At 42.3% G+C, this 72089-nt stretch overlaps 1 long non-coding RNA gene and 1 pseudogene across 3 annotated transcripts; one reads left to right on the forward strand and one right to left on the reverse strand.

Moving 5' to 3' along the window:
* Positions 1–2326: 2326 nt before the first annotated feature.
* On the reverse strand, positions 2327–26300 carry LOC101031192 (uncharacterized). 3 transcript variants are annotated; one of them, XR_746051.3, is made up of 8 exons: positions 26095–26300; positions 14827–14856; positions 11389–11451; positions 7284–7419; positions 5429–5639; positions 4988–5153; positions 3749–3916; positions 2327–2760 (listed from the first exon to the last, which is right to left on the reverse strand). It is a non-coding gene; the product is annotated as an uncharacterized LOC101031192 (long non-coding RNA). The 3 variants fall into 3 exon arrangements; XR_746050.3 differs by lacking the exon at positions 14827–14856 and having other exon boundaries at positions 14917–26300; XR_012515632.1 differs by having other exon boundaries at positions 14827–26300.
* A 16276-nt stretch (positions 26301–42576) lies between these two features.
* Positions 42577–46368, forward strand: LOC120366613 (large ribosomal subunit protein eL36-like; annotated as a pseudogene).
* The last annotated feature ends 25721 nt before the right edge of the window (positions 46369–72089 follow it).

Consider the following 72089-nt stretch of genomic DNA (forward strand, 5'->3'; position numbering starts at 1 on the left):
AGATCCTTTTGAAAGAGCACTTTTTCTTGCTTGCTCCTTTCTTTGTATCCACAATGATTATCACAATAGAATACAAGTGCTTTATAGTTTACAAAGCACATTCACTATTTTTCTTCAGGTCACCTGGATGTGATCACAAATAATCATTGCATTTTTAGTGCCTAGCACAGGGCAGACACAGAAAAGGAAATCAGTAGTATTCAGACATTTTCTCTGAATAACAAATAATACATCAAGGGGTGGTAAGCTATGAACAGCAGGCCAAATCCAACTGGCTCAAAAGCTAAGAATTATTTTGACCTTATAAAAAGGTTATTTAAAAAAAGAATATGTAACAGAAACCATATGGCCCACAGTCTAAAGTATTTATGATTTGACTACTTACAGAAAAATTGTGGACCCCTGATTTACATAATGCTTCACAACTTACATTGCACTTTCAAATGTTAACTGTGCATGATTCCCAATACACTATTAAGGAGCACGCCTTGGTTTTTCTCGGTTTTACAGTGCTTTCATATACATTATCAGTCATTTAAATCAACTTCCCACGTAAATGGAAAGAAAAAAATCAAGGAAAGTATTAAATGTGCTAAATAGTCTGAGGTTTTCTCATCTTTAAGCCTAGAGATGGGTATTAAACCCAGGAGTAGGGTTGGCACAGTCCACCAAATTATTTGGCCACTACTATGAGCAGGGAGTTCAGGCTGTCTCTTTGGGACCTCACTTTATCCCAGGCCATCACTAGAAACCCCAAACCCCAGGAATCCTGCTCACCTAAGCTCAAAGAAGGAAGCTGTTGCTGGCAGGTGCTTCTCAGAAGTCTGGCACATCTGTGTATTTCTTGTCTAATTCTTCTCATTGACCTGGAGCATCTCTTCACATTTTTCTCTAGAGAACCTGCCACATTTTTTCCCCAACAACCTGACCATTTTACCTTCTCATCAGTCTAGGGCTTCTGAGGTTAAAAGGGAAGACTGAAATATAATATCACCTATATGAATGCTTGCTCCTGAGGGGATTAACAAAAGCCAGATTAGATACTGGCTGGATTTTGTTGTCTCTCTCAAGTGGAGTAGATGTGAATAGAAACAGAAGTTTACAAAACACTAAAGCCTAACAAAGAGGTAAAAACTGTGATTTAAAACTGGCTCAAGACTGGCCCAGGCATAATACTGTCAACCTAAAGATATGTTCCTTTAAGGTAACTGGCAATATCAAAAAGTACATCTCAAAAGAATCAAACTTCAAGAGAAACAGGAGAACTGGAAATATCTAAGAGTAAGAAGTATAACAATAGAAAAGAGGTAGTGTTTAGGGTTCTCATCTTGGGATTTCCCCGGGTCTTCAAGCTTCTATTCTTCCTGGATTCTGGGTCATGGGCCTCCACATTCTGGCCTTTAGTCTTGAGATCATCTGTTTCACTTGGGTCCTCTATCCATCTAGGTAGGCTTTTTATCAGGAGCCTTCCATCCTTGGGTTGTAGGTCTTCCACCTACAACCTGGGGCTAATCGTAGGTCTTTGGCTTTGTGTCACAAGTCTCAGTCTCAGGCCTTCCACGTACGTGTCCTATCCCAGGTCTTAAGCCTTCTAACTCAAGACTTGAACATTACATCCAACTCAGGCCTTCTGTCCAATTCAGGCCACCCTCTGTTTCCTTGGCTCTTGAGGCTTTTGTTAGTTTCAGGACAGAGGCTTCTATCTATCTTGGAACATGGGTTTTCCATCTTAGTCCTCAAGTCTCAAGTTTCAAACCATCTGTCTTCTACTTTGGGCCTTCTATCCATATAAGCCTTCCACCTTCTTTCCTACTTGAGTATTGGGTTTTACTGCAGTCTAGATCCTATGGCCTTGTTTTGGTTTTGGATCATCTCACACGGCAGCCTGGCATATGGAACCACTCCATAATGCTTACTTCTGATAGCCAATGTTCTGCACCTATCAGGCAGGGGTTAGGAAGCCCCTCTGCCACACATGACACACACACACGTACACATGCCCACATATGCAAAGAAATATTTAAGGAGAGAAGAATACATGAAATCAAAGAGAGGGAGACAGACTCATGATGAGGCTGAAATACTCAAAGGTGAGTAGAAAGGGAAGAAGCAGAGAAGAAACACAAGCAAACAGAGATTAATAGTGAAATAGAAAATCACAAACAGCAAGAGACACTGAGGAACACAGGGGAGGAAAGAGAGAGAAAATGGCCCAAGAGAGGCAGAAAGGAAATGTAGAAATGAGAAATGTGAGATTAAAAAGTAGAAACAGCAGAAAGGAGGCCAGACTCAGAAAAAGGTGAAATTTACAACAAATAAGGGGAAGGGATAACAAATAGTCACAGTTCATGAAGAGAAAAAAGAGGTAGGCAGAGAAAGGAGAGGTAGGCAGAACAAGAAATGGACAAAAAGCACAAAGCATGTGACCCAAAAGGAGACATGAAATAAAGAGTGAAATAACAGCCACATCTAGGAAAACAAAGAGAAACAGCAATAAAATGAAAAATGAGACTTATGTCTAAGACAAGGCACAGACCACTCTTTGTGAACAAGAGAAAATGAGGCAAAGGCACACATGAAAGAAATTAGCAAGAGAAAACACGGAAATGGATAAGACACACTTTAGATAGATAACAAAGACAAGGAAGAAGTATAGAGAAACAAAGAGAAGAAAGAACAAAGACAAAGAAATACACACGAGTGCAAGAGACAAGCAAATGCAGACATTCAGAGGTACTAAGTAGCAGAAGAGACAAGATACTGTGAGGGGCACAAAAGGTATGAAAAGCATCACAAAATGTTAAAAAAAAAAAAAACAAAAAATGTCATTAGTAAATTATAAGCTATTATTACTACCAACACTACTTATACTACTACAATAATATTAATTGCAACAACTACCAACACCAATACAGATGTTCTATTTACAAACTTTTACCTTAGGGATTTCTTACACAGAACCAGAGCATGCCAACTCTGTCTGGAACCTGATAGTGCTAGTGGTCACTTATATTGCGTGAAGTGAACTTATGAGTCTTCTTGGGTTACCTTTTACTTGCCATGTGCCAGGTACTGCACTAGGTGAACATTATACATACATGATTTCATTTAACCCTCACAAGCAGGTAAGTCTATCAGAGACTTTAAAACACACAATGTGTGCCTCTTAACATTCTGTTACAACTATTTACTAGGATTTCTGGAAGAGCCAAACGGGATGTCACAGATGACTAAATATTTTCATAAAGGGCTCTTTGATAGGACTTGGTCAATCCCCTCCTTTAGCATCACCTTTCCCCAACTCTTTAAAAAACTGACTTCATTCTCACACTTTTATAATGGTTACTTCAGAGTTTAGTTTTCTTTTTATACTAATCTTAACTGACGATAGAGTCTCTCACAAATGGAAATGAGAAAGGGTTACCTTTTCCGCAGAAAGCAGAAATTGTGTTTTAAGCTTTTCAATGTTTAAAGCTCTAAGAATGACAGACTGCCTATACAGTGAAGACATAGAACACACAAGCAAAGGCTGAATTCTTCTGTGATACAACTGGTAAGAAGATCGTAATCTCTTTGAGTTGCTTCAGTGAACCCAGTCGGTAACATGGAAGACTGGTCATCTTCCTGTCTCACATTTAGCCCCACTTAACATTAGACCAACACACCCTATCCAACACTGGCTCCCAAAAAACAGCTGTTATAACAGTTCTGAAGTGATCCTCACAGGACTGCAACACCAAAAACTTACTTCATTCCAATATCCTTAAGTGCTAGAGTGCCAGGCATGTATGTTGATCTTCAGGTAGGAAGGCTGACTTCTTTCAGTATGTTCAAATTTCTTGGACCTGTTGAAGACCCAGCTCTCTGCACTGCTTGTAGGCAGGATAATGATTTGGCAGATAGGAACAATGAAGAGCTATAAAAAAACATGAGATAAACCATGTAAATGCCATAAGTATTGAATACTGTGTTAGAGTTACCTAAGATTCAAATTAATAAGCAACAGAAAATGTTTCCACAGAACTTTAAAACCTATGAAGTCAAAACTTTCAGGTCTTTAGAGAGAAAATTTCCTCATTTAAAGAACTGGAAACTAGCATAAATGGGAAAATGTCTTGCCAAGTATCACTTGATGAGTCACTAGAGACACCACCACTAGTCATAGCCTTATACCTTTAGTTAAAGGCTAGAATCCTGTTTTAAGTGCCAATCGGCTAGAAAAGAGTCCCTTTAAATGATTAATAACTGAGATCACAAAAATAAACAATAGATATAAGAGGAAAAATGATAAGGTATTTTCAATGTTTAAGGCTCACTTCAGTGTTTTAGGACCACCTCAAGTTTACTTTATTTAAGTCTCCTGGCTCGGGACTAACAAAACACAGCCACAGAGCAGCATTTCCGAAACTCATAATATTTCTCTTTGAGATAAAGGTGAGTCACTCCGGGAGGCAAATATTCTCACAATAAGGAAATTCACATAGCTTGTTTAACATTTCAGCTAAAATCCAAAAATGAAAAAGAAAATTCACATAGGGTACTGACCCTAGGAGAATTTTCCTAAAGATTCTGAGTACAATAGATCTTCCTAGATAGCTCTCAACTTAGCTTTCTAGTTCGTAGGCTTTCTAACAATTTCTGTTAGTAACTTTCTCTATTTCTAAATCTACAGGTCTTTCTAGTCCATTATAATATTTCATGAGTTCTTACCCATGAAAATATTTCATGAAATTTATACGTACCCACTCTTTATGAAGAATGCTGGGCAAAGCCTGTATGATCAGGATTTACTACACTGAATGAGTCACCTTTATTTACCAATCCTCACCAATAATCAGCTTCTCCCATCACTGATCTAGAGAATATAGGTTCCTGGTTCTTTAAGCTCCTGCCTGATGACAGATAACTTTGTGCCATTTTTAGTCAGGTGCCCTTTTGTATTTATGCGGCTTCTATCAATCAGCAACCACAGCATAAAAAGACATACCTCTCACTTGTTGTGTTGTAACCCGTGGCATCCCAAGCCATCTTGAAGTACGTAAATGATCGGCAAAGTTTTTCTGTAAGGCTTTAAGAGAGACATTGGGGACCAGATGGAACAGAATGATTTGCCCATGTGACCAGTCACTGATGTGACAGTTGTCCATGTTCTCCTAAAAGAAACAACAATTTAGCTGTAAGCCTCTGCCACATGCTATAGACCCACTCCATACATCCGAACACATAAAATCTGCTACCCTCTTTACATCATCACTTTATCCAATCTCACACCCAGTTGCTTCCCAGGTTAGTTACGGAGCTGTCTTTACCAAATCATATGCAGGATAATGATGAATACAACCTCAAAGAAAAGCTAAGTAAAATGTATACTGGAAAACAAAATCAAAATTAAGACTACTGATTATGCTTTTAGGGACAGCTTACGCACCTTGACATGTGGTGGTTGTCTTTGAGACTTTGTCTTCCTATCTGGGACCAGGAAAGTATCTTGACAGAACCTCATGACCTAGGGTTGTTGCCCAGTGGTAGTGAGCTTTTCCCCTGGAGGATCCTCATGCCCCATCTCCACCTAGGGATCGTCAAAGGGAATGGATCACTAACACTGTATAAAGCAACAAGCCTATTCTTCTGAGGAAGATCTGAAAAAGAGACAAAAGAAGAAGTATTGAAATGTAGTACACTGGGAAAGTCTGTCCGAATGGGCAACTAGTGGTTGAGTTCAGCCATGTTTACCCTTTTCTTCATGTGGATTGAGGAGTGGACATTTACAGCTGTGCCGAACTGTTGTATTCTGGCTACCAGCCTAGCAAAAGAATCCTCCTATTCGTCACAGCTGTATTCTGTATGCTTTCTCTCATTTCCAAGAGCAATTTAGAACTGAATAATTACCAATATTTCCATGCTGCATTTTATTCTCCAGTCTTTATTAATCAGAGATCCTCTAGAATGTGGATTATTAATGCCCTTGTGTTCTAAGCACAAAATATAATGGGGGTAGGGGGGTCAAGAAACCAAGAGGTTGAAACTAATGGAAAGAGAACCTAATGGTTTCTCAACCAAGAGAGTCATGAAGCCACATAGAAAAGGTACAGTGTGGTCTAACCCTATGAATTCTTAAGAATTCTCTTCCATATTGTCTCTGGCTTCTTTTATAAAGCACTATTTTAAGAACTGAGCAATCCACCTCAATCAAAGTGCCTGTCAGCTAGTTTTACAGCATTCCTCTCTTTTAATTTGTACTTTAAATACTGCCATGCCATAATATTGCCAAGATAAAGAGAATTGTTTTCTACACAATCCACATGGTAACATTTCTTCAACAACCTGTATAACAGGGCACCATGAAAGTTCTAGGATATTCGGAGAAACCAAGAATGGTCAAAAGCATATAGAACTCCAGTTATAACAGCTAAGCAAATCTACACAGAAGAAAAAACAAGGTACAGAAGACTAGAGATTCAGTAAATTCCTTATACAGCTCCTCCGGGGCTCTCCTATTCCACTTTAACAATTTCAATTGTTTTTCAAGTTAAAATTTCAACTTCTTAAAACAAGGAAATGGCAGTAATAATGGAATTAGGCCTACCAAAACAGAGCTAACACAAATGAAGTTGGTCTTATTTGTAAACAAATCCTGAGAACATAATACCCTCCCGCCAAAGGAAGGTGGGGATAATTTAAAAGTCCACTAATCAAAAGGTGTTAAGTTCCTTATCTTTCTTGCTGACTAGCTATGTGGTGAGAAAGGAAATAATTTATTGCTTTCCATCTCTCATTCTTTATTTATGAAATGGGGATCAAGTATGCTTGCCTTTACAGACCTCAATGGAGCCCAGCTCTGAGGGGTAAATGAAAGAGGCTAAACTAATAATGAAAAGTTAAAATGTATGTGTATATGCAAAAGAAAAAGTATAGGAATTGATGAAAGCTGGCTCATGTTCTTTTCTTTCAAGAGACTAGGTCCCACTCTGCCACCTAGGCTGGAGTGCAGCGGCTAATCATGGCTCATTCCAGCCTTGAACTCCTGGGCTCAAGCAATCCTGCTGTCTCAGCCTCCAAGGTAGGTAGGACTACAGGCACACGTCACCATGCCTGGCTAATTTTATTTTTTGTAGAGACAGGGGGTCTTGAACTCCTAGCCTCAAGCGATCCGCCCACCTCAGCCTCCCCCCTGGTATTACAAGCAGGAGCCACCGTGACCAGATGTGTCTGCTTTAAAAGGAGAGTAGTAGGAAGTTAAGGCCAAAGACAGAAGCCCTACAACCATAAATTCCCCAAAGTACCTTTTTCTCCAGGTGGCCAGCAACCCATTCAGGTAGATTAGCTGGAGCTTCCCAGATTCTCAAAGGGAAAGATCTGCTGAATTTGGAGCCTCTTAAAGATGTTTGCAGTCTTCAGGTCTCACATACTCAGAATGTCCTTGAGAAGAAAGACAGGGCTCAGTAGGCTACCAAAAGCACCAGTAGAATACCAAAAGTGTTACAAAAACCCCAACAAAAAAACCTAGGAAGTATAACCTGAAGCATTAGACATAGGTATACCTTGTCTCTACTTTCTGGACTGCTTGATTTCCCTAAGGTCCTGTAATAACAAACCCTGGTGGTATCACGTGATGATTAGACAAGTTAAGAAAAAGAATTACATGAAAATATGGGTCAAACCAATATCCACCTTAAGGGCTGGCACTAAATTTGTGGCTAATGGTCATCCTGTTGCTGAAAATACTTCAAGATTCAAGACAATGTGGCAATTGCTACTACTACCTAGAGGTGCAATTGTCTTCATCGTTTTTAATAATCGGCCATCTACCGTTACTAAAGCATAGGAGCTCACTAAAGCAGATCTAAGCCCAATTTGTAGCCTTGAAAGCACTTTGCATGGTGTAGTGTGGTGTTGAAAAACACCCAGTATGTTAAACCTGAGGACCTTAAATGAATACAGGCTTCTAGATCCCTGATCAAGGATTACTGTACCATGAGGAAACTTTTATGGCAATACCAACAGGAATATATGGAAGATCACTTATTCAACTCTATTCTCTAGCTAAGATGTCTAGTAAGGCTAAACTGTTCTATGATGTTCTCAACATGACCAGAACAAGCTTCAAAATATCTTGCCAGCATCCTTCCCTATCCTAATTTAACCTAAGATTAGATACTTCACTTCCAAATGCAGGCTTCCAGTTAAACATGGCTGTTCATACATGTTTATGCGTTTGTTCTACTGCTTCCTGAAACTCCATAAATGAGTCAATGTGTACTCCATGTGCAAGCAAATTTACCTAAAGAAATTTTAAATCAATGGATCCTAGCTCAAACTCATTTATATACTGGAATCTAAAGGAAACAACTATTCCAGTCTCCCCAGATCTTCTTAACCATATTTATGGAGTATCCTGCTTCAGCATCAAAGCCCTCTAGCTTTGCCTGTTACTATGGTAATGACATAATCAAGGAGCATTCCCTTTCCCTTAATGGGAATTTAAGGCTAGAGAAAGTGGTTACATTTCGGAACTGATACAGAACCATACATTTCACTAGGATTCAATATTCACTGACAAGAATTTTGAGAATCTGTCACTTTGCAGTCCAACAAAACATCAGAGTATTATGGAGATAATAATCAAGTGGTATCGCCAGCCATCTGGTTCAAATACTCCAGCACCAGACAGAATCATCACAGCTAGAAGTGATAATTAACAATCACATGGGTTGGGTGCAGTGGCCCATGTGATCCTAGTGGATCACCTGAGGTCAGGAGTTTGAGACCAGCCCGGCCAACATGGTGAAACCCCGTCTCTACTAAAAATACAAAAATTAGCCAGGCGTGGTGGCAGGAACCTGTAATCTCAGCTACTCAGGAGGCTGAGGCAGGAGAACTGCTTTGACCTGGAGGGCAGAGGTTGCAGTGAGCCAAGATCATGCCACTTCACTCCAGCCTGGGGGAAAAAGCAAAACTCCATCTCAAAATAATAATAACATAATTCAACATTTTCATTCTCTAAGGAAGCTGGCAATCCACAAGATGAAACTACATCAATGTTATACAAATAGTATACAACTATTATACAACTGTTATACAACTGATACTTCAAGCCATGTCTTCCCTCAATTCAGATGTCTTTTAAAGCTCTGGGGTTTGTGCATGGATTCTCAGGGGGGTATGAGAGCTTGCTATAAAACTTTTACAATACTCTCATTTCGCTGTAAGGATAGTCTAGATCAGCTATATGACTACCTGATAATATAGGAACACATTGCCAGATTAGTGGCAAATGATCTAGTTTTGTTGCCTGGGGATTATAGAAAAGAACAGAAGCAAACAATATATAAATACATAAATATAAATGTGTTTTGTGCCAAATGAAAGTCAAATAGCATTGCTATGTGTTATAATAGCAGGATTTCAAGCAGTTTGAAAACCGCAGTTTGGTGAAGTACATGAATACAGCATGTGATAGTACAGACATGCCACTCAAAAGAAGCTATAATAGTAGTACCATATTTGCATTATAGTATCTGTTAACTACTAATTTGTACATCTGCTAAGTTTTACAGTTGCATTATAAATCTATATATTTCTTTCCAGGTTTGCTCATACACTTTAACAATTATTCCCACAAACCTAAAGGGTACATAATAATATTTTTCTTTTACAGAAAACATTTAATCAAATATAGCAAAATATTAATTGTAGAATCTAAGTGGTGGTTATATAGGCGCACACTGAATAATTCTTTTCTTGAAAGAAAACCTCCCTACTATCAAATTTATACAGACTTGAGAAACACTGTCTCTAATATCTAATATAAAATATTAAAATTATGCTGGACACAATTTCATATTGTTAAACTGCTGATTCATATGCAATGCACATGACAATGCTGTTAATCAGAGCACTTTTTGCATCAGCACACCAACTTTCTTGACTAAAACTGAAAGGTTAAAAATTGTATTTGGGTTACAATTGCCAAAGAAGGCATCTACTCCTTGGGTCTTAAATAGGCACTTTGAAAGGCCAGCTGAAGGTCAGTAAATGGACCTTTCCTATTCCACATGTGAACATACTTTTCCCCTCCTTTCCCACCTCCAGTATTCTCAGGGTCCTTTAGCTCTCAGAAAAAAAACCGAAAGAAGAAATGCATACCCAATGAACAACTTACCTGGCGATATCAGAATAATTTAATCTGAAAATCAATATCAAAATGTGGATTGAAGAAAATTCTGGTTAAGATAAAGTTTGTTTCTGCAACCTGTTTTAAGTTTCAAAACTAGCAGAAACATTTAGGGTAGAAGGGTCATTTCTAGTTTCAAGAATACCCTACAGCTAAACTCTCCCTAAACTTAACCATAGAAGCAAATGTCAAACACTCACTACTCTAATATTAACAGAAAAAATTTCCAACTAAGCCAGGTTTCTCACTGTAAAAATGGGAGGTAACAGATAAGCAAGGAGGTGAGGCTATAATGATCTATGTGGCAATGATTAGAGTTGGAGATGTAGGTATAAACACATTTAGTTTGCTATAGATACACATGGTTATATATATTTATAGACATGTGCATATATACAAGTGAGAATGCAAACATATATCTCCTTGCTCTTGTCAACTGAAAAGGTCTTGAAGGAATGACACTCCAGTAGCAATGAGCACACCTAGCACTCACTTCTTGATTTCTAATATCATTCTCCAGTAAAAGGCATCAAGATTCCTTGGAGAAATACGTCATTCTAGGTCCAGGCAGGAGATATGCAAACAAGCCTGGAGCATCTTGTAGTGCCAAAAATAAGTACTCAAGCAAAAAACCCACATTCATGGGGTTATAACAAAGCCAACTGAAAGAACTCCCAATGCCCAAAGCTGTAATAATTTGAACAAAAGAATAAAGTAACATTGTAACAGAGTATAAAATATCCATGAGATCATACTGATATAAAAGACTGAATAAACACATACATTGTGAAGAAAAGACATCCCATGCAAAAGAATTCCAAATAATTTATGTAAATACTCTTCCCTCCAAGAAGTGGAAGATAATTTCCCATTCCTTAAGTGCTGGCTGCACATAGCGACTTCCTATGTGAAGAGTACAGTATGGAAATGGAAAAATAAAGGCTAATTTTATGATGGAGAAACCTGACAAACAGTACCTCAGACAGGTGATTAACGGTAACATTAACAGTGCTAAGTCATGTTGATAGTATGTACTCTTGATAAATGGCACTCTACCTTTGTAGTCTTCCTCCTAAAGACTCATAAACCCAATTTAGTCATGAGAGGAACATCAGACAAATTCAAATAGAGAGACATTTTATAGAACACTGGACCATTAGTACTCAAAACTGTGAAGTTCATCAAAAACAAAGAGTCTGAGAAACTGTCATTACCAAGAGAGCCAAAGGAGGCATGACTACTAAGGACACATGCAACGTGGTATCTTCAATGGAATCCTGGAACACAAAAAGAACATTAAGAAAAAACTAAGGAAATATCAATAAAGTATGGACTTTGGTTAAAAATAATGTATCAATATTGGTTTGTTAATTGTGACAATGTACCAAACTAATGTAAGATGTTAACACTGGGAAAAACTGAGTGTGAAGTATACAGAAACTCTATCTTCAGAATCATTCTGTAAATCTTTACACTGTTCTAACATTAAAAGGTTATTTTTTCTAAAAATCTCCCAACCAGACGCTGAAGACACAGAAGACACAGTTTTTAAAAAGCAAGCAAAATGGAACCTGAGAACTGGTAAGTCTATGTTCCAAACTTTGCTACAGTAGGTACCATCATTCTTTGCAGTAAGTCTTGGCCTAAAGACTTACTCTTTCTTTTCTGTTTATATGGATTTTTAATAGGTAATTTTGATGTTAAAATATACAAGGCCCAAATTACCAGGTATCCATAATATCAAAAAGTTGTTTTTAAGAAAACATTGGCAATTAAACTTTGTTTTTGTACATCATCAGATTTCCTGGAAAGACATCATCAATCTGCTGTAATAAATAAGTCAGTGAGTAGCTAATTTTCAGTCAAGGGAGACCAGTAAGGCTGGAACACTTTAATGAGTGATTACATCCCAGCACTGTACCATGCCAATCACACTAACAACATTCTACAAAATATACTATGCCAATAATTTTCAAAGTTACAGGTAAAGTAACCTAGATATTTTATAATGGGACCTGGTAAAATACAATGATATTCCAGTCATATCCCTATTTTTAAATTATTATAAGCATTTTATTAGATTATGCAATAAGAGGATACTATTTGGTGTACTACATAACCTCTCATATTTCTGGGGACACTAGAAGAAGAGCATTGTAATTGGTTAAGGGAAATAATACTTTAAGTCTACCCATAATAAAGTCTAACACTGGTCAATTTTCTCCCAATTCAGTCTTTAAGACAAGACAAAGGAAGTCATTAGCTTGGTTTAACTATACATATCATTACTCTTTGCCATCCAAACTTACAAAGTTTGGGGGATCATTAGAGGCATTAGCTCAGTTCAGATGTAATCATTAGTTTCTTTCTCTTTAAGCTGGTAACAGATTTTCCCAGGATGCTTTCACATGTAAGAATATTTTAGCAGTCAACAAAGGTCAACTCTTAATTCATTACTTTAAGACACAAACTCCCATCCAGGTGTAAATTTGATAACCAGGGCACAAACACCCTGAAAAGAAATTATGAATGCCTGATCATGGCAGCCCTGAGTCTCATAGTTGTCTGTAATTTTGGGAGGTGGCTAGAGAAATGGAAGTTACAGAAAGATAAAGCTGAAGGGGGATATAAGAAAATGGTCAGAAAACTTCCTCCAGTCCTACACGTTAAGGTTTTATAAAGGGAAAAGTCGGAAAAGAAATGACAATAATCATTTAGAAAAATGTGGGAAAAAACTGTTTATTAGTCTTTTGAAAATTTTCCAAATGACAAAATGTCATTTTCAGGGATCGAATTATTTGATTTAAGCTCCTATCTTATTTCACTGGCAATCTCAAGATAGTCAGCTTGATGGTGATTTGAACCAAAGTGAGAGCCAGGACTAAAATCTAGGTGTTTCTGCCCAACACCGTAATGATTTCCTTCTGCATCCTCCATGAGAAGGCAAATTCCTAGATAGAAATCATGTATTTGGTTTTGCTATTTATTGCAGCACCTGGCACAATAACATTTGTTGAATTAACACAAGAATTATCTCTATTTTGAAGATACCCACATTTCCAGAGCATCCCCTTTTATAACTACTAAAGATTTTTCTTAAAGGTGGAAATTATTTCAAGCAATTAATTTAAATACAGCTTCAAGATTCACCTTTGGATGCTATCTAGTAGAATCAATCCACCTAAAATCGAGCCATCCTTCTTCCTGAGCTAAGATACAGAATCATCTCTAAATTCATTTCTTTATAACAAATTCAATAATAATTACAGTTGTATGTTGACAATGAATGACAATTTAATTAGCAATAGAAGATTTCATAAGCATAGACTAGTGTTTCTCAAATCAGGGTGATAACGCTGAGGGTTTGGGATATATTCTCATGGATCCCCAAGTTCTGCATGAATTACACAAAACATATCTGTGACAAAGACAATGTGAAATTGGAAAACATATTTACATTTCAAATAACTTTGTTAAGTCAGTGTTCCTCAAAACATGTTTTTTTAGGATCTCAGAAAATTTTGTTCCTTTAGAAGGTGTTTCATCCTGAAGCATTACTTGAGTTTGAGAAACAATGGCACAGACCACGTTTCCAAGAAGGCTCAAGACCATGATGTTATTTACCCTCAGTCAGCCAGACAATGTCGTTAAGCATCTGGAGAAGGGGGTTGGGGGCATGGAAACAAGCCATGAGGAAATATGGATATGAATTAAAATGGGCTATAAGTGAAGCCAGTTCATTGATATGGTTCTTGTTGCTCCTGCTGCGACGCATGAATGTGCACCAGAAAAAAAGTTTCAAATGTTATGTTAAACAGTTTTTCAGCTGGACATTCTGTTTGTTTTACATTAAGAAGGCTAAGCTTCTTTTAGCTTTGCAAAAGGTGGGAGGAAAGAGTGTATATAAAAACTACAGCATAAAGTAGACAAGGAAGGTCAAGGTTTTGACTTACACTTCTCCACTACTCTCTTGGCAAAAAGATTCCAAACTAAAAAAATGTATCTATGATATGCATTATCCATGATCATCTGTTCTTGGGCAGAAATGTAGCAAAATTGTGCAAAGAGCCAAAGTATTAGATTTATACCCTCAATCTCTGAACTTTAAAATACTCAAGCTTATGAGATTTAACAATCACTAATTTGCCAGCCTTGGCAAACACAATGGCTGTGCCCTATCCCTTTAATCTCTTTCCATGGCTTCAAAAGAGGTAAAAAACAAATGACATTAAAATAAACGAACTAGACTATCCAGATGGCTGCAGTATTAATCCTATCTTGGCTTAAAGAGAAAAAGCAAACCCACTTCCTTAAGTTTATCCTATCAACTTCAAATCTTTGTGGGTTCCCTTCTTAAATCTACTACTTACGGTTCACACAAAACACCACTTGATTATTATTTTCTAAAGTAATTTCAAGTGTGCTTACATTAGCTCCTCAACAATACAACCATCTCAGGAATGAAATTATCAAAGACGATATCATTCCTACCCAGGTTATCAGTGTAACCTAGCATAGAGCTGGGTTCACAATATTAATTCTACAGTTCTGCCGGTTAACTCACATGTGCATATTTATGTATGCATCTATCTATATATACATACATATATATATATATTGCAGACGAGGTGGGAAGAAGGAAAGAAACTTACTGGACCCTCTGACTTTTCTATAGGTGGCATCTAAGAGAGAGAAAATAGAATAGGAAAAAGATTACTTAATAGCTACAAAGTAGTACTTACAGTATTCTAAAGAGCCAGAGACTCTTCTTACAGCTGTCCGAGGAGCTAGTAGAGCAAACTGCTCCCTGAGCTGGGTCGATCTTTTGACATCCTTCTCAGAGAAACAGTATTCTTTTTCAGTTATTACAAAGAACTGCTGTTGTGAGGACTAGTTATTTGCTTGAGCAGTTCCGTATTACATGCTCCTTTGCCACAAAACACCCTGTACACTAGTGGCTGGGATATTATTCATTTCTATTAGGCAGCTATCTCACTTTTGAAATTCATATCCAAAAGAGTATTTAATTTTGGCTTATTTTTCTTATAAAATAGTGAGACGGAGTTTCGCTCTTGTTACCCAGGCTGGAGTGCAATGGCGCGATCTCGGCTCACCGCAACCTCCGTCTCCTGGGTTCAGGCAATTCTCCTGTCTCAGCCTCCTGAGTAGCTGGGATTACAGGCATGTGCCGCCATGTCCAGCTAATTTTTTGTATTTTTAGTAGAGACAGACAGGGTTTCACTATGTTGACCGGGATGGTCTCCATCTCTTGACCTCGTGATACACCCGCCTCGGCCTCCCAAAGTGCTGGGATTACAGGCTTGAGCCACCGCGCCCGGCCTCCATCACTTTTAAATCCTCACCTTCAGTGTGGCACTTCAAACTACTTCAAATTTTTAGTATAATTAAATGCTTCATTTTATATAATAGATTAATAAAAAAGGTGTCATATTCTTTTTAAAAGCACCTCTGCATAAGTTTTCTCATTTAATCATTTTACTTCAATCTTCTTGAAATAAGTAGGGGCAGGTGCTCCAGGTGAAGAAATGTAAGGATTATAAAATGTAGGTAGTTCTTCTAAAAGTGAATGCTGGTAAAGCCCACACAAAGATACTGGTCTTAAGAGTTCCATTCTAGAAAGCCTTTGATAATATTAAAATAGCAAGAGTCACAGTGGTCTATCCACAGACTCACCACCCTCAGTTAAAATGACACTGGTCATCAGGTACATAGTATAAATGGATTTTTGGCTTCAAAAAAATAATGACCAGATTATTGGGTCCACCTTCCAATCCAGATGTCTTTCTTAAAAAATTTTTTTAAATAATAATAACAGCAATTTTTCTGGCTGTATCCTGGCATTTCTTTACAATAACAATAAAAAAGAGATGACAAGAGATTCTTTAACCAGGCAATCTTCTCTGGAAAGAAGAATGCAGAGGAAGTGCCAACCTTCCTTCTTGGGGAGGCAATTTGATAGTGTGCACTAGAAACACAAAATAAAAGATGGCAATCCAGCTTCCTGGGTCTGACTTGTCTTGAGTACTCTTCACAGTAAAGCAGTAACAGAGGTGGGCAAGAATGGTTCTTGTCCTCAGAATCTGACAATAATTGAAACTGGGATCATTAATAAATGAAAGAAAAAGAGTGAAGGCTTATCCACTTAATTCAGGCCTGCTTTTCATAGTCAACACTGCACAAACACACCAGTGGTAGGGAGCTCTTGGACTGATGGGCTGAAAAATGGGACAATCAGTACTGTGTTCATTAATAACCCAGAAGGGGCTTTGGGTAGTCAGCACTACTCAGAAGCAATGCAAAAGAAAATAGAGGGGTTCATGTATAATGGGTGGGACCAAGGAAAGTGCCACTGAGAATTTTCTAAGTCTAAGAGAAAGGGCCTTGTCCAGTCAACATTACCCAGCAAAGAGGCAAAAGGGGCACGGTGGGGGGAAGGGAGAGAACACAATCTTATCTAATAGCTGGATATATGGACACCTGAGATTGTGAACAATAGTCTGTAAAAAGGGGCCCAGGGCACACAAGGGGCAAGGCAAGGAAGACCTGGTATGTAAAGCGTGACACCATGGCTACCTGTGATTTTACACACCGGAGCAATGCAAAAGGGGAGGGAGTATGGACCACTGTTTGATGGACAAGTGCATGGAATAGTGCAATGCTTATACTTTATTATGCCACAGGAACAAAGGGTGGGGTGGGGTGGGGTGCTTGCTTAACAAGGTCAGGGAGGAGAAAAACCATTGATAACTGCCATTGTACCTATTAACAGTCCCAGGAGAAGTTTTGAGTAGTCAGCACCCCCTGCAGTAATACAAAGAGGGTAACAGAAGGAAACATGTATAATTACAAATATGCACATTAATAGTACAAGGGACCTTAGTGGGTCAGTATCCCCGATGTATGCAAAAAAGATCAAAAAATCTTATCTAATAATCAGTACCCTTGATAATTGTTATTATTGCATGTTAATTGCCCAAGAGCTGAGATTATGAATAGTTAGCATTCCTCAGCAGCATAGTGGTAGGAACATAGGGGCTTTTCTACTACACAGGTCTACAAATACAATTATGACATTAATATTCAATAGAAAAGGGTCAATTCATAGTTAACATGCCCAATGGAAGAGGAGTATGTGGAAATCAGGTCTTAATCTAAAAGAAGAGGCAGACAATTGCATTAATGCATATTAAGTCCAAAACAAGGGGCATTAAGTGAATAGCATCCCCATCACTTACAATTGTACACCTTGATTGTCCAAATGTAAGGTTCTTATGGAGCGGGCACTCCCTGCCAGAAGGGAAAGCAAGATTGTGGGTGTGGTGTGGCAGGGGATGCTTCCATGTCTATTACACTTTGCTCTAAAGCAAAAAAGGTACAGGAACATGCTTAGAAAATTGTGTTTGTGCACATGAACATTCCAAGTGAAAGAGTCTTGAAAAGTGGGGACTACCTGCTAAAAATGCTAAGAAAGTAGGTAGGATCCTTATCTAGTGCACAGACCACGAGCAAATGTAATTGCACATATTAACAGTCCAAAACAAAAGGACTTTGGTTGATCAGGACATCCTGCTGTAATACAAAGAAAAGGTGAGGGGGTATGACCTTAATCTACTGACAAAGACAAACGAAAATTTCAATTATGTATATTAATAGTTCACCAGAAGGGGCCTTGGAGGAAAGTGGTATGCCCCAAGTAATGCAAAGGAGGTACAATTGTCCGAGAAGTGATAGGGTTATGGACAACTGCAATCATTCACATTAACTATCCAAATGTAAATATCATAAGAAGTTGGCACCTAATATTGAAAAGAGGTGTAACATCCTTATCTAGGGCACAAGAACCCACATAAATGCAATTATGCCTGTCAACAAGCCAAGAAAAGGGGACTTAGAGATCAGCGACCCTGGTAAACTGCAAATGGAGGGTGAGAGGGTAAGACTTTGTTTAATTAGGATGAACCTTGTGGTGCTTATGTACATTAACGTCCAAGGGACATTGTTGTGGTCAATTAAAACCATGTACTTTGGACAAATATAAGAATCTTAAAGTAGTGAGTACTCCCTGTTGAAAAGCAGAGAGTGTATGAGAAGGTGTCCTTATCTAGTACCAGGAATATGGACAAGCCAAGGAAAGAGGCCTTAGTGATCAGCACCAGCTGTACTGCAAAAGGGGTCTTCGAGTAGGACCTTATTCAAATAAGATAAGCTGTGTGCAGTTATGCACATCAGTTTCCAAGGTGCGTGCCTGTGGTCACTTAAAATTGTGCACCTTATTGTCCAAATGTAAGGGTCTTGTGGAGTGAGCACTCCCTGCTGGGAGGAAAAGGAAGATCGCAGGTAGGTGTGGTGGGGCAGAGGAGGCTTCGTTGTCTGGTACACAGAAACCTGGATAAATATAATCACACATGTAACAGGCCAGGAAAATGGGCCTTGGTGACCAGCACCCCTGCTGTACTGCAAAAGGGGTCTGAGAGTAGGACCTTATTCAGATAGGATGCGCCATGTGCAGTTACGCACATCAATGTCCAAGGTGCGGGCCTGTGGTGACTTACAATTGTGCACCTTGACTGTCCAAACGTTAAGAGTCTTATGGAGTGGGCACTCCCTGCCGGAAAGGAAAGGAAGATTGTGGGTGAGGTGTGGCAGGGGAGGTTTCCATGTCTAATACACAGGAACCCGGAGAAATATAATCACATACATAACAGGCCAGGAAAAGGAGCCATGGTGATCAGCACCCCTGCTGTACTGCAAAAGGGGTCTGAAAATAGGACCTCATTCAGATGGGATGGGCCGTGTGCGGTTACGCACATCAATTCCACGGTGCGTGCTGTGGTCACTTACAATTGTGCACCTTGACTGTCCAAATGTAAGGGTCTTATGGAACAGGCACTCCCTGCTGAAAGGGAAAGGAAGATTGTGGGTGAGGTGTGGCAGGGGAGGTTTCCATGTCTAATACACAGGAACCCAGAGAAATATAATCACATACATAACCGGCCAGGAAAAGGAGCCATGGTGATCAGCACCCCTGCTGTACTGCAAAAGGGGCCTGAGAATAGGACCTTATTCAGATGGGATGGGCCACGTGCAGTTACGCACATCAATTCCAAGGTGCGTGTCTGTGGTCACTTACAATTGTGCACCTTGACTGTCCAAATGTAAGGGTCTTATGGAGTGGGCACTCCCTGCTGGAAGGGAAAGGAAGATTGTGGGTGAGGTGTGGCAGGGGAGGTTTCCATGTCTATTACACAGGAACCCGTAGAAATATAATCACACACATAACAGGTCAGGAAAAGGAGCCATGGTGATCAGCACCCCTGCTGTACCGCAAAAGGGGTCTGAGGATAGGACCTTATTCAGAGGGGATGGGCCGTGTGCAGTTACGCACATCAATTCCAAGGTGCGTGTCTGTGGTCACTTACAATTGTGCACCTTGACTGTCCAAATGTAAGGGTCTTATGGAGTGGGCACTCCCTGCTGGAAGGGAAAGGAAGATTGTGGGTGAGGTGTGGCAGGGGAGGTTTCCATGTCTATTACACAGGAGCCCGGAGAAATATAATCACACACATAACAGGTCAGGAAAAGGAGCCATGGTGATCAGCACCCCTGCTGTACCGCAAAAGGGGTCTGAGGATAGGACCTTATTCAGAGGGGATGGGCCGTGTGCAGTTACGCACATCAATTCCAAGGTGCGTGTCTGTGGTCACTTACAATTGTGCACCTTGACTGTCCAAATGTAAGGGTCTTATGGAGTGGGCACTTCCTGCTGGAAGGGAAAGGAAGATTGTGGGTGAGGTGTGGCAGGGGAGGTTTCCATGTCTTATTACACAGGAACCCGGAGAAATATAATCACACACATAACAGGTCAGGAAAAGGAGCCATGGTGATCAGCACCCCTGCTGTACCGCAAAAGGGGTCTGAGGATAGGACCTTATTCAGAGGGGATGGGCCGTGTGCAGTTACGCACATCAATTCCAAGGTGCGTGTCTGTGGTCACTTACAATTGTGCACCTTGACTGTCCAAATGTAAGGGTCTTATGGAGTGGGCACTCCCTGCTGGAAGGGAAAGGAAGATTGTGGGTGAGGTGTGGCAGGGGAGGTTTCCATGTCTATTACACAGGAGCCCGGAGAAATATAATCACACACATAACAGGTCAGGAAAAGGAGCCATGGTGATCAGCACCCCTGCTGTACCGCAAAAGGGGCCTGAGGACAGGACCTTATTCAGAGGGGATGGGCCGTGTGCAGTTACGCACATCAATTCCAAGGTGCGTGTCTGTGGTCACTTACAATTGTGCACCTTGACTGTCCAAATGTAAGGGTCTTATGGAGCGGGCACTCCCTGCTGGAAGGAAATAGAAGATTGTGGGTGGGGTGTGGCAGGGGAGGCTTCCATGTCTTTTACACAGGAACCTGGACAAATATAATCACACACATAACAGGCCAGGAAAAAGAGCCTTGGTGACCAGCACCCCTGCTGTACTGCAAAAGGGGTCTGAGAATAGGACCTTATTCAGATGGGATGGGCCGTGTGCGGTTACGCACATCAATTCCAAGGTGCGTGTTGTGGTCACTTACAGTTGTGCACCTTGACTGTCCAAATGTAAGGGTCTTATGGAACAGGCACTCCCTGCTGAAAGGGAAAGGAAGATTGTGGGTGAGGTGTGGCAGGGGAGGTTTCCATGTCTAATACACAGGAACCCGGAGAAATATAATCACATACATAACCGGCCAGGAAAAGGAGCCATGGTGATCAGCACCCCTGCTGTACTGCAAAAGGGGCTTGAGAATAGGACCTTATTCAGATGGGATGGGCCATGTGCAGTTACGCACATCAATTCCAAGGTGCGTGTCTGTGGTCACTTACAATTGTGCACCTTGACTGTCCAAATGTAAGGGTCTTATGGAGTGGGCACTTCCTGCTGGAAGGGAAAGGAAGATTGTGGGTGAGGTGTGGCAGGGGAGGTTTCCATGTCTATTACACAGGAACCCGGAGAAATATAATCACACACATAACAGGCCAGGAAAAGGGGCCTTGGTGACCAGCACCCCTGCTGTACTGCAAAAGAGGTCTGAGAGTAGGACCTTATTCAGATGGGATGGGCCGTGTGCAGTCATGCACATCAATGTCCAAGGTGCATGCCTGTAGTCACTTCACAATTGTGCATCTTGATTGTCAAAACCTAAGGGTCTTATGGAGCAGGTACTCCCAGCTGGAAGGGAAAGGAAGATTGTGGGTAAGGTGTGGCAGGGGAGGGTTCCATGTCTATTACACAGGAACCAGAACAAATATAATCACACACATAACAGTCCAGGAAAAAGGGCCTTGGTGATCAGCACCCCTGCTGTACGGCAAAAGGAGTCTGAGTAGGACCTTATTCAGATGAGATGGGCCGTGTGCAGTTACATACATTAATTGTCCGAGGTGCATGGTTGTGGTCACTTACAATTGTGCACCTTAACTGTCCAAACATGAGGGTCTTATGGAGCAGGCACTCCCTGCTAGAAGGGAAAGAGAGATTGGGGGTGGGGTGTGGCAAGGGAGGTTTCCACACTAATACACAGAAACCAGGACAAATATAATCACACACATACCAGGCCAGGAAAAGGGGCCATGGTGATCAGCACCCTGGCTGTACTGCAAAAGGGGTCTGAAAGTAGGATTTTATTCAGCTATGATGAGGTGTGTGTAGTTATGTCCATCCATGTCTAAAGTGCACGGTTGTATTCACTTAACAGTCATGCACCTTGACTGTCCGGATGTGAGAGTCTTAGGGAGTGGGCACTCCCTGCTGAGGTATGTGGAGAGGACCCTCCTTTTCTAGTGCATAGGAACCCAGACAATTATAATCACACATAACAGGCCAAGAAAAGGGGAGTTAGTTATCAGCACCCCTTCTGTACTGCAAAAGTGGTCTGAGAGTAGGACCTATTTCACATGGAATGAGCAGTGCATGATTACACACATTAATGTCCAAAGGCATGTTTGTGGTCACTTACAATTGTGCACCTAGACTCTCCAAATAAAAGGGTCTTAGGGGTGGGCACTTCCTGCTAGAAAGAAAAAATGGGGATGAGGGGAGGACTTTCCTTCTCTAGTGTATAGCAACCTGGACAAATACAATCATACATATTGGAAGCCAAGAAATGGGGCCTTATGTCACCAACCATGCTGTCCTTCAAAAGGAGTGTCAAAAGGAAGGATCCTAAAGTAATTGTCATTAGGCACATTAACAGTTTGAGAAAGGGGCCTTAAGTAATAGTACCCCATGCAGTAAAGCAAAAAGGGCGTGAAAGGTCAGAAACCCAAGTCTAATTGAAGGACCATTGACAACTGCTATTATATGCATCTACAGTCCGAAGAGAAGGGCTTAATGTTGGTTACCACTCTCTCTGCTTTTATAAGTATAGGAGTCCTGATAAAAGGCACAGCAGTAGACAACTGAAAATGTGCATATAACAACTAAGATTATGCACACTAACTTTACTAATCTAAGGATCTTAAGTAGTAGGTACTTCCTGCTGGAATGTAAATAAATAGTGTGGGTGGGGTCCTTACATGGTAAAAAGGTATAAAAGCAAATATAAGTATGCACATTAACAGTACAAGAGAGTGAATTCAGGCTATTTAGAAGCTCCTTCAGTAATGCAAATGGAGCAAGGGCCCAGGATTCTACTCTAACACAGTGGCACATCAACTACTGTTAATTATGTGCATTTAAGCAGTATAGGAGAAGCAGCACTAGCTAGTTAGCACTCCTGCTGCTTTGCCAAGGAGGTGGGAGGGGGATGGAATTACAGAGCAATTGTATTGCTTTTTATTTTTCTTTAATTGTTGGCCAGGCTGGTCTCAAACTTCTGGCCTTAGGGCATCCTCCCATCTCACCCTCCCAAAGTGCAGGGATTACAGCTGTGAGCCACCACACCCGGCCTCACGGCAATTTTGCACATTAAAAATTCAAGAAAGGCTTTAGGCAATCAGTAACCCCTGCTACCATACTGAGAAGTCAAGATATTAGCTTATTGGGAGGGACCATAGACAACTGAAAGCATGGACATGAAGAGTCATGGACAATTAGAAATATACACATTAAGAGTCCCAAGTGAAAGACTTTGGGTTGCTAGCAACCCTTTTTGTGATGTAAAAGGGGTAGAATATTGGTTTAAAGGGAAAGACCATGAATATTGGAATTTTGCACATTCACAATCCCAGGGAAATGTAGCATAAGTAATTAATACCCCTTGCTGTAAAACAAGGAGGATACCATGGATCTGATCTGAAAGACATTGTTGTGAGCAACTGCCATGGTTCACATTAACTATCCTAGTGCAGAGGTCTTGAGTAGTGGTCATCCACTGCTGAACACAAGGAGTGGGGTCTTTAGTGCACAGAAAGAAGGACAAATCCAAGTAGAACACTGAGAGTACAAAAGAAATGTCCTTGTGATTAGCACCCTCTACTATAATGCCAAGAGGGTATGAGCTGTTGGGATCTTAATTTAATGGAAGAGAATAATTGCAATTATGCGCATTAACAGTCTCAAGTACCCCCTGCCGTAAGACAAAAGGAATATGGGGGAATGAGATCCCAGACTAATACAAGATAGGGACAACTGCATTTTGCACATCAATAATTTCTGTAGGAGGGGCATTAGGTAATCAGGTCCCTCTTGATATAAAGCAAAGATGGTACAGGGACCTTGATATAAAAGACTCACTTCTAATCAATTAGGATTGTGCACATAAACTGCCCTCGTACAGGTTTTGTATACTAAGGATCCCCTGCTGGAATACAAAAGGAGTGGAAGGGTTAGTGCACATGGTAGTGGACAGACACAATTATGAACATCAATGCACAAGAAGAGTCCTTGGGTGATCAGCCCACATTGTACTGTGCAAATAGGATACAGTGGCCCTTTCTAATGGACAGAACTCTGGACAATTGCAACTGAGCAATTAACTGTCCAAGAGCTGTTACTGAATAATCTGCACTCATTAGCAACATCCCAGAGGATGAGGTGGGAATCCATTTTTATTGCGCAGAACCATGGATATAAGCAATTAAGCGTTATCAACTTTTTTTTTCTTTTCTTTTTGAACCCGGGCACGGCGGTGACAGCGCCGAATCCTAACCACTAGACCACCAGGGATCAACTGTTTAAGAGAAAGAAACTTGGGTAGTCAGAACTCAGCAGCAATGGCAAAGGGGACAACCTAGACTAACGGGTGGGACCATGGACAATTAGTGTTTTACATATTAATGTAAAGTGGTGGGTAGTTCACACTAACTAGGAGCAATGTTAAGGGCATACATAAGTGGATCTTTTCTGTTAGGCAGAACCATGAATAATTACTATTGTATCCATTAACAGTCCAAGGGAAGGGGCTCTAAGAATGAGTCCCTCTGCTGTTGTGCAAAGACATTTGCAAAGACCATAGTGTAAAACTAACAGAACTAATGGATAATTAGGAGTTTACTCAGTAATTTAAGAAACTTTTAAATCTCAGGTAGTCAGCACTGCCTCAAGGCAAATGCAAAGGTGATTGGAAGTCTTTATGATTAATGGGTGAGACAATTAACAATTACTACTAGGTTCTTTAATTATCCAAGAACTGCAGGATTCCCCAGAAGCACAAAAAAAAGCGCAGTAGGGTGCCTTTGTTTAATAGTCAAAGCTATGACAATTGGGACTGAGCATTTTAACTGCCCATCAAAAGACTTGGGTTGTCTGAGACCCCCTGCTGAATGCAAACGGGGTTGAGTGCTGTCTAATCCAATGGGCAGGATTACTGGCAATTAGAGTTTTACTCATTGCACACAGTTTTAGGTGGTCAACACAGTACGTAAGAAAAAGCCACTACTCAAAATTGGGACTATGACTACAGAAGCAATGACAGAGAAATGGTTTCTCCTTTAAGGGCAGGGGATTGAGAAAACGATAAGTAACTCAAATTATGGGCAATAATGCTCTGATAGAAAGCTCTCAATTAATATTCCCTAACCTCAACGTACTGGGTAAAGAAATTCTTTGTTCTGAGACCCCAAACAAAATGGGATTGTATGCATTAGCTGAAAATGGTCGAGGAGTCAGTACAGAAGTTCAGCAATGCCAAGGGTAAACAGAATATCCCAGTGTGATAGGATAAACAATGGGCGACTTATTTTGAAAATTAGAGTGACTTTCGAGAGAAGCTGGGCAGGACTGGAGGACTCAGGGGCTAGGACGGGGGCTGGGGCTAGGGCTGGGGCACTAGGGGACTGGGGCTGGGGCAGAGCTGGGTGGGGAGAGAAGGGCTAGGGCTAGACTGGGGGTTTGCTGGGAGGGCTGGGGAAGAACTGGAAACTAGGCAGGCAGGATACAATAGAAAATTGAAATATGGACGTTAATACTTCAATATAATAAGTCTGAATAGAGAACACCAGACCACAACAATTCAAGGCTCCTGCCTGATAAGTAGGTGATTAGTCATTGATTAGCATCAATGATGGGAACAAAGCAAGGCCTGGACCTGTGTAAACCTTCAAACACTCTTTTTCACATTAGGTCATGAAGTTAAATTTTTAACTGTTTCTATGCTACAACTCTTCAAATATCTAAAGGAAAGTAGTTAAGTCAATTTCAAAGAAAATAATCGTCAATTTTTTTTTAAATTATAAATGATTTGACTTTGACTATTGCCAAAAAAAGGTTAAGGAATTTCTAAAGAGAAACTGAAAACGTTTAGGAATTTTAAGGAACGCAAAAGGAAAACTCATTAAATGTAATTAAAATGAATTCTACAAATAAAGCCTCATAACACATTCCTATAACAGTAACTTAAGACTTAAATTCAAACAAGCAAACCACACAATCAGACTGTATGACTGACATCCAAAAGATAAATATAAATCAAAATCCGACCCCAGCATTAGCCAAGGGGTAGGTATGTTCCTCTTGAGGAAGGCAGGAATTCCTCTTCTGCCACCTGCTGGCCAACGATCATCTGCGATCCATTCTGGTCCTTGCCACCGCTCACCACCACGTCCACACCAAGCAGGCCTGGAGCACTGCCAATCGCCACAGTGCAGGAAGACCAGAGGGGGTGGGGCGGTGGGGGATGGGGTGGGGGATGGGGTGGGGTGGGGGATGGGGGTGGGGGATGGGGGTGGGGGATGGGGGAGCGAATAGACTTAACCTTAGGGATGGCACCAATACAGAGGAATGGAGTAAGGTTCTGACCACACAACCATATATCCAGCACTGCAAGAGGCAGCACTGGACAGGAGGGGACAAATTAAAGGGGACGGAGGTAAAAAGGCCAAATGTCCTTGAAAAGACCTTGAAAATACCTTATGTACCGCCCACAGGGAGACATACACGTGGCCCCTCCACTTCTGACTGGCTAAAGACCTCTGCGAGTGCTATGCTAATTCACTCAAGTACTCGCTGAGTCGCCAGACAGTGTCATCAGTCTAATTCCATCTTCTGCTCTAATTGGCTGTGACCAATTCCACCCCCATTTCTAATTGGTTGGGTTATGCGGCAATCCAGCACTGTCACTGTCCATCCCACCTTTTCTCCCGCTCTGCGCAGCAGCAAAAATCGCCATCTTTAACAATGCGGCAAGCCCGCCATGATATCCACGTGACAAGAGCCATGATATGCAGATGACAACGCCTGCCATATTGTCCCTGCAGCAAAACCCGACACGAAAAGCACACAGCAAAGACAAAGAGGCCCGCCATGTTTTACACTGCGGCAAGACCTTCAGCCGCCATTTTTTCCTGTATGACCGCACATGTCCACCTCCATGTTAACCACTGTAACAACGCCTCGCCCATCATGATGTGGCCTCCCGCCACTTGAACGCTGCGACAGAACTGGATCCGCCATTTTAGACAATCTAACAAAGCACAGCCCGCCATCCTGAGTAATGCCGCAATGTCAAAATCGCCATTTTAAGCCCTGCACCTTAGTCTTTTCGAATCTTTCATTTTCAACTAGTCTCTTGTACTGATACAAGACGATTCTTATTGCCTCGCGATACGACAATCACGCAAAGCTCCTAAAAAGCCCCAAATCCTCATTCAGATAGGTTTAGCTCATGCAAGGCACATGACTTCCTCTGCCTAATCAGCTATCATCCATCTTGCCTCCCTAGTTTATAATTAGCACAAACGACTAGCCTAACCCGAGTTATGCGGCAAGTCTAAAATGGCGGCCACTTTTCTTCAACACGCCCTTAGCTTAACTGCAGAGTCATTCCCCTGTCAAAGGCGTAGATACACTCACACACCACCAAATGATCAGCAGCAAAAAAAGTGAAGTTATTCCAGACAGTGCAACAACCCACAAAACCAACATTTTTTCAACCATAAAAAGTACCGATGAGCGATCAGAAAAAAAAAAAAAAATCCAAGCAGGTATCCGCGGCCCCGATGGGCCAGAAAAAAAAAAAATAATAAAGCAGGTATCCGAGGCCCCGATGGGCAAGGAAAAATAAAAAATAAAAGCAGGTATCCGAAGCCCCGATGGGCCAAAAAAAGAAAATTTTTAAAAAGCAGATATCCGTCACCCCGATGGGCCAGAGTGTTCGGGGGGGGGGGGTCAAAGGGGAAGGGAATCAGCAGGCATCCAATGCCCCGATGGGCTAAGGAAAAAAAAAAAATAAAAAGCAGGTATCCGCGGCCCCGATGGGCAAGTAAAAAAAAGAATTAAAAGGCAGGTATCCACGGCCCCGTTGGGCAAAGAAAAAATAAGACCAGGTATCCGCAGCCCCGATGGGCAAAATATAGAAAACAGAGTGGAAGAATAGAAAACTGACCCACAAAAAACAAAGATGTCAACCAAAAATGATCCCAAAGAAAAATTCCTTAAATATAAAAAATTGCCTCAAAATATTCCAAATACTTTCCAAAAAAATATGGAGGACGTGTCAAGAAAACATTTGGTTAAAGTATAGAATTTTTAAAATATTTTATGGAATTTAGGTGATTTTTTCTAAAGAAATAGGCCATAAGGAGTGTTGGGGGCCTAGAAATGTTCTAGAAAGAACCCCAAGTGCAGAAAGATCTTCAGTGAAGAAGCTTCCAGCCCCGGCAGAGAAAGAAATATGGCTGCAGCAGCGAACTGCAGCGCTTTAAGAGCTGAGCGGGCGGCTTAGGGTGGAGAGAGCATAAAGAGGCGTGGCCTAGAAGATTGAAAGCCCGACATCTTTGTGATTTGGTTGGTTGAAAATTTACCCAGTAACGACAAAAAGGAAATTTGAAGAAAGCAAAGACATACCGGAAAAAGCATTAACTGGAAGTAGACTTCATTTCTACTCCAGGAGTCACAACCTCAATGGGTTTTCCAGTTCTCATCTATAAATAAGGACATTGAGTAAATCAAGCAATAATTAATGCTAAAATTCTCCATAAACTGCATAATAAATGTCAAAATGTTAATTCAGTTTGGTTTTGAGATTCGGGGAAGGGATACATAGAGCTTTGATGTGTTGATAAAGTATCCAAATGTATCATTCAAACCAGAATTTGTAACTCCTGCACCAAACTTTTGAACCAAAGACACTAGAAAGGAGTAGTAATACACTGAAGGTAGTACCATCTTCAAGGGACTTTCCATTCCATTATCCAATGTAATAGATTACAAACATAATAATGAAAGATTATTCCTGGTTTATACATTATCATGCAGAGTCGTATAGAGGTTACATCATGTGCATGAGGTCACACACCATGATTCTGTGTCAATGTGTTTTTTACTCCAACTCTCTACCTCATATGGCTCCCAGCCATGAGAGAACTGAAATGCTTATGAGTCAATTGGTGAGCAAGAGAGAAGGAAAGACATTTCATACAATGGCTATTTGGTTCCTAAATAATCAAGAAAGAGCGCTGTTTGTGACTTGTTTGTAATTTTTTAGCTATGACTCTTTAATCTTTCTATTTTTCTATTTCCTCCGTGAATCTGAGGAACCCGACATTGGACCAACTGTAATGGCTCAGCAGCGAAGTTGACCCTCTGTCAGTAACTGGTATGTGGTAGGAAAAAAAGCTCATGTAAAACCCAAAGCTGCCCTCAGAAACCTGGCTATTTCAATGGGAGCAATTAATCTCATAAACTCTTCTATGTTCTTTGAGAAACAACAGAGAACTGGAAGGGAGACAATGGCAACTAAGTATCACAGAGCAACTTCCAGAAAGTGAAAGAATACATTAGCCTCCCACTGGCTGAACTAGAAAGTGTACCTATCAACCCTAATCTATAGGGTAAGCATGCTCTTCAGTTTCCAGATAAATAATAAAGTATGCAAATTTTCTTCCTTAAGAAATACCCTCCATCTTCTAAGTGTCCTTGGATCAAACAACAAAAGTAATCTGACTTGTCATTCCAAATGAGGGTAATTGTATTGCAAAGTGGTACAAAACAATGGTGTCTGAGAAAACAGTGCTTAACAAAAAGTGAAACTACTTACAGTGATACCTATAAAGTAGCTATGGGAAAGACTGGATTACCAAACCTCTAATACAAACCTTGTTTATCTACTAGAAGTTTCTACATGTGTGGAAATTTTTCTATACTTTTAAGAAATTCGATTGGCCAGGCACGGTGGCTCACTCCTGTAATCTCAGCACTTTGGGAGGCCAAGGCGGGTGAATCACCTGAGGTCAAGAATTCAAGACCAGCCTGGCCAACATGGCAAAACCCTGTCTTTACTAAAAATACAACAATTAGCCAAGCATGGTGGCAGGTGCTTATAATCCCAGCTACTTGGGAGGCTGAAGCAGGAAAATCACTTGAACCCGGGAGGCAGAGGTTGCAGTGAGCCGAGATGGTGCCACTGCACTCCAACCTGGGTGACACTGCGAGACTTCATCTCAAAAAAAAAAAAAAAAAGAAAGAAAAAATTTGGTTACGGAAAAATTTTCTAAACAGGACTCAAGTAGCATCAACTATAAAAATAAATTTGATAAATTTGACTGAAATTAAAGCCTTTTGTTTCACAAAAAAATACCTTTTGAAATAAAAAGGCAAAATGACAATTTATAAACTGGTTGTCCTGGGTTTCTGTGACTACATCCTGGTTCCAGGTGGGCATCCACACTAGCAAATCACTCTCATTAGTTTTTGTTGGATTTTTTAAAATGGGAACTCTTAAGATTAGGCATGCAAAATGGTGCTGATGTGCCAATATGGGGTGGCATTCACATTGGTCACAGGTCATGTCCAGAGCTGTGGCCTACCTAGGTCCACTGTTGACTCTTAGGCTAAAGAAACTGCAAAAGCAAGAAATGTATATTGTTTCAATACAAAGAGGTTCTAATGTGCCATTGCAATGGAAGTAGTACAATGTTGCTATGTTTTTCTCATGAAGGGAGATATGAAATTAGCCGGGAATGGTGCATTTGACAATAAAGAACACAAAGAGATTTCTGGACCTAAAAAGGAAGATATGATGCAAGGTCATTATAAAAAAATTGGTATGTGAACTGTTGAATAAACAAATATGTAAGCATCTCTTCTCCACCTGGTATTCTAAATCTTCTTTGAAAATCACTCACGTGGGCCTATCCATGTATTTGTTATATATATATATATATATATATATATATATATATATATATATATAGAGAGAGAGAGAGAGAGAGAGAGAGAGAGAGAGAGAGAAAGATGGAGTTTCACTCTTGTTGCCCAGGCTGGAGTGCGATGGCACAATTTTGGCTCACCACAACCTCCACCTCCCGGGTTCAAGCGATTCTCCTGCCTCAGCGTCCTGAGTAACCAGGATTACAGGCATGCGCCACCATGCCCGGCTAATTTTGTATTTTTAGTAGAGACGGGGTTTCTCCACATTGGCCAGGCTGGTCTCAAACTCCTAACCTCAGGTGATCCACCCGCCTCGGCCTCCCAAAGTTCTGTGATTATAGGCGTGAGCCACCACGCCCAGCCTTATATATTTTTAATCAAACTGTTTACACTAAAAGGAACTTCTGAAAAATATTTGCCTAGGCCTCTGAATGCCCTAAAGCAGTCCTGCCCTCTTCTGCTGTTTGTCACCTTCAGGCTTTATTTACTCCCCTGCCCCTACCAGCTTTCAATTCACTTTACTTCCTCCCCTTCCGGACCTGGCCTCGCCTTCACTACTGCTTGGCTTCATTTTATAAACCTGTTAGGGTCAGAAGTATGGAAACTGAGACACTAGAAGGAAAAGTGACTTGCTCAAAATCAATTAGCTAGTAAGAGTTGGGCTCTGATAGGGATGTTTCAGGCATATTTTCTGTTGCCATACCATAGCTGCGTTAGCATCCTCTTCTTTGGTCTCCCAATTGCATGGCACACAATAGGAAGAAATCAGGTCCTCTTTTAAAGATTCAGATTATTCCAGTTCTAGGTTTGTGATTATGTTAATCTGTACATCCTCTCCGCTGCTAAATTAGAACACAAAAAGCCGCTACTGTCGATTTAGCCACAAGATGGCAGCATAAAATTATCAAAGAAGCACTGAGCCTGTCTTGCAGTGAAGGAGCCAAAGTCTTACACGGAGCAGGACCAGAATCTGATGAGAAGCCGCTTAAGTCTGATTCGTACAAAGTCAGTATCAGAAGAAAGGGTCAAAGAAAAGTGCTCAACCCTCTCTAATTTGATGAGCCCCCCTACTAAGTGGGAGTCTGTCCTTGCCTTCAGGGCAATGCCGTTTTAAAAGGACTTTGATAAAGCATTCAGGATCTAATTAGCCAGCTGGTGGGGGTCCTCCAAATCAAAGCAGTTAAAGGGAACAGTACATATTAAAGAAAAGAAAAGACATGAGGAAGGGCTCTTTGCAACTCAAAGGGCTGTCTGCAATGTGGGAAGTTGATGAATAGTTTTGTTGTGTGTAGTTCTATATAAATAAGGACGTCTGAATACTCTGAGCTGTGCAAAGATGAAACAGAACACCTCCAGAACTGGTGATCGCCAATTTCTGAAGGCCTGCAAGCGAACAGTGGATTTTTTAAGGATGCTACAGAAACAATTATCAGATAGAAAAGTTGTGCTGTATGTCTTGAAAGGGTCTTCCAAATAGCCCCAAATCCTATGAACCTCATCACAGTACTTGGAGCATTCCTCTAGCCCTTAAGCACACTATTTATGATATCCTTCAAGGGTATATTAGGATGTTGGGAAAGGTTTTCTAGTTTATCAGTGAGTGTACACTTAACAATTGTATATGTACTTAACGTCAACGTTAAAAATACTGAAAATGGGTCGTGCACGATGGCTCGATGCCTGTAATCCCAGCACTTTGGGATCCCAAGGCGGATGGATTGCCTGAGGTCAGGACTTCAAGAGCAGTCTGGCCAACATGGTGAAACTCCGTCTCTACTAAACATACAAAAAAATTTAGCTGAGCATGGTGGCGTGCCCCTGTAATCCCAGCTACTCAGGAGGCTGAGGCAGGGGAATTGCTTGAACCAGAGAGTTGGAGATTGCAGTGAGCCTAGATCACGCCACTGCACTCTAGCCTGGGCAACAGGACAAGACCCCATCTCAAAAAAAAAAAAAAGAAAAAAAAAGAAAAGAAAAGAAAAGAAAATATTGTAAATGGGCTGGGTACATTCACTCATCCCTTTCATCTCAGCACTTTAGGAGGCCAAGGCAGGCAGTTCGAGATCAGCCTGGGAAAATAGTGAGACTTACGTCTCTACAAAATTTTAAAATAAAAAAAATAGCCAGACGGCCTGGCGTGGTGGCTCACGCCTGTAATCCAAGCAGTTTGGAGGCCAAGGCGGGCAGATCACTTGAGGTCAGGAGTTCAAGACCAGCCTGACCAACATGGTGAAACCCCGTCTTTAAAAAAAAAAAAAAATTTTTAATTAAAAAAAAAAAAATAGCCAAGCATGGTGGTGCATACCTGTAGTTCTGGCTTCTTAGGAGGCTGAAGCAGGAGGATTGATTGATCCCAGGAGTTCAAGTTTACAGTGGGCTATAATGACCCCACTAAACTCCAGACTGGGTGAGAAAGCAAGACACTATCTCAAAAAATATATATATTATAATCTATTAAAAACATCACCAGTGGCTGGGCGAGGTGACTTATGCCTGTAATCCCAGCCCTTTGGGAGGCCGACGTGGGTAGATCACGAGGTCAGAAGATCGAGACCATCCTGGCCATCATGGTGAAACCCCATCTCTACTATAAATGCCAAAATTAGCTGGGCATGGTGGCATGCGCCTGTAATCCCAGCTACTTGGGAGGCTGAGGCAGAAGAATCACTTGAACCTAGGAGGCGAAGGTTGCAGTGGGCCGAGATCATACCACTGCACTCCAGCATGGTGACAAACCGAAACTCCATCTCAAAAAAAACAAATCACCAGCAAACACTGGGGAGAGGGAAGAATTTTGTTTCCCAAGGTATCACATTACAATATTGAAAATGTGCAGTTTTTATGAAAAACTACAAGGCATATTTAAAAAAACAAAACAAAACAGGAAAGTATAGCCAATACACAGAGAAAAAAATGGTAATTAACAAAAAATGAGGCCGGGTGCAGTGGCTCACACCTGTAATCCCAGCACTTTGGGAGGCCGAGGCGGGTGGGTCATGAGGTCAAGAGATAGAGACCATCCTGGTCAACATGGTGAAATCCCGTCTCTACTAAAAATACAAAAATTAGCTGGGCATGGTGGCGCGTGCCTGTAATCCCAGCTACTCAGGAGGCTGAGGCAGAAGAATTGCCTGAACCCAGGAGGTGGAGGTTGCGGTGAGCCGAGATCGCTCCATTGTACTCCAGCCTGGGTAACAAGAGCGAAACTCCGCCTCAAAAAAGAAAAAAAAAAAGGTCCTTGAGAAAGTGCCAACATTAAACTTACCAGACAAGGATTTTAATTAATTAATTAATTTCCTTATTTATTTTCTCATTTTTAGTTTTTCCAGTAGTTCTTTTTCAAACATATTTTTAGTTCACAAATAAATGTGTATACTCATGTGGGAAAATGTGGTATTTTGATATATGCATGCATTGTAGAATAATTAAATCAAGCTAATTACTATATATCTCAACTCACATACTTACTTTGTGATGAGAATACTTTAAATTTACTCAGCAGTTTTTGAAATGTATAATACTTTATCACTATTGTCATCATGCTGTGCAATGTATACCAAAAATTTATTCCTTCTAACTAAACTTTTTATCTTTCGATCAACACATTTTCACCTTCCCTTCAGACTATTAACCACCATTGTACTCTCTATAAGTTCAACTTTTGATAATTTCACATGTAAGTGAGATAATACAGTATTCATCTTTCTGTGCCTGGCTTAACTTAGCATAATGTCCTTCAGGTTCATATATGTTGTTGCAAATGACATATCTTCTTTCTTTTTTAAGGCTTACTCATGTTCCATTGTGTATGTATATCACATTTTCTTTATATTTTCATCTGTTGATGGGCACTTAGGTTGATACCATATCTTGACTATTGTGAATAATGCTATAATAAACATAAGAGTGCAAATTTCTCTTCAACACACTGATTTCAATTTCTTTGAATAATACTCACAAGAGGGATTATTGGGTCATAAGGTAGTTGTATTTTTAGTGTTTTCAGGAGCCCCCATAATGATTGTGCTAATTTACATTTCCACCAACACTGTATAAAGGTTCCCTTTTCCCCACACCCTCACCAAACCTTAACTTTTGTCTTTTGTCTTTTTGATAATACCTATTCTAACAGGTGTGAGGCAATATTGTATTGTGGTTTTGATTTGCATTTTCCTTTCTTTTCTTTTTCCTTTTTTTTTTGAAACGGAGTCTCACTCTGTCACCCAGGCTGGAGTTCAGTGGCGCGATCTTGGCTCACTGAAACCTCCACCTCCCAGGTTCAAGCGACTCTCCTGCCTCAGCCTCCTGAGTAGCCGGGATTACAAGTGCACGTCACCACGCCTGGGTAATTTTTGAATTTATAGTAGAGATGAGGTTTCACCATGTTGGCCAGGATGGTCTTGATCTCCTGACCTCATGATCCGCCCCTCTCAGTCTCCCAAAGTGCTGGGATTCCAGATGTGAGCCACCATGCCCTTCCATATTATTATTATTATTATTATTATTATTTTAGAGGCAATCTCATTCTGTTGCCCAGGCTACAGATATTGCAGTGATGCTATCTCAGCTCATTGCAACCTCTGCCTCTGGGGTTGAAATGATTCTCTGGCCTCAGCCTCCCAAGTAGCTGAGATTACAGGCACCCACCAGCACGCCCAACTATTTTTTGTATTTTCAGTAGAGACCGGGTTTCACCATGTTGGCCAGGCTGGTCTCAAACTCCTGACCTCAAGTGATTCACCCACCTCGGCCTCCCAAAGTATTGGGATTACCTGGAAGCGTGAGCCACTAAAACCGGCCTGATTTGCATGTTTCTGATGATTATTGAAATTGAGTACTTTTTTATATATCTGTTGGCCATTTGTTTTTTGTTTGATTGTTTTGTTTTTGTTTTTGAGATGGAGTCTTACTCTGTCACCCAGGCTGGAGTACACTGGCACAATCTTGGCTCACTGCAACCTCTGCCTCCCGGGTTCAAGCAATTCTTCCTTAGCCTCCTGAGTAGCTGGTACTACAGGCACATGCAACCACACCCAGTTAATTTTTGTATTTTTAATAGAGACGGGGTTTAACCATGATGGCCAGGATGGTCTTAATCTCCTGACCTCATGATCCACCCACCTCAGCCTCCCAAAGTGTTGGTATTACAGGCATGAGCCACTCTAGTAATGGAACCTTAACTTACCTGGGGGCTCTCAAAAGAACGTCCTATGTCTCCTTATTGATTTACTTTCCGTAAGATGTGTTCATTGCTGAAATTGAGTAATTGACATTCCCTACTATTGTTATATTATAGTCTATCTGTCTCTTCAGATCTATTAACATTTGCTGGCTGGGCGCAGTGGCTCATACCTGTAATCCCAGCACTTTGGGAGGCAGAGGTAGGTGGATCACCTGAGGTCAGGAGTTCAAGACCAGACTGGCCAACATGGTGAAATCCCATCTCTACTAAAAATACAAAAATTAGCCAGGCATGGTGGTACATGTCTGTAATCCTGCCTACTTGTGTTGCTGAGGCAGGAAAATTGCTTGAACCTCGGAAGCAAGAGTGAAACTCTGTCTCAAAGAAAAAAAAAATTTACTTTATATATGTAGATGCTCCAATGTTAGGTGCATATATATATTTATTGAGACGGACTCTTGCTCTGCTACCCAGGCTGGAGTGTGGTGGCGAGACCTTGGCTCACTGCAAATTTTGCCTCCCAGTTTCAAGCAATCCTCCTGTCTCAGCCTCCCAAGTAGCTGAAATTACAGGCATGTACCACCACGGTCTAGCAGCAACGCATAGTTTTAGGTCCAAATCATATTGTGGTTGATATTAGAAACTGATCATTCATCTTTCAGTTCCTATATTTCCGGATAGCTCGACTGCCTCCAGTAGGAAACTGTGTTTGGGATCAAACTCACCGGATAGTGAGACTCACGCCTTTTAGGGGTCTCACACGGGAGTGTTCCCCACAATTCCCTCTTTTTTTGGTTTTAAATGCAGCTCAAAAAGTTTGAGCTGAAGGTGCTGGAGGGAGGAGAACACAAGGCGGAAGAGGAACGGCAAGAGAATGATGAGTACAAGGAGAAAACCTCCAATGCCAATTAAGGTGGAAAGGGAAGGTAAATGAAAACCATGAGTCCAAGAGGACAACATGTCCACAATGTTGCGGGCAATAGTGGCATCCTGCGGCAGCTGTCTTCGAGAAAAGTCAATAGCATGAATTTGACGCTGTAAGCGAAAAATGTCTAAAGACAGATTGTTGTGACTCCAAATGCCTTGTAGATGGGCACGGACCAGAGGCCAGTCCCATTCTGAGTCATTATAAGGAGCACTAGTAACACAAATGGAATTATAATCAGCATGACAACGGAAACGGAGACGAGACTGAAGATTATGAACCTTGTCACCCAAAACAGTAACAGTTTGTTCTAAAGCATTAAGCTTAGCCTCCAATTTAGAATCAATATCAATTTGAGTACCCAAAGAAACAGAAACATTGTGGGTTAGATGGTTAACAAATGTGGCAGCTTGAATACTGTGAGCTAAACTTACAGCTGCTGTGGCAGCCGTGGCCACAACACTAACAATAGTCAAAATACTAGCAATAAGAATACCCAGAAAACGTTTGGGGCGGACAATTAAATCGCGGATGTCATGTAAAATTTGCAGGCTATATTCATCATACCAGGGGCCAGAAACATTAACAGGAAGTATAACATAAGGGGGTTGATGAACGACGAGAATAGTATGGGTAGGAAAAATAGAGGAATCAATGCAGTTGGTAAGAGTGCAAGAAGGACAAGAAATATGGTAGTGACCAGAAGAGACGGAAATGTTAATATGACCATAAAGCAAGGCGTAAGGAGAAGCAACACAGGCTTGGACATAATATTGGGAACGAGAGGGGTAAGAAACACTGCGGGTACCAGCTTTCCAATAACTAGGGGTAAGAGCAGTAAAAAGATGCCAGAGAGACGTGTAGGTGCGGCCAGAGGAGGTAGAAAAAATAGGAGTGGCCCAGCTGCCAGGGGACTGGTACCGATCAAAGGAGGTGGAGAGCGGTGGAGGGAGAGACCAATCATAAAGAGTAAAACCACTAGAAAGGGTATAGGTAAGGGCAGTGCGGTGTTTAGGGTAGCAGAGTTTCCTGTGGGGAGAGGGGTCAAGAGAGGCGTTAACAACATGGCAGCAGGAACAGAGAACGAGGAACAGACGGGAAATCAGGAGAGGAAGAATTCCATGATTCTTTGATACCAAGATAGGTGAGAAGCCAGTCCCTATTATAGAAAGAGGTTTCGCCCTTAAGGAAGGCAGAAGGGCCTTCAAATGTGGTGAGATGCTTCATTCCTAATTCAAAGCAAAAGGGACCATTGGTAGAGGGGAGAATAGGTAAGAAGGGAATGCGATTATTGAGAGCAAGTTGGTTCCATATTTTCGACGCATAAAAACACATAGGGGGAGAAGCAGCTTGGGCAAAACAGGAGTAATTGGCAGTTTGAGGGGTAATATGAGTGGAGGAAGGGAAGCCAAAAAGAGAAGTATCATTCAAATAAACAGGAAAAGCAGGGTCAGTCCAGGTAACAGGACGGAGGATAGGAGGGTCAGGGACATAAGCCCAAAGGATTTGAGAAGAATCAGCAGAGTGAGCATGGGAGGGGGAAACCTGGCAGGACAATATGGCCATCATGGCAATAAACATGACTGCAGGGGAACGGGAGTGTCCTTTTTCAAGAACAAGCTGGGTCGCTTCGGCAGTCAGACGGCGAAGTTGAGAACAGGTCGGCAGGGCATTGCCGAGGAACGGTGTGCAGATTCGTTGTGCCCGTCGCAGTGGGCGGCTTCTCCGGTGGGGTGGCAGTGTCAGTGTCAGGCGACGAAATCGAGGAATTAGGGTGTTTGCTCTGCCGTCGAACTAGTCCATGCTTGACAAGACGTTCAGGCACCCAAATTGGGGAGGAAGCAGACCTGGGAAAAACACAAACATGTCCTCGTCCCCAGATGAGGAATGGATCTGGTCCATGCCATTGGTTGGCTAAAGGATCTTTCCACAAGACCTCAGCTGTAGCCTTATCCTGAGGGTGCCAGAAACGGTTGGCGGCGGAGAAGCCATTGGCATCCAAAGTTAAGAAATTTAGGACATATAAGGCATGATGCAACCAGTTGTGGGGCGTCTTATGAATAAAGTGAAGGGTACTACCCTGTTTGAGTTTGTGTAGTAAAGTTTTGAGGACAGCATGGGAGCATTCCACAACGCCCTGACCCTGAGGATTAAAGGGAATGCCGGTGCGATGACAAATCTGAAACTGAGAACAAAAGTTAGCAAAACCTTTGCTGGTATAGGCAGGACCGTTATCAGTCTTTAAAATCTTGGGGGGTCCTATAATAGAGAAAACTTGTAAACAGTGAGAAATAACATCCTTCACAGCTTCACCTGTATGAGCAGAGGCCACAAAAAAATGAGAATAGGTGTCAATGGTAACATGTACATATTGTAATTTACTAAAGGGTGCAAAATGAGTGACATCCATTTGATAAATATGGCCTGCCTGCAAGCCCCGAGGATTAATCCCGTGATGTTGGGTAACAGGCAGGTGAGGCAAACAAGCCGTACAGGTTTTAACAATTTGTCGAGCCTGCTCTCTGGTTATCTTAAATTGCAAATGAAGGCTGCGCCCACTTTGGTGATGCAGCGCATGAGAAGCCTCGGCCTGTTGGATAGGAGATAAAACAGGGAAAACATGTTGAGTAAGTTGATCAGCAAACGAATTACCCTCAGTCAGGGGGCCAGGCAGGGTAGAGTGAGCCCTGATATGTCCTATAAAGAAAGGATGAAAACGTTTTCTCACCGCTTGCTGCAAGGGAAGGAGGAGATGAATTATTGGAGAGGAATCTGAAAAGGAAAGAGGAGCAGTTTCTAAATTTTGTATCAAATTAACCACATACTGACTGTCAGAATAGATATTTAAGGGCGTATCCCAATTTTCTAAAACATACTGGACTGCTAGTAACTCCACACGCTGTGCCGAATGTTCATTTGTCTGGAAGGAAAATGGCTGTTTGTTGACCGTTCCAGCTGCAATCCCAGAAGAGGAACCATCAGTAAAGGCTAAAGAAGCAGAAGGCAAGGGCGATTTAAGACACGTTTGTGGAAAGATAAGAGAGCACTGTGAATAAAATTGTAGTAGTTTATCAGCAGGATAATGACATAAAATTTGTCCTGAAAAACCTGCAAAAGCAATTTGCCAAGAGTCAGAAAACTGCCACAGCCACTGCTGTTGGGCATTAGTATATGGGACAACAATTTTCAAAGGATCAGTGCCAAACAAAGTTAAGGCACGTTGCCTGCCCTTAGCAACCAACGTAGCCACCAGGTCAAAGTAAGGGGAAAGGACTTTACCACGACTGGCTGGAAGATGGATCCATTCCAAAATCCCTTGTTGCCAAAAAATCTCCAGTAGGGGTGTAAGCAGTGCGAAGAATGCAGTAACACCATGGCATATTGTCTTTAATTCTGCTCAATTTTTGTTGACGGAGGGCGTCATGCACAAGTTGCAGAGCCTGTTTAGCAGGATCCGATAACCATCTAGGAGAGGTTGGTTTGGAAGGACCCTTTAACATATCAAAGAGGGGCTTAAGTTGACCCGTTGTAAGTTTTAAACTAGTGCGAATCCAGTTAATATCACCCAAAAACTTTTGGAAATCAGGTAAAGTCTTAAGATTACCTGTGGACAAAAGTGGAGTTTTAAAGGAGACCTGGTTAGACTCAACGAGTCTTCCAAGATAATGATAAGGAGTAACAGTTTGAACCTTGTCTGGAGCAATGATAAGATTAGCTCTATTAAGACAATGTTTTAGGAGTTCATATGCCTGAAATAAAAGAGACTGCGAAGGGGCAGCCAGCAACAAATCATCCATATAATGCAATAGTAGAGCATCAGGAAAGTCCTGACGTACTGGGTAAATGGCCTTGGCAACATAGGATTGACATAAAGTGGGACTATTTGCCATTCCCTGTGGGAGAACGACCCATTCATATCTATCATAAGGCCTCTCAAAATTGGTAGATGGAATGCTAAAGGCAAAACGTTTGCAATCAGCCGGAGCCAGAGGGATGGTGAAAAAGCAGTCTTTTAAATCAATAACTATAAGATGCCACTCCTGCGGCACAACAACAGGAGAGGGCAAGCCTGGTTGTAGCGGCCCCATAATTTCCATGGTTTCACTAACTTTCCTTAAGTCCTGTAATAGTCTCCATTTACCAGAACGTTTTTTAATGACAAAAATAGGAGAATTCCAAGGACTGTTGGTAGGCCGAATATGACCCGCATCAAGCTGTTCCCGAACCAACTTGCGGGCGGCAGTAATTTTTTCAGAAGACAGGGGCCATTGTTCTACCCATACCGGGGAATCAGATTTCCATGTGATAGCATCAGCATGAGCATCGGGAATTACAGTGGCCCCTTGGAAAAATATCCTAAACCTCATTTGTCATATTTTGGAGAAGGAGAAATAGGCTCCGGTACTCCCTGTAAATTTTTACCTAAGTCTTTTCCTTCTTGGTAATCTTGTCTTTTCATAATCTGCCAAGCAAAATTTCCAGTAGTAAGTTTTGCTCCCATTGCTTCTAAAACATCTCGACCCCACAAATTAAACAGGAGTCCTGGAAGGATATAAGGACGAAAATATTCCTCATGTCTCTAAGCATCAGTCCACTTTAATAAATTAGTAGATTGTTCAGGATTATTACTCATTCCAATTCCTTGTAAAGAAGTCATAGAAGGGGAGGAAGGCCACTGTAAAGGCCAGTGATTAGATGAAATAACAGAAATATCAACTCTAGTATCTAGCAGACCCTTAAAAGGCTTGCTAGCAATCCATATAGTCAATTCAGGGCGAGTCAGTAATAGACTGCACCCAATAAGCGTGATTTGAGGATCCAAAAGCGGAGCAACCTCGAGTCTCAGTGGAAAGGGGTTTGCCTATAGAGGTATCCACAGGTATGACAAGAAGCTGCGCTATAGGCTTATCAGGAGTTAGAGTAAATATTCCACGAGGTGCCCAAACAATAACTTTAATTTTTCTAAAAGACTAGATTTACTGAGGACTTGAACCAACAACCTTATAGTTGCAGGCCTCACACTTTAATGAGCTAACAAGTCACTTGCTTTACAAAGAGTTAGAAAGCTTTCCTTAAATTGTGTTTTGGATGCAAATTTGGCCACCTGAGGTGGTGTAGCTTGCCTGAGAGCTGAGCGGGCAGGGCTTGCAGTCAGAGAAAGGAAAAAAAAAATGTCAGTTTAAAACTGAGCTAGCAGTTTCTGGGCCTTTGGCTCCACGGCGAGTACCCCCGCCCCAATCATGCGGAGGCAAAGCTTCTGTGGTCAAATTTTCTAAGAGAGAAACAGATGGACAAACACATTCACAAAGCTTTCTCCAAACAGCAGTCAATACAATAGTTTGAGGTAGATTATTACCTGGAAAGCAAAATTGATTAATCTTTTCTCCATTAAGTCCCCAAGCTTTTTCATCCGAACTTTCACCTTCAGGGATCCAAGAACACAATTCACAAACAATTTGCAAAAATTTCTGTACATGACTAAACTTTACATCACGACCTCTAGTCTTAATCATAAAATGTATAAACAACTTATATTCCTTAGACTCTAAATGCCCCATGTTTTACTCCAGACTGAAAACTTGAAAATCAACACTTGTATATACACGATTAAGAAAACAACTCAAAAACTTACTGCTGCAGCCTCACTACTTAACTGATGTGCGTCACTGTAATCCCTCATGTCCAGGCCCCATGTCGTGGTCGCCAGATGTCGTGGACCATCCGGGACGGGTAGGCACGTCTGCCCGGGGGTCTCTCGACCTGCAAGAGGGTCCCAATACCTGGAAGAGGGAGTGCGCCTGGAAAAATAATAAAGACAGAGAGAAAAAGCGAGGCGTCTGGAGGGCTGATAGGCTGTGCCTAAACAGCAAATTTTATTTTTCGAAGGCCAGGAATAAATACACTTTCTTGGCTCTGGTTTACGTCATAGTAAGAGGAATGTAAATGTATGCCTCACATGGCCTATACAATAGAGAAATCAGATACACAATGGTTGCAAGAGGAAATGCAAATGTATACCTTACATGGCCTATACAATTGAAAAGTCAGATACACAATCAGTGGTTGTAAAAAGTAACAGAATTTCCTGTGATCACAAAGCTTGTTTACATCCAGACATTATTCCTCCTGGCTGCAGGTATCTCTGGTTTGATCTTGTTTTAGAACTGAGATGTGAAAAGGTTTTCTGGTTTTGCTCATCAGAATATCTTTTAACCGGATTCTCCTTTGTCTACTCCTAACTCAACTTAACTCAATTTACCCATTCAGGAATCTCTGAGTCAGGAATCAAAGCCATCCCTTATGGTGGCATTTGCTTTGTAAATATCGACAGTTAAACCATTATCTAAGGTACAAGGCAGTCGGGTAAGTAAGGTTAAATCTTATTCTTTTTTTTTTTTTTTTTTTTTTTAGACAGAGTTTCGCTCTTGTTGCCCAGGCTGGAGTGCAATGGCGCGATCTCGGCTCACCGCAACCTCCGCCTCCTGGGTTCAGGCAATTCTCCTGCCTCAGCCTCCTGAGTAGCTGGGATTACAGGCACACGCCACCATGCCCAGCTAATTTTTTTAGTATTTTTAGTAGAGACGGGGTTTCACCATGTTGACCAGGATGGTCTCGATCTCTTGACCTCGTGATCCACCCGCCTCGGCCTCCCAAAGTGCTGGGATTACAGGCTTGAGCCACCGCGCCCGGCAAATCTTATTCTTAAAGAGTCATAAAAAGGTTAAAAGCAGGAACCGGTTGCCGGTAGGGGGTTACTCAGTCTAGCAGCAACGCATAGTTTTAGGCCCAAACGATATTGTGGTTGATATTAGAAACTGATCATTCATCTTTCAGTTCCTATATTTCCGGATAGCTCGACTGCCTTCAGTAGGAAACTGTGTTTGGGATCAAACTCACCGTATAGTGAGACTCACACCTTTTAGGGGTCTCACACGGGAGTGTTCCCCACAGGAATGGACTCTCTAAATAACCCCAGCTCTTTGGAACTGGTCAGCCCTGAACCAGTTTCCCTTTCTTACTGTTCTTTCTTTCTCTGGGCCAAGCCAAGGGTCAGCAGGAGGAAAGAGCAGCAGTCCCAAACTCCCAGTTCAGTCCAGTTGAGGTTATGGCCCTGCTTGGACCTCCTAAGAAAAAGCCACCTATACAAGCCACACCCAGCCTTTCAGACCCCAACCTCCTGGGTCCAGATATCTGTGAGACAAACTTCTTCCTGGCTCTTTCCTCTAAGATATTTCCTACACATGAGGCTATTACCCTTCTTGCTAGGACTGTGAGGCTCTTAGGGTGGCAGTCCAGGGAACCTTGCCCACGGTGTCCTCAGGATTATGCCTATGAGGACCTCCTAGAGTATAAATACACAGAGTTAGTTCCCTTAGTCCACTGTGCTAGGTTATGTTCTATCAGAGCCAGAGTCTATCAGTGGGTGATGGAGGCTACAGGACATTTTGTTTTTCATCACCTGAAATTTCCCAATCCAATGGAATGGGGCCCGAATCTGATAATGTACAACTTGTCTTGCCTAGGATTGGCTCTCCATACAGCAGAATTTCTCCATCTAGAATACCATAGTGAGACCTGGTCCAGGGCTCAAATACTAATCACAGGCCCCATAACCCTAGGGCATATTCCTATGATGGAAAGAAGAGAAGGCCTGAGTCCCAAGGGCATTGTTCCAGCCTCAGTCATGTGGCCAGCTATTTCCTTCTTTAAGATTGTAGTGCTTAGAGACCCTTCTCAAGGAGTTTATCTTCCTCAGGCAGTTTTATGGTCAGGCCTATGTTAATTGAACTCTAGCTAGGGAATATTGACACCCATTGCCCAAGACTCACTGGCCTAGTTGTTCAAGGATGTGCTGGTACAGGGCCACTAAGCCTGCAGTCTCCATGTCCTTATGGTGGCCAAAGAGGACATTAGACAGTGAGAGTGTGCCCATGACGCCAGTAAGAGTGATTAAATCTGGCAAATGGTGGGGGGGTAGGGGCAGAAGATGTTCATGCATCTAGGGCACAAGGAAACTGCAAGGTGCCATAACTGGAGGACACCCCAGGGCTAGCAGTCAAGGAATAACCAGGGATGCGGGCATCCCTGTGTTCAATTTCAGATGGGTGCTGCTCTTCCCAAGGCAAAATCACCCTTAAAGTGTATCCTGGATAACTGGGACCAATTTAACCCACAATATTTGAAGAAGCGGCTCTTTTTTTTTTTTTTCCTGCCAAATAGTGTGGCCATGTTATCCTCTGCTGAGTGGAGAAACCTGGCCTCCTAAGGGAAGTATAAATTATAACACTCATCTACAATTAGACCTTTTTCTGTAAGAGGGAAGGTAAATGGATCAAGGTCCCCTATGTGCAAGTTTTATTTTCTCTAAGGAATAATCTTCAGCTATGTAAGGCTTGTAATCTATGCCTTACTGGCCCCTCCTCGGGACTACCCCTATATTCAGGACTCCCTGTGGCTCCTCCCTCCACCCATGCTGATTAGGTCACCTCAGCTCCTATAACTCAAGAGGAGTCAGGGAAGGCCAAAACGGCCAAGGCACCTCAGGCTACTAGGATTCCCCAACTCTGCCCCCTACAGGCAAAAGAGGATAATTTGGCCCAATCAAAGTACATACTCCCTTTTCCCTTTCTGACTTAAAGCAAATCAAGGCAGACTTAGGAAAATTTTCAGATGACCCAGACAAGTACATAGATGTTCTGCAGGGACTGGGTCAGGCCTTTGAATTAGGTTGGAAATATATCATGATATTGCTTAGTCAGACCCTAATCAGCAATGAGAGAGAGGCTGCTTTAGCAGTGGCTCAAGAGTTTGGGTACACCTGTTACCTTAGTCAACTACACAACCAAATGACATCAGAGGAGAAGGATAGATTCCCTATAGGTAGACAGGCAGTCCCGAGCTTGGACCCTCACTGGGATCCTGACTCAAAACATGGGACTGGAGTCATGGGCACCTATTGACCTGAATGCTTGAGGGATTAAGGCAAACTAGAAAAAAGCCCATGAACTATGGAATGTTATCCACCATAACTCAGAGAAAGGAAGAAAACCCAACAGCCTTCCTTTGAGCAGTTACGGGAGGCCCAAAGAAAGTATATTCCCGAGAGTTCCACACGGCACCAGCCCTTCTGCCATGGTCGCCATTGGAGAGCAGCAGCCGTGGCTCTTCACTGTCCTATGGCCATGGGCATCAACAAGCACCACAAGGTAACCAATAACGTGAGCAAGCCCAGGCACAGCCACTGCCGCTGGCGTCTGACCAAACACACCAAGTTCATGCGGGACATGATCTGGGAGGTGTGTGGTTTTGCCCCCCATATGAGCGACACACCATGGAGTTCCTGAAGGTGTCCAAGGAAAAACGGGCCCTCAAGTTCATCAAGGAAAGGGTAGGGACACACATCCATGCCAAGAGGAAGCGAGAGGAACTGAGCGACATCCTGGTCGCCAAGAGGAAAGCCACCAAAGAGACCGAGCCCCCTCCCCTGCACTCTCCCTGAGATAAACAGCTCGCCCCCCTCCCGAAAAAAAGAAAGTATACTCCCTGTCACCAGACTCCAAAAAGGGTCAGCTAATACTAAAAGACAAATTTATTATACAATATCAGGAGGAAGCGCCAGAAGCTTGCCCTGGGGCCAGAATAGAGTCTAGAATCATTACTAATTCTAGCTACCTCAGTGTTTATAATAAAGACCAGGAGGAACAGGCTGAAAGGGACATGAGGGACAAGAAAAAGGCCGCAGCCCTAGTCATGACCTTCAGGCAAGCAGAACAAAGGGGCTTGGAAAAAGGAAAGGATTGGGATAACCACCAGTCTGGCAGAGCTTGCTACCACTGCAACCTACTGGTACACTTTAAGAAAGATTGTCCCCAGAGGAACGGACCACCTCCTCATCCTAGCCCACTGTGCCAAGGGGATCACTGGAAGGCACACTGTCACAGGGGATGAAGGTTCCCAGGGCCTGAGGTGGCTAACCAGATGACCCAACATCAGAGCTGAGGGTGCCTGGGACAAGCACCACCACAAGCCATCACCCTCACCAAGTCCTAGGTAAAGCTAACCATAGAGGGCCAGGAGGTCAATCTTTTCCTGGACACTGGCACAGACTTCTCAGTTTTGCTTTCCTGTCCTGGACAGTTGTCCTCCAACTCTGTAACTGTCCGAGGAGTCCTAGGACAAGTAGTCTCCCAATATTTTGCCCAGCCCCTAAGCTGTAACTGGGGAAATATGCTCTTCTCCCATGCCTTCCTCATCATGCCAGAAAGTCCCACTCCCTTACTAGGGCGCTGTTAGCCAGAACAGGAACCATTATCTATATGAACATTGTAAGAGAGGAAATCCCTCTCTGCTGCCTGGGATTTAAAGAAGGGATTAATCCTGATGTTTGGGCAATGGAAGGACAATTGGGGTGGGCAAAGAATGCCTGCCCAATTCAAATAAGGCTAAAGGATCCTACCTCTTTTCCTTATCAAAGACAGTATCCGCTAAAACCAGAAGCCAAAAGGGGGCTACAGGATATTGTAAGGAACTTAAAATCTCAGGGTCTAGTGAGGACCTGTAACAGCCATTGTAATACTCCAATTTTAGAAGTACAAAAGCCTAATGGACAACGGAGTCTAGTGCAATATCTCAGGCTTATTAACAAAGTTGTGATCCCTTTATGCCCAGCCCTACACAACCCATACACCTTGCTCTCTCAAATACCAGGAGAGGCACAATGGTTTACAGTCCTGGATCTTAAGGATGCCTTTTTCTGTGTTCCATTACATCCTGACTCCCAGTTTCTGTCCACTTTTGAAGACCCTTTAGACCAGAATTCTCAGCTCACCTGGACAGTGTTACCCCAGGGCTTTGGAGATATCCCCCACCTGTTTGGCCAGGCTCTAGCTCAGGACCTTAGTCATTTCTCACATCCAGGTACCCTGGTTTTTCAATATATGGATGACTTACTTTTAATGCTAACTCAGAAATCCAGTGTCAGCAGGCCACCCAGAACCTCCTAAACTTTCTAGCTACCTGTGGATATAAGGTTTCCAAATCAAAAGCCCAACTTTGTAAGCAAGAGGTAAAATACCTAGTGCTCGTCTTGTCTAACAGCACTCGAGCCCTTGATGGAGAATTTCTCCAACCCATACTGGTTTTCCGCCATCCAAAAACCTTAAAACAGTTGTGGGGATTCTTGGGAATAACTGGGTTTTGCCAATTATGGATTCCCAGATATGGTGAAATAGCAAAACCTCTGTACACTCTGATTAAGGAAATCCAAAAAGCTAACACCCATTTAGTACTCTGGGAGCCTATAGCTGAGGCAGCCTTTCAGACCCTGAAGCAGGCACTACTGCAGGCTCCAGCTCTAAGCTGTCCTTCAGGAAATGACTTCTCCCTATATGTTATGGAAAAGTCAGGGATGGTACTGGGGGTTCTCACCCAGACTCAGGGGACCACACCACAACCAGTGGCATACCTAAGTAAGGAAATTGATGCAGTAGCAAAAGGCTGGCGACACTGCTTGTGAGTTGTAGCTGCGGTGGCTATATTGGTCTCAGAAGCTGTTAAAATAGTGCAGGGGAATGATCTAACTGTATGGACTTCACATGATGTAGCTGGGATACTGGCCTCTAAAGGAGGCTTATGGCTGTCCAACAACCACTTACTCAAATGTGGGGAACATTCCCATGTGAGACCCCCAAAAGGTGTGAGTCTCACTCTACGGTGAGTTTGATCCCAAACACAGTTTCCTACGGAGGCAGTCGAGCTATCCGGAAAGAGGATCTGAAAGATGAATGATCCGTTTCTAATATCAACCACAATATCGTTTGGGCCTAAAATTATGCGTTGCTGCTAGACCTAGTGACCCCCTGCCGGCAACCAGTTCCTGCTTTTAACCTTTTTATGACTCTTTAAGAATAAGCCTTAAACCTTACCTGACTGCCTTGTACCCTAGATAATGGTTTAACTGTCGATATTTGCAAAGCAAAATGCCACCATAAGGGATGGCTTTGATTCCTGACTCAGAGACTCCTGAATGGGGAAGTTGAGTTAAGTTGAGTCAGGAGTAGACAAAGGAGAATCCGATTAAAAGATATTCTGATGAGCAAAACCAAAAAACCTTTTCACATCTCAGTTCTAAAACAAGGTCAAACCAGAGATACCTGCAGCCAGGAGGAATAATGTTTGGATGTAAACAAGCTTTGTGAATAATGTTTGGATGTAAACAAGCTTTGTGAATAATGTTTGGAAACAAACTTTGTGATTGTAGGAAATTTTGTTACTTTTTACAACCATTGATTGCATATCTGACTTCTCTACTGTATAGGCCATGTGAGGCATACATTTGCATTCCTCTTGCTATGACGTAAACCAGAGCCAAGAAAGTGCATTTATTCCTGGCCTTTGAAAAATAAAATTTGCTCTTTAGGCACAGCCTATCAGCCCTCCAGACGCCTCGCTTTCGCTCTCTCTGTCTTTATTATTTTTCCAGGTGCACTCCCTCTTCCAGGTATTGGGACCCTCTTGCAGGTCGAGAGACCCCCGGGCAGACGTGCCTACCCGTCCTGGACGGTCCACGACACTCAAATATCAGGCCTTAATGCTCAAAGGGCCTGTACTTGAGCTGTGCACATGTGCAGCCTGGGCCTGTACTTGAGCTGTACACATGTGCAGCCCTCAATCCAGCTACTTTTCTTCCTGAGGAAGGGGCAAGAACATGACTGTCAGCAGGTTATAGCCCAGAACTATGCAGCTCGAGAGGATCTCTTAGAAACTCCTCTAGCCAATCCTGACCTTAACCTATACACTGACGGAAATTCCTTTACGAAAAATGGAGTTCAAAAGGCAGGATATGCAGCAGTCAGTGATCGAACAGTGCTTGAAAGTAATTCCCTTCCTCCTGGGACTAGTGCCCAATTGGCAGAACTAGTAGCCCTCACCTGAGCTCTAAAATTAGGAAAAGAAAAGAGAATAAACATATACACCAATTCCAAATATGCCTACCTGGTTCTCCACATTCATGCAGACAAGTGGAAGGAAAAAGAGTTCCTAACCTCGGCAGGAACTCCCATTAAATATCATAAGAAAATTTTAGACCTATTACAAGCTGTCCAAGAACCCAAAGAGGTAGCAATCTTATACTGCAATCTCATCACCAGAAAGGAGATGAGAAGGAAGCAGAGGGCAATCACTGAGGTAACCTAGAGGCAAAAAGGGCAGCTAGACAAGAATTTATAGAAGAATCTTTAATATGGGAAAACCCTCTCCAGGGAACTAGACCTCAATACTCGTCAGAAGAGGTAGAGTGGGCAACCTCCCAGGGACATAATCTTCTTCCTTCAGGATGGCTATCTGCCGAAGAGGGAAAAGTACTCTTACCTGCTGCCAGCCAGTGAAAAGTACTTAAAACCTTACATCAAACCTTCCATGTGAGTAGAGAGAATACATTTCAAATGGTCAAATCTATATTTACAGAAAAAGTTCTCTTCAAGGCTGTCCAACAAATAGTCAAAGGATGTAAAATATAACAGAAAAATAATCCTTTAACACATTGCAAAGTTCCTCCTGGGGAAGAGTGAACTGGTCATTACCCAGGTGAGGACTGGTAAATGGACTTTACTCATATGCCTAAGTCTCAGGGATATCAATATCTGTTAGTATGTGTAGATACCTATACAAACTGGTTGAGACTTTCTCCTGCAGAACAAAAAAAGCCCAAGAGGTAATAAAAGTCCTGATTAATGAAATAATTCCTAGAATTGGACTCCCTTGCTGTCTTCAAAGCAATAATGTCCCTGCCTTCAAAGCTTCAGTGACCTAAGGAATTTCCAAAGTGTTAGGAATACAGTATCATCTCCACTGTGCTTGGAAGGCTCAGTCCTTAGGGGAAGTGGAAAAATGAACAAAATTCTTAAGAGACACTTAAAAAATCAGGCACAGGAAACCCACCTCCCGTGGCCTTCTTTATTATCAATAGCTCTCCTCTTCTCCCTGATATTATCACTCCAATGCTTACTTATGCCAAAACTGTGTTGCCTTACCCCCAGGCCTCAACTGCCTAGCACCAGGCTCATTCTTTGCTTGTGGCACTCAGCTTACTACTGCCTGAACAATACCTCTGGGGAAATATGCCTCCTCTTCTTCCTAGTGCCCCCCCATGATGATTTACACCGACTCTTAGATGCAGAGTCTTCTCTTGCCAAGGCCACACTATACTCGAACCCCAATTATTTCTTTCATAGTGGGGACCAGAATAATAGGAAGACTTGGTACTGGCACTGGAGGAATTACTACCTCTACTCAGTTTTACTATAAGCTATCTCAGGAGTTAAATGATAACATGGAAAAGGTTGCTGATTCTCTCTAACTCTGTAGAAGCAGCTTAACTCTTTAGCTGCTGTGGGTCTTCAAAATAGAAGGGCTCTAGATCTGCTAACAGAAGAGAGAGAAGGAACTTGTCTCCTTTTAGGAGAAAAATGCTGCTACTTTGTAAACCAGTTGGGTGTTGTCTTAAAGCTAAAAGAACTCAGGGGTGAATCTAACACAAGGCTAAAGACCTTCAAGAAACAGGATAGCAGAGTTTGCTTATCAACTAGCTGTCCTAGCTCTACCCTCTTCTAGGCCCATTTACAACCATTCTGTTTTTGTCATATTCATTTCTTCTAGAATTCAGGCCATGAGGCTACAAATGGTCCTGCAAATGGAACCTCGGATGTCCTTGGTTCATGAGTTCTATCATGGACCTCTGGATTGACCTGCACCCCAGGAAGACTCCCCTCTGGAGGAAACCTCAACTGCAGGGCCCCTTCTACACTCCAATTAAGTTGAAAGTAGTTAAAGAGCGATCAACACCTGTGTTTCAACAGCAGTTGGACTTTCCTGTTCAGAGCGGGGACTTAGGGACTATGTTAAAGAAACTTCTCTTCCTGGGTCCGTGAGGGGCATGATTTCAAAGGCAGGAATTTCCTGGCTCCATGTCTCCATCCAGAGACCAGAGGGGTTTCAAATGTAAAGTTCTTTGTCTGGGTTTCCCATGCATGGGTCAGGTAGGGAAAGCCAGGTGGGGTTCCTTTGTCCCAAAATCCCACCAAAAGCTCTGGGGGGCTCTGTAACTCAGGGGCTGTGGACCAAGTAGCCAATCTGGTATCAGAGTCAAAGATCAATCACTCCAGAGGAAGTTTGAAAGAACTCGTCTCATTGGACGAGAACATGAATGGTGAGGGGAACAACTCAAGGGTTAAACTTCAGCTGCTCCTTACTGGAATGGATTTCTGGCTCCTGGCCTCCCTCCCACAACAGGGTTGGAGCTGTCTCTCTCTCTCTCTCTTTCTCTCTCTCTCTTTGTCTAATGAATCACTCTTCAGCAAAACTCTTTGGGTTCATGATATTTATTTGAAAGGCAAACTCACCATACCTCCAGGGCCCCTTTCCCCATTCTTTGGGGTTAGAGAGGCCAAGAACCTCTTCAGAACTGAGAGCTGAGTATGCTCCCCCTGGTTACGCTTATTTCACCCTCACATGAGTCTATTCTGAAGGTCTCTTAGTATTAATAATTGGAGATTCAAAGCAAGAAGCTGGTGAGCCCAGCCTTTGCCTTCAGGCAAGCGACTCCCTTCCATGATCATTTTTTTTTCTGGGAGGCTTCCACTGAGGAGTCCCCATCAACCCTGCCCTTCTGCAGAATTCCTATTGATTTTAGACTCAGGACTTCTACTCTGTCCCTGGGGAATGTGCTCCTTGCATATCTTCTCAGCAATAACCCCATGGGCTCTGAGACTGTACCCCACTCTAACCTTTCCTGCTTCTGAGATTTTAATCTACAAGCCAGCTCATCAGGATGCAGACTCCTATCCTTGAAGTTGGGTATCTGGCAGGTGATGGCTGAAAGACCCCCATTCTATTGGGGCCAACACACTGGGATAGGCAGAGTGAGAGTAGGGGTCCTTTGATTCTCTGCCCACGTTCCCTTGGTCAGGCAACAGAGACAAATCCTGCATCCTTTGCTCTGCCTATCAGTATTCAGAGTTGTGAGTGAGGAAGGTTAGAGACCTGGAAGACTCTATATAGCCCTGCTGCAGAGGAAACAGCAAGAGGTCAGAGGTCACATGAAGAACAGTAACTCTAACCCAGTTTCTGCCCCCACTGTCCTCCATGTTCCTGTGGAAATTAAACAAATTGCTGCTATGACCATACTGCTATTTTCTCTGTTGTGATCCAGCTCCTCAACAACAGAAAAAAAGACATAAAATATTGTTTCCAAAAGAAAGCACAACCTGCAACCACAATGCACAGGAGCAGGCAGACTATACACAGGGTAAACCCATGCTTCTATGGCTCCATTCATGCTTCAGTAACAGGCCCCCCCCATGCACCTGCCCCACCCTTGTCTGAATGCTGTGGCTGTGAGTGGACGCCCAGAAGCTGCCAACTCCCAGAGGTCACAGATGGGCCCTCCACACCCTCTGCCACTGCTGCCTCTGCCTCTGCTGCCCATAGGCCAGGACAACAGGCACCTTCATAGGCCCCAACAGTGAAATCCAGAACTGAATCTGCGTAGGAAAATGCTAGCAGGCCATACGCTCCACAGCTGCCAGTCTTTATTGCCTCAGAAGAGAGGGCCTGCCCTCCCCAGTGAAAGTCTGACAGTACAGCCACTCTGCTCCTGCCAGGCCATTTCAACTGCAACCCAGTCTCCATAGGCCTGTCATCTCCCTGTCCCTTTCTGAGAGTTCTGCCAGTGACCTAGGCACCAGACTGCCATTCTCAATCACAGCCAGCACCTGAAATCTGAGCTGACTGACAGTCCTGGTCCAACCCCTTTCAGACTCATACATGCCATTCAGTGGGCAATGTAGGGGCCTGAGAATAGGGGAATCATCTAGTCTAGTCCACCACTGCTGGCACCTGACCATCCCACCCCCAGGGTCAGAGGTTGGACCAGCCCAACCAGCCAACATCACCACAACTGACACCCCCATACACAGGCCAAATGTCAGAGCCCCTCCCACTTTCTACATGAAGTAACAGAGTTACTCCATCAGAGAACAGGCAAGCCATAAAGCTGTCTATATCGAGCTGAGTGAAGAGATTCCATCCCCAAACCACTCCAGCAGAGAACTGTGGGTCAGGCAATTTCCATGGCTCTCAGCTACACTGTGGCCTGGAGATAGAAAAGTGTGCATCTGAAAGGAGAGTCATTAGCACTAGGACAGGGGTATAAAGGGGAAACAGATCACATTCCTGCATATCTACTATGTGAAGTCAGTGCAGCTACCTTACCCCCTGCAGAGACCTTGGTGCATCTCACCAGGAGCTCCCCCAGCCACCCCAGTCAGGAATTATGCCTTCACTTGTCATTGGGGTATTTATGGGCAAGGCAGGGCTGGTGCATTTGGGGCTTGTTGTTGGGGTATTTATGGGCAAGCCAGAGGTGAGTGCATACACAGCTGCTTGTGCCCCAGCTGGTTCTTGCCTGTTAGTGCCACCTACTGAAAAGAAATTAAGAAGTGGCAGTCTCTTCAGATGAGAGGGAACCAGCATAAAAATTCTGTCACCATAAAAAATCTAAATGTTATAATGCCACTAAAAGATCACACTAGCTTTCTAGAAACAGTCGCTGACTAAAGTGGAAACTCAAAAATGATAGATAAAGAGCTCAAAGCATGGTTTACAATGAAGTTCAATGAGATCCAAGAGAAGGTTGAAAACCATCACAAAGAAACCGTGAAAGCAATCCAGAAAATGAAGGAAGATATTAATATCTTTTACATAAACAGAAATTCTAAAAATGAAAAATTCATTTAAGAAATTTCAAAATGCAATTAAAAGCTTTAACAATAGACTAGGCCAAGCAGAAGAAAGAATTTTAGAACCCAAAGATAGGTCTTTTTTTTTTTTTTTTTTTTTTTTTTTTTTTTTTAATTTTGTACGGATGGGATTTCATTATGTTGCCCAGGCTAGTCATAAACTCCTGGACCCAAGAGATTCTCCTGCCTTAGCCTTCCAAAGTGCTGGGAGTACAAGCATGAACCACCACACCTGGCAAAAGATAGGTCTTTCAAATTAACCCAGTCAGACAAAAATATAGAAAAAGTAATTTTGTAAAACAAGCAAAGTCTTTGAGAAATACGAAATTAAGTATAACTCAAGAAAACTTTCTTCAACTCTCTACAGAGGTAGACAGCCAGATACAAGAAATTCAGAGGATATCTATGAAATACTATACAAGGGGAAACATTAGCAAGGCATATAGTTATCTGACCATCCAAGGCCAATACTAAAGAAAAAATCTTAAAGGCAGCTAGAGAAGAGTCAAGTCACCTTAAAGGAAAACCCATCATACTAACAGCAAATTTTTCACTTGAACCCATACAAGCCAGAAAACACCATAGGCCTATTTTTACTCTTCTTAAGGAATAAAAAACCAACCAAAACTTTTATATTCTTCTAAACTAAGCAACACAAATGAAGGAAAACGCAAATCTTTCCCAGAAAAGCAAACATTAAAGGAATGTGTCACCTCTAGATTGGGCCTACAATAAGTGTCCAAAGGAGTTTTAAACATGGAAATGAAAGAATGATACCATCATAAAAAGACACATAACCACAAAGCTCACAGATCCCATAAAACAATTAAAAATTGAAACTCGGGGGGAATGCTGGGAAGATGGCCGCCTAAGAACAGCTCAGGACTTCAGCTCCCAGTGAAAGAGCAGAGGGTGAGTGGACGCCGCATTTCCAGACGAATTTTTATTGCCCACAGACCAGGAGATACCCAGGCAGAGGAGTCGCCAGCGCCGCAGTCCCGGCCGGTGCGGTTGTTTTGGCCCCCGCGGGGCTGATTCGGCCCGCGCGGCTGCTGTGACCACGCCCTGTTGCGGCGGTTCTCCGTACAAAAGCCACTGGTCTGGGAGCCCTCTTAGCTGGCGATCGGAGCCCTGAGACGGCAGAGTTGCCCATTCATCTGAAATAGCGAGCCAGGCCAGGAGATTCCTAGGCAAAAAATCCGCCAGGAGCCGGCGCCGCTGTTTGAGCCAACTCAGTGAGTCGCAGCACAGGAGATCCCGGTGCCTTTTCAACAAGCGACTGGAATGCGGGGTCGTTCAACTTTAAAGAAAAGACTCTGAGTCAGAGAGCCAGGTGAGTAGGCTCGGATGGTCCCACCCTCGCACCCCCAACAACAATGAAAACAAAAACAATAATTGGAAACCCTCTGGGTTGAGCACTTCAAACCAAGCACAGCTGAACCCGGGAAGGTCCGGCTCGGTGGGGGAGGGGCGTCCGCCATTACTGAGACTCTCCACCACTACAGAGGCAGGCTGCCCTCGCGGAGGCAAACCGCCATTGCCGAGGCAACCTGCAACAACAGAGAGAGTCCTCCATAACGGAGGCGGGGCCACCGTTGCCAAGACAGTTCTAACTAGGCCCATATAAACAGGACTGCAGGGAAGAGCACAGGGCAGCTGGGCGGAGCCCACAGCAGCTCAGCAAAGCGTCTGCGGGCAGGCAGTGGCTAGGAGTGCTGCTAGCTGGGCGGGTCAGACCTGAAAGAAAAATCAAAAAAGGCAGTAGTGCAACGGAAACTCATAAAGCCCCAACTCCCCAGGACAGAGCACCTGGGAACAAAAAGTGCTTTATGAATTCAGCTGCAACAGAACTAAACGTACCTGCCCAGCAGCTCTGAATGAACTCAGCTCTGGAGCTCACAACTCAGGACTTAAGCCCCAATAAAAGATAGACTGTCTGTCTCCTCAAGTAGCTCCCTGACCCCCATAGATCCAAAGACTCACCTCATAAAGGAGAGAATGGACTGACAGTAGGCGAGCATCCTTCTGGGACAAAGATAGCAGAAGAGGAAACTGGTAGCAACCCTTACTGTTCTGCAGCTGCTGCAGGTTATCCCCAGGCAAGCAGGGCCCAGAGAGGACCTCAGTGGTCCTACAGCAGAGGGGCCAGACTGTTAGAAGGAAAGCTTAAAAAAAAAAAAAAGTAACTTCAGCATCCATGAACTAGAAGCTCACTCAGAGACCCAATCTGAAAGACAGTAACTACAAAGACAACAGGTGGATAAACCCACAAAAATGGGAAGAAACCAGCGCAAAAATGATGTAAACTCCCGAAACCAGAACACCTCTCCTCCTAAAAGGGATCACAACTCCTCACCAGCAAGGGAACCAGACCGGATGGAGAAGGAGGGTGATGAAATGACAGAATCAGACTTCAGAAGGTGGGTAGTAAGAAACTACGGTGAGCTAAAAGAACATGTTCTAACCCAACGCAAAGAAACCAGGAACCTTGAAAAAAGATTGGACGAAATGCTAATGAGAATGGATACCATAGAGAGGAATATAAGTGAATTGATGGAGCTGAAAAACACAACACGAGAACTTCGTGAAGCATGCACAAGCTTCAACAGCCGAATTGACCAAGCAGAAGAAAGGATATCAGAGGTCGAAGATCAACTCAATGAAATAAAAAGAGAAGGCAAGAACAGGGAGAAAGGCGCAAAAAGGAATGAACAACATCTTCAAGAAATGTGGGACTATGTGAAAAGACCTAATCTACGTCTGATAGGTGTACCTGAATGTGATGAAGAGAATGAATCCAAGCTGGAAAATACTCTTCAGGATATTATCCAGGAAAACTTCCCCAACTTAGCAAGGCAGACGAATATTTAAATCCAGGAAATACAGAGAACACCACAAAGATATTCCTCAAGAAGAGCAACCCCAAGGCACATAATCGTCAGATTCACCGGGGTTGAAATGAAAGAGAAAATGCTAAGGGCAGCCAGAGAAAAAGGTCGGGTTACCCACAAAGGGAAGCCCATTAGACTCACAGCAGTTCTGTCAGCAGAAACACTACAAGCCAGAAGAGATTGGGGGCCAATATTCAACATCCTTAAAGAAAAGAACTTTCAACCCAGAATCTCCTATCCAGCCAAACTAAGCTTCATAAGTGAAGGAAAAATAAAATCCTTTGTGAACAAGCAAGCACTCAGAGATTTCATCACCACCAAACCTGCTCTACAAGAACTCCTGAAAGAGGCTCTACACATATAAAGAAACAACCAGTACCAGCCACTCCAAAAACACACCAAATGGTAAAAGAGCATCAACACAATCAAGAATCTGCATCAACTAACCAACAAAACAGCCAGGTAGCATCAAAATGACAGTATCAAATTCACACATAACAATACTGTCCCTAAATGTCAATGGACTAAATGCCCCAATCAAAAGACACAGACTGGAAAATTGGATAAAAAGCCAAAAGTCATCAGTGTACTGTATCCAGGAAACCCATGTTACATGGAAGGATACACAAAGGCTCAAAATAAAGGGATGGAGGAAGATCTACCAAGCAAATGGAGAGCAAAAAAAAGCAGGAGTTGCAATTCTCATCTCTGATAAAATAGACTTTAAAGCAACAAAGATCAAAAGAGACAAAGAAGGACATTACATAATGGTAAAAGGATCACTGCAACAAGAAGAGCTAACGATCCTAAATATATACGCACCCAATACAGGAGCACCCAGATACATAAGGCAAGTTCTTAACGACTTACAAAGAGACTGAGCCTTCCACACAATAATAGTGGGAGACTTTAACACCCCATTGTCAATATTAGACAGATCAACCAGACAGAAAATCAACAAGGATATCCAGGACCTGAACCCAGACCTGGAACAAGCAAACCTAATAGACATTTACAGAACTCTCCACCCCTAATCCACAGAATATACATTCTTCTCAGCACCACATCACACCTACTCTAAAATCAACCACATAATTGGCAATAAATCACTCCTCAGCAAATGCAAAAGAACAGAAATCATAACAGTCTCTCAGACCACAGTGCAATCGAGTTAGAACTCAGAATGCAGAAACTAACTCAGAACCGCACAGCTTCATGGAAACTGAACAACTTGCTCTTGAATGTTGACTGGATAAACAATGAAATGAAGGCAGAAATAAAGATGTTCTTCGAAACCAAGGATAACGAAGACACAACATACCAGAATCTCTGGGACACATTTAAAGCAGTCTCTAGAGGAAAATATATAGCAATGAGTGCCCACATGAGAAGAAAGGAGAGATCTAAAATTGACACCCTATCATCAAAATTGAAAGAGCTAGAGGAGCAAGATCAAAAAAACTCAAAACCTCACAGAAGACAGGAAATAACTAAGATCAGAGCAGAACTGAAGGAAATAGAGACACAAAAAACTCTTCAAAAAATCAATAAATCCAGGAGCTGGTTTTTCGAAAAGATCAACAAAATAGACCACTAGCCAGATTAACAAAAAAGAGAGAATATACAAATTGATGCAATAAAAAACAATAAAGGGATATCACCACAGATTCCACAGAAATCCAAACCATCATCAGAGATTATAACAAACAACTCTGTGCACACAAACTAGTAAACCTGGAAGAAATGGATAAATTCCTGGACACCTGCATCCTCCCAAGCCTAAATCCGGAAGAAGCTGAAACCCTGAATAGACCAATAACATGATCTGAAGTCGAGGCAGCAATAAAGAGCCTACCACCCAAAAAAAGCCCAGGTCCAGATGAGTTCACAGCCGAATTCTACCAGACATACAAAGAGGAGCTGATACCATTCCTTCTGAAACTATTCCAGACAATCCAAAAAGAGGGAATCCTTTCCAAATCATTTTATGAGACAAACATCATCCTGATACCAAAACCCGGCAGAGACTCAACAAGAAAAGAAAATTTCAGGCCAATATCCATGATGAACATAGATGCAAAAATCTTCAATAAAATACTGGCAAACCGATTGCAACAGCATATCAAAAAGCTCATCCACCATGATCAAGTAGGATTCATCCCGGGGATGCAAGGCTGGTTCAACATACACAAGTCCATAAATGTAATTCACCACATAAACAGAACCAAAGACAAAAACCACATGATTATCTCAATTGATGCAGAGAAGACTTTTGACAAAATTCAACAACCCTTTATGCTAAAAACCCTCAATAAACAAGGTATTGACGGAATGTATCTCAAAACAATAAAAGCTATTTATGACAAACCAGCAGCCAATATCATACTGAATGGGCAAAAACTGGAAGCATTCCCTTTAAAATCTGGCACTAGACAAGGATGCCCTCTCTCACCACTCCTATTAAACATATTACTGGAAGTTCTAGCCAGAGCAATCAGGCAAGAAAAAGAAATAAATGGTATTCAAATTAGAAAGGAGGAAATCAAATTGTCTCTATTTGCAGATGACATGATTGTATATCTAGAAGACCCCATCGTCTCAGCCCAAAATCTCCTGAAACTGATAAACAACTTCAGCAAAGTCTCAGGATACAAAATCAACGTGCAAAAATCACAAGCATTCCTATACACCAGTAAAAGACTTAAAGAGAGCCAAATCAAGAACGAACTGCCATTCACAATTGCTACAAAGAAAATAAAATACCTAGGAATACAACTAACAAGGAACGTAAAGGACCTCTTCAAGGAGAACTACAAGCCATTGCTCAACAAAATAAGAGAGGACACAAACAGATGGAGAAACATTCCATGTTCATTATTAGGAAGAATCAACATCATGAAAATGGCCATACTGCCCAAAGTAATTTACAGATTCAACGCTATTCCCATCAGGCTACCAATGACCTTCTTCACAGAACTGGAAAAAAACACTTTAAACTTTGTATGGAACCAAAAGAGAGCCTGCATAGCCAAGTTAATTCTAAGCAAAAAGAACAAAGCAGGAAGCATCACACTACCGGACTTCAAACTATATTACAAGGCTACAGTAATCAAAACAGCATGGTACTGGTACCAAAACAGAGATATAGACCAATGGAACAGAACAGAGGCCTCAGAGGACATACAACATACCCACAACCATCTGATCTTCGACAAACCTGACAAAAACAAGCAATGGGGAAAGGACTCCCTGTTTAATAAATGGTGTTGGGAAAACTGGCTAGCCATGTGCAGAAAGCAGAAACAGGACCCCTTCCTGACACCTTACACCAAAATTAACTCCAGATGGATTAAAGACTTAAACATAAGACCTAACACCATAAAAACCCTAGAAGAAAATCTAGGCAAAACCATTCAGGACATAGGCGTAGGCAAGGACTTCATGACCAAAACACCAAAAGCAATGGTAACAAAAGCCAAAATAGACAAATGGGACCTAATCAAACTCCACAGCCTCTGCACGGCAAAAGAAACAGTCAGTAGAGTGAATCAGCAACCAACAGAATGGGAAAAATTTTTTGCAGTCTACCCATCTGACAAGTGGCTGATATCCAGAATTTACAAAGAAATAAAATAGATCTACAAGAAAAAAACAAACAAGCCCATTCAAAAATGGGCAAAGGATATGAATAGATACTTTACAAAAGAAGACATACAGGAGGCCAACAAACATATGAAAAAATGCTCTCATCATCATTGGTCATTAGAGAAATGCAAATCAAAACCACATTGAGATACCATCTCACACCAGTTAGAATGTCGATCATTAAAAAATCTGGAAACAACAGATGCTGGAGAGGATGTGGAGAAATAGGAACACTTTTACACTGTTGGTGGGAATGTAAATTAATTCAACCATTGTGGAAGACAGTGTGGCGATTCCTCAAGGACCTAAAAATAGAAATCCCATTTGACCGAGCAATCCCATTACTGGGTATATATCCAAAGGATTATAAATCATTCTACTACAAGGACACGTGCACACGAATGTTCATTGCAGCACTGTTTACAATAGAAAAGACCTGGAACCAACCCAAATGCCCAACGATGATAGACTGGATAGGGAAAATGTGGTACATATACATCATGGAATATTACGCAGCCATCAAAAACGATGAGTTCATGTCCTTTGTAGGGACATGGATGAACCTGGAAACCATCATTCTCAGCAAACTGACACAAGACCAGAAAATCAAACACCGCATATTCTCACTCATAGGCGAGTGTCGAACAATGAGAACACATGGACACAGGGAGGGGAGCACTACACACTGGGGTCCATTGGGGGGAAATGTGGGAGGGATGGGGGGTGGGGAGGTGGAAAGAGATACCATGGGGAGAAATGACAAATACAGGCGAGGGGACGGAAGGCAGAAATCCACACTGCCATCTGGGTACCTATGCAACAATCTTGCATGTTCTTCACATGTACCCCAAAACCTAAAATGCAATTAAAAAAAAAAGCATAACTGAAAACTGAGAAAACCTGCAAAAAGAAAAAAAAAAAAGAAAAGAAAAATTGAAACTCAAAAACAACTAGCTAGCAACACCATGACAAAAACAAAACCTCATATATCAATACTAACTTTAAATATAAAGGGTTGGACACTCCACTTAAAATATACAGAGTAGGCCAGGCATGGTGGCTCACACCTGTAATCCCAGCACTTTGGGAGGCTGGGGTGGACAGATCACAGGATCAGGAGTTTGAGACTATCCTGACCAGCATGGTGAAATCTCGTCTCTACTAAAAATACAAAAATTAGCTGGGCATGGTGGTGCACACCTGTAATCCCAGCTACTCAGGAGGCTGAGACAAGAGAATCACTTGAATTCGGGAGGTGGAGATTGCAGTGAGCTGAGATCTCACCACTGCACTCCAGCCTTGGTGACAGAGTGAGACTTGGTCTCAAAAAAATGTGTGCATACACACACACACACACACACACACACACACACACACACACAGAGTGGGCAAATTGGATAATAAAACAAGACCCAACTGCTGTCTTCTGCCTTCAAAAGACTCACTTCAAAAGACCACTTACTGGCCAAAGATACCTTCAGACTCAAAATAAAAAGATGGAAAAAGATGTATCACACAGAGGTAAAGCAAAAGCAAGCAGGAAAAGCCATTCTCGTACCAGTTAAAAGAGACTTTAAAACAACAGTAAAAATAAAAGACAAAGAGGGCCATTATGTAATAATACTAAAGGTTTCAACACAGCAAGGAGATTGGAGATCTTAAATGTATACTCATTCAGTACTGGAGCACCCAGATTCCCAAAGCAAGTACTAATAGTCCTAAGAAAACAGATTTATAGGAATAAAATAATAGTGGGGGACACCAACACCTCACCAACATCACTACACAGATCATCATGGTAGAAAATCAACAAAGAAGGCTAGGCTCAGTGGCTTACACCTGTATCCCAGAACTCTGGGAGGCCAAGGTGGGTGGATCACCTGAGGCCAGGAGTTCGAGACTGACCAATATGACGAAACCCCGTCTCTACTAAAAATAAAAAAATTCACTGGGTATAGTGACATGTACCTGTAATTACAGCTACTCAGGAAGCTAAGACAGGAAAATTGCTTAAACCCCAGAAGCAGAGGTTGCAGTGGGCTAAGAACACGCCATTGCACTCCAGCCTGTGCAACAAGAACAAAATTCTGTCTCAAAAAAAAAAAAAAAAAAAAAAAAAAAAGGCTGGGCACGGTGGCTCATGCCTATAATCCCAACACTTTGGGAGGCTGAGGCGGGCAGATCATGAGGTCAGGAGTTCGAGACCGGCCTGACCAATATGTTGAAACCCCATCTCTACTGAAAATAAAAATAATAATTAAAAAAAAAATTAGCTGGGCATTGTGGCACCTGCCTGTAGTTCCAGCTTCTCAGGAGACTGAGAGAGAAGACTCATTTGAATATGGGAGGCAGTGAGCCGAGATCACACCACTGCACACTCCAGCCTGGGTAACAGAGCAACACTCCATCTCAAAAAAAAGAAAAAAAAAAAGATAAAAGAAAAGAAAATCAACAAAGAAACTCTGGACATAAACTGTACAATAGACCAAATGGATCTAATAGACAGTTACAGAACATTTCAACCAATAACTGCAGAATATATATTCTTCTCAGCTGTGCATGTAACATTGTCTAAGACTGACCACATGCCTCATTATAAAGCAAGTCTCAATAAATTCAAATAAATCAGAATTATATGAAAGATCTTCTCAGACCACAGTGGAATAAAATTAGAAATCAACACCAAGAGGAATGTTCAAAATTATGCAAGTACATGGAAACTAAAAAACTTGCTCTAGAGTGACTCCTGGATAAACAGTGAAAACAAACAAGAAATAAAAAGAAGTTATTTGAAATGAATGAAAATAGAGATACAACATACCAAAACTTCTGAGATTCAGCAAAAGCAGTAACAGGAGGAAAGTTTATAGTATTAAGCATGTATATCTCATGTTCTTTGCAAAGACATGAATGAAGCCCAAGGCCAGATGGATTCACAGCTGAATTTTATGAGACATACAAGGAATATGTGGTACCAATCTTAATAAAATTATATCAAAAACTTGAGGAGAAGGGATCCCTCCCTAATTAATTCTAAGAATCCAATGTCACCCTGATATTAAAGCCAGGCAAGGCCACAGTAAAAAAGAAACCTACAGGCCAATATGCCTGATAAACATAGATGCAAAACTCCTCAACAAAATTCAAGCAAATCAAATTCAACAGCACATCAAAAAGATAATTTATCATGATTGAGTGGATTTATTTCAGATATGTCAACATGGTTCAACATATGCAAATGACTAAATACGATTCAACACATAATCAGAACTAAGAACAAAACCCATATATGATCATCTTAATAGATGTAAAAGAGGGTTTGATAAAATCTGACATCCTTTCAGAATAAAAGTCCACAATAAACTAGGCATTGAAGGGACATACTCCAAAGTAATAAGAGCCATATATGATAAACCCACAGACAATATTACATGCAATGGGGAAAATTTGAAAGCATTTCCCCAAAGGACTAAAACAAGATGAAGATCTACGCTGTCACCACTCTTATTTGATATGGTCTTGCAAGTCCTAACCAGAGAAATCAGGCAAGAGGAAGAAATAAAGGCATTCAAGTTGGAAAAGAGGAAATCAAAGTATCTCTTTGTTGATGACATTATTTTATACCTATAAACTGACTCCTCTAAAAGACTTCTAGATTTCATGAACTACTTCAATAAATTTGCAGAATGCAAAAGTAATGGGCCAGGCATGGTGGCTCACACCTGTAATCCCACAACTTTGGGAGGCTGAGGTGGCCAAATTGCGAGGTCAAGAGTTAGAGACCATCCCGACCAAAATGGTGAAACCTCATCTCTACTAAGAATACAAAAATTAGCTGGGTGTAGTGGCACCTGCCTGTAATCCCAGCTACTCAGGAGGTGGAGGCAAAAGAATTGCTTGAAACCAGGAGGTGGAGATTGCAGTGAACCAAGATCTTGCCACTGCATGCACATCCGGGTGTCAGAGCAAAACTCCATTTAAGGAAAAAAAAAAAAATTAGGGTGGACACGATGGTTCACTCCTGTAATCCCAGCACTTTTGGAGGCCAAGATGGGTGGACCACTTGAGGTCAGGAGTGGGAGACAAGCCTGGCCATCATGGTGAAACCCTGCCTCTACTAAGAATACAAAAATTAGCCAAATGTGGTGACACACGCCTGTAATCTCAGCTACTCAGGAGGCTGAGGCAGAAGAATCGCTTGAACCCAGGAGGTGAAGGGTGCAGAGAGCCAAGATCTTGTCATTGCACTCCAACCTGGGTGACAGAGCAAGACTCTGTGCCCCCCCTCAAAAAGTAATGTACAAAAATCTGTAGCATTTCTATACACCAATAGTCTTCAAGCTGAGAATGAAATCAATAAATCAATTCCATTTACAATAGTCACAAAATATATTGAGGAATACATTTGACTAAAAAGGTGAAGATTTCTAAAATAAGAACTACAAAATTCTAATTAAGAAATTGTAGGATGGGTGTGGTGGCTTATGCCTGTAATCCCAGCACTTTGGGAAGCCAAGGCAGATGGATCACCTAAGGTCAGTAGTTTGAGATCAGCCTGGTCAATATGGTGAAACCTCGTCTCTAATAAAAATACAAAAATGAACAGAGCATGGTGGCAGGTGCCTGTAATCCTAGCTACTTGGGAGGCTGAGACAGGAGAATTGCTTGAACCTGGGAGGCAGAGGTTGTGGTGAGCCAAGATTGCACAACTACTGCACTCCAGCCTAGGTGACAAAGTGAGACTCCATCTCAAAAAAAAAAAAAAAGAAAAAAAGAAAAAGAAAAAATAAAGAAATTGTAGATGAGAAACAAATGGATAAATATTTCGTGCTCATGTATTGGAAGAATTAATATGGTTAAAATGGCCATATTTCTCAAAGCAATCTACAGATTCAATGCTATCACCATCAAATTACTAATGTCATGTCTTTCACTGAATTATAAAAAACAATCCTAAAGTTCATATGGAACCAAAAAAGAGACCAAATAGCCAAAGCAATTATAAGCAAAATTAACAAATCCAGAGGCACCACATGGTCTGGTTTCAAATTATAATACAAAGCTACAGAAATTAAAACAGCATGGTACTGGTACCAAAGTAGACATATTGATCAAAGGAACAGAGTAGAGTATCCTGAAATACAGCCACATATTGTCAACCAACTGATCTTTGACAAAACTGTCAAAAATAAGCAATGTGGAAATAACATCCCATTCAATAAACAGTGCTGGGAAAATTAGCTAGCTGTATGCAGAAAAATAAAAGTTGACTCCTACCTATCACCATATATAAAAATTAACTTAAGATGGATTAAAGACCTAAATGTACGATTGGAAACTGCAAAACTTCTAGAAGAAAACGAAGGAAAAACTCTTTTGGACATTGGCCTAGGCAAAAAAAAGTTTGATGAAGACTCCAAAAGTAAATGTAACAAAATCAAAAATAAACAAATGGGACTTCACTAAAAAACTTCTGCACAACAAAAGAAATAATAAACAGAGTAAACAGACAACCTACATAATAGGAAAAAATATTTGCAAAGTATGCCTCTGATAATGGAAACATGTCCAGAATCTACAAGATACTCAACTAAACAAAAACAAAAAAACTCACACAAACATATTTCTCAATAATAGAAATACAGATGTCTAACAAAGACATTTTAAAAATGGTCAACATTACTGAATATCAAAGAAATGCAAATTAAAACCACACTGAGATACCATCTTACACCAGGCAGAATAGCTATAGTAAATATAAGTTCTTTTAGGCTGACTGACAGCACTACGAACTATGCAATCGTTACCTCTGTAACCTGCATGCACACTCCAGATGAGTTCCTGGAAATAGAAAGTCTGAAGTAACTAAAAACCACAAAGGGGAAAAATGATCAACCCCTGCAGTGCCTAATTAACTTGAGACATTCTTCTATTGTTCCTTATTCCCACCTCAATTGATAAGGCAATTGGACTTTGTAACTGACCTTGGTCAACCTCATGATTCCAGATCCTACCACCCCCTCCCAGCTTGCAAAAACTGTCATAAACTGTAACTTCTGTAACTTTCCACTGCCTATCCCAAAGCTATAAAACCAACTCCTATACCACCACCCTCTGCTGACTCTCTTTTCGAACTCAGCCCTCCCACACCCGGGTGAATAAACAAACATGTTGTTCATTCAAAGCCTGTTTGTGGGGTCTGTTCATTCAGAGTGCAAGTTTTAACATTTGGTGCTGGAAACCCAGGACAGGGGTACCCCCTTTGGTGTGACCATCCCCCTGTCCCCACTCTCCCTCTGTGAAGAGAACCACCTGAGACCTCAACACATTAGACCAGACCAGCAGCTCATGCTTAGGGTGCCAAACAACTCTCTCGTCACATTCAGATTGGGTAAACAGTCTCTCCTTCTCCCTCTTTCTCATTTTTCCTTCAGAGAAAAGGAGACAAATCTCTCCCTCTTTCTCTCTCTTTTCCTTTAGAGACAAAGGAGACACTCTTTATCCATGCAGAGACAGAGGAGACAAGTCTCTCCCTCTCACTCAAAAACTCCAACGTTGGTCATGGACTCAGGAAGACAGTCTTCCCTTGGTGTCTGGTCAATTGTGGGGATGCCTGCCTTGATCACTCATGAAGGTTACAGCCCAGGAACCAGTCAGGGATGCCTACTGAAAACCCTGGTAGCTGCTCCCTCCTTCTCCTAGTCTCTACTCTTCCTTTTCTTAAAACTTGTCTCCTCAACAGATGCTGGAGAGGATGTGGAGAAATAGGAACACTTTTACACTGTTGGTGGGAATGTAAATTAGTTTAACCATTGTGGAAGACAGTGTGGCAATTCCTCAAGGACCTAGAAATAGAAATTCCATTTGACCCAGCAATCCCATTACTGGGTACATATGCAAAGGATTATAAATTGTTCTACTATAAGGACATGCACATGAATGTTCATTGCAGCACAGTGTACAATAGCAAAGACCTGGAACCAACCCAAATGCCCATCGATGATAGACTGGACAGGGAAAATGTGGCACATATACACCATGGAATATTATGCAGCCATTGAAAACGATGAGTTCGTGTCCTTTGTAGGGACATGGATGAACCTGGAAGCCATCATTCTCAGCAAACTGACACAGGAGCAGAAAATCAAACACTGCATGTTCTCACTCATAGGTGGGTGTTGAACAACGAGAACACATTGACACAGGGAGTGGAGCACTACACACTGGGGTCTGTTGGAGGGAAAAAGGGGAGGGAGAGTGGGGGGTGGGGAGTTGGGGGGATGACATGGGGAGAAATGCCAGATATAGGTGAGGGGGAGGAAGGCAGCAAATCACACTGCCACATGTATACCTATGCAACAATCTTGCATATTCTTCACATGTACCCCAAAACCTAAAATGCAAACAAAAAAACAAACAAACAAAAAAAAAAACTTGTCTCTTTCACTATGGGCAATATTCTGCCCTCTACTCCTCAGTCTTCACCTCTAATCTGTGTCCTAAAAAACCTAAAACCTGATCAACTGTCACCCGATCTGAAACCTAAACATCTCGTTTTTTTCTGTTACATGGACAGGACTCACTACAAATTAGACAATGGTTCCAAATGGCCAGAAAATGGCACTTTCAATTTTTCTATTCTGTGACACCTAAACAATTTTTGTCAATGAATGGGCAAATGGTTTGAGGTGCCCAACATCCAGGCATTTTTTTTACACTCCAATTCCTCCCTAATCTCTTCTCTCAATGCAACCGGTACCAAATTTTCCTTCTCTCCCTTCTGTCTGCCCCTCCTGCCTCTGTCGGTAACCGAGAATACTCCTTGTCCATTGACCCTTCTGACTTTTCTCCTCCCCACATGTCCAAACCAGACCCTAATCCAGGCCCTAAACCACCCCCCTCCCCCAAGCCTCCCTTCTCTTCCTCTGCCCACAACCCACCTCCTTATGTACCTCCTGTCACCTCCCCACCTCATACCTGGTCCTGCTTACAATTTAGTCTTGCGGCTAATTCCTCTGCCCCTGCTCAACAATTCCCCCTTCAAGAGGCGGCTGGAGCCGAAGGCATAGTTAGGTTTCACATTCCTTTCTCTTTATCTGACCTTTCCGAAAGTCACCTTACTTCTACATTCACCCGTGAAGAATGCTTAACATGCATTTTATTACGCAATCAGCCCTTGACATTAAAAAAGCTACAGAATCTAAAATCTGGCCCTCAAACCCCACAACAAGAATTAACCAACCTCATCTTCAAGGTGTTAAATAATAGGGAAGAAGCTGCCCAGCGACAGCACATTTCAGAACTACAGATGCTTGCCTCTGCCCTAAGACAAACCCCAGCCACACCACTGGCTCAGAAAGACTTCAAAGCACTGAAACCTCAGTGTCCAGCCACCCCTCCTGGACCTTGCTTCAAGTGTCAGAAACCTGGCCACTGGGCCAAGGAATGCCTGAAGCCCGGGATTATTCCTAAGCCCTGTGCCATCTGTGCAGGGCTCCCATGGAAAGTTGGACGTCTAACTAATGCCACTTCCCAGAGCTCCTGGAGCTCCAACCCAAAGCTCCCGACCAAATCCTTCCCAGATCTCCTTAGCTTGGAGGCTAAAGACTGACACTGCTGGAACATCTCGGAGGTTCCCTGGACCATCATGGACACTGAGCTTTGGGTAACTCTTACAGTGGAGAGTTAAGTCCATCACCTTCTTAATCAATATGGGGGCCACCGCTCCACACTGCCCTCTTTTCAAGGACATGTCTCCTGAGCTTCATAACTGTTGTGGGAATTGATGCAAGGCTTCCAGGCCTCTCAAAACCCCCCAAGTCTGGTGTCAATTAGGCCAGCACTCTTTCCCTATTCTTTCCTAATCATCCCCACTTGTCCAGTTTCCCTGTTAGGCCAAGATACCCTAGCAAAATTGTCTGCCTCCTTAACTATTCCTGGACTACAGCCACACTTCATTGCCACTCTCCTCCCCAAAATGAGGTACACCTTGTACCTACCTCAATAGCTCCCCTTATGTCCCCCTACCCTAAGTCTAGGGTGCGGGACACCACCTCCACATCCCTTGCTACACGTTACTCACCCCTAATCATCCCCTTAAAAACTAATCACCCTTATCCCGTCCAGCACCAGTACCCCATCCCAGCACAAGCCTTAAAAGGCCTAAAGCCTATTATTACTTACTGTAATGCGGCTTTTTAATTCCTACAAATTCTCCTTACAACTCCCCTATTCTACCTGTCCAGAAACCAGACAAATTCTATAGGCTAGTCCAAAACCTTCACCTTATTAATCAGATAGTGCTCTCCAACCATCCTGTAGTGCCAAACCCCTATATCCTTCTATCTTCCATACCCCCTTTCACAACTCCCTATTCTGTTCTTGACCTGAAAAATGTTTTTTTCTAAGCCCAAATCTCTTCCCCATCTGTTATAATCCTTTGCCAGCATACACACGCTCTCCATGCCAACTATGTTCAGTTAATTTCCCAAACTCCAACCCCATCCACTAAACAACAGCTTCTCTCCTTCCTAGGTGTTGTATAATACTTTTGCCTCTGGATACCAGGTTTTGCCCTCCTAACCAAATCACTTTGTTAACTTACAAAAGGAAACTTATCTAACCCCACAGACCAAAAATCCTTCCTCCATTCTTACTTTAGTTCTCTAAAAAGGCCTTCAAGACTGCTCCTACTTTAGTGCTCCCTAACTCCTCTCAACCCTTCTCTCTCTACACAGCAGAAATAAAAGGTCGTGCTGTTGGAATTCTTACACAGGAGCCAGGCCCGTGGCCTGCAGCCTTTTTATCCAAACAACTTAACCTGACAGTCCTGGGCTGGCCCTCAGGCCTATGTGCAGCAGCAACTGCCATCCTGATACTCTTAGAATCCCTCAAAATCACAGGATATGCTCCGCTTACCCTCTGTAGCTCTCACAACCTCCAAAGTTTAGTTTCCTCTTCACACCTCACACACTTTCACCCCCTCACCATCTCTAGCTTTAAACACTCTTTATTGAAACCCCCACGGTAACCATTGCTCTCGGTCCTGACTTCAACCCAACCTCTCACTTAATACCCAACACAAACCCTGAATCCCATGACTGTATCTCCCTAATCCACATAGCATCCTCCTCATTTCTCCATATTTCTCTTTTCTCTATTCCAGACCCAGACAACACATGGTTTATTGATGGCAGTTCCTCTAAGCCCAGTCAGTTGGCACTGGCCAAAGCTGACTATGTTGTTGTATCCCACTCATCTATTATTGAGGCTGCCACATGCCCCTCTTCCCCCACTTCTCAGCAAGCTGAACTGATTGCCTTAACCCATGCTCTTACTCTTGCCAAAGGACTACATGTTAATATCTATCCTGACTCTAAATATGCCTTCCACATCCTACACCACCATGCTGCCATATGGGCAGAAAGAGGTTTTCTCATGACACTGGGGTCCTCTATTATCGATGCCCCCGTAATAAAGGCTCTTCTTAAGCCCGCTCTCCTCCCAGCCAAGGCCAGGGTTATCCACAGCAGAAAACTCAGTATTCTAGCCACTCCTAAAGAATCTACAGGGTATAGCCCCTTTGAACTCCTACATGGCCGAAACTTTTTTTTTTTTAATTTTCAAGCATTTTGTATTATGTTATTTTTGTTTCATTTCTTACAAAATCACATTTTATTTTTCTTTTTTTTCTTTTTTTTAAATTGCATTTTAGGTTTTGGGGTACATGTGAAGAACATGCAAGATTGTTGCATAGGTATACACATGGCAGTGTGATTTGCTGCCTTCCTCCCCCTCACCTATATCTGGCATTTCTCCCCATGCCACCCCCCCAAAACTCCCCACCGCCTGCTGTCCCTCCCCTACTTCCCTCCAACAGATCCCAGTGT

The sequence above is a fragment of the Saimiri boliviensis genome, chromosome X (assembly GCF_048565385.1).
Source record: "Saimiri boliviensis isolate mSaiBol1 chromosome X, mSaiBol1.pri, whole genome shotgun sequence".
Taxonomy (NCBI): domain Eukaryota; kingdom Metazoa; phylum Chordata; class Mammalia; order Primates; family Cebidae; genus Saimiri; species Saimiri boliviensis.